Below are 72,089 nucleotides of genomic sequence, written 5' to 3' on the forward strand. Positions count from 1 at the left end.
CGTCTAATCCTTTGTGTTCAACAAACCAGTGAGATTGACAACCTCACTGTAAGTTGGGGCAACGTTCTCTGGTTGTGTTGTGTGCAGGTTTCACGTTGTTGCTGACGCCGGTAGTGCGCCCTGCCACTAGTCAGCCAGCAACAGCTTCAGAAGTCACACCTTTCTCCTACTGGTCGATTAAACCTTGGTTTCGTACTGAGGAAAAACTTGCTGCTGTGCTCATCACACCTTCCTCTTGGGGTTCCCGATAGTGTGAAGTCGGCGTAACGATAAGCATCATCATCCACCTCTGGACTATGGGTTTGTGGTAGTAGCTTGATCTATATCTCTCTTGTTCTTCATATATATAGCACCATATGAGCTGCCCAACATGATTATGGTCATATATGTAATTCCTATATGGTGGATCTTTATTCTGTGATATTGATATATGCGATTGGAACCTATTATGTATAAGATGTATTGATAGATATATATCATGTACTGTAGGGATTCGTAGCATAGAAAACAAAAATTTTCCTACCGCGAGAACGCAATCCAAGCCAAGGTGCAATCTAGAAGATGGGAGCAACGAGGAGATGAACGAGACTAACCCTTGAAGATTTCCAAAGCCTACAAGAGGAGACTCTCGTTGCTGCGGTAGACGATCACTTGCCGCTTTCAAAAGCGCGTAGAAGATCTTGACGGTGCCACAATCGGGCAGCACCTCCGTACTCGGTCACACGTTCGGTGTTGATGATGATGTCCTTCTCCCCGTTCCAGCGAGCAGCGGAAGTAGTAGATCCTCCTTGGAATCCCGGCAGCACGACGTCTTGGTGGCGGTGGTGGTGGAGATCTCCGACAGAGCTTCGCCTAAGCTATGTGGGAGAGAGAAGTAGGAGGGAACCGCTAGGGTTTGGGAGAGGGGGCGCCGGCTAGGGCAGCGTTGAGGGGTGCGGCCATGGTGGTGTTGTGGTGGCCAGCCAGCCCCTCTCCTCCCCTCTTTATATAGGTGGAAGCCCCAAGGTTTAGGTCAAAGTGTCCGAATAAGACCCCAACAAAAAACCTTCCATGTGACCAAACCTAGGGGAGTGGGACTCCCCCTTTCCTTGGTGGGGTGGCCGGCCACCATGGTGGGGAGTCCACTTGGGACTCCTCCTCCCTTAGGCTGGCCGACCAAGGTGGGTGGAGTCCTCCGGGACTCCACCTTCCATCCTTATTTCTTCCGGACTCTTCTAGAACCTTCTAGAACCTTCCAGAGAAAATACCGGATCATTTTCAAACCTAGAAAATGACTTCCTATATATGAATCTTATTCTCCGGACCATTCCGGAACTCCTCGTGATGTCCTGGATCCTATCCGAGACTCCGAACAAAACTTCGAACTCCATTCCATATTTCCATATCTACTTAAACGACATCAAACCTTAAGTGTGTCACCCTACGGTTCGCGAACTATGTAGACATGGTTGAGACTTCACTCCGACCAATAACCAATAGCGGGATCTGGAGATCCATAATGGCTCCCACATATTCAACGATGACTTAGTGATCGAATGAACAATTCACATACGATACCAATTCCCTTTGGCACGCGATATTTTACTTGTTCGAGGTTTGATCACCGGTATCATTCTATACCTTGTTCAACCTCGTCTCCTGACAAGTACTCTTTACTCGTACCGTGGTATGTGGTCTCTTATGAACTTATTCATATGCTTGCAAGACATTAGACGACATTCCACCGAGAGGGCCCAGAGTATATCTATCCGTCATCGGGATGGACAAATCCCACTGTTGATCCATATGCCTCAACTCATACTTTCCGGATACTTAATCCCACCTTTATAACCACCCATTTACGATGTGGCGTTTTATGTAATCAAAGTACCTTTCCGGTATAAGTGATTTACATGATCTCATGGTCATAAGGACTAGGTAACTATGTATCGAAAGCTTATAGCAAATAACTTAATGACGTGATCTTATGCTACGCTAAATTGGGTGTGTCCATTACATCATTCATATAATGACATAACCTTGTTATTAATAACATCCAATGTTCATGATCACGAAAACATGATCATCTATTAATCAACAAGCTAGTTATACAAGAGGTTTACTAGGAACTCCTTGTTGTTCACATAACACACATGTATCAATGTTTCGGTTAATACAATTATAGCATGGTATGTAAACATTATCATAAATACAAAGATATATAATAACTATTTATTATTGCCTCTTGGGCATATCTCCAACAGTCTCCCACTTGCACTAGAGTCAATAATCTAGTTTACATTTGTAAAGATATAACACCTTGGCCTTCCGGTGCTTTATCATGTATTTCTCATGGGAGAGGTTTTAGTCAACGGATCTGGCACGCTCAGAAACGTATGTATTTTGTAATTCATTTGCGTCTCAACGCATCACTCATTTCCAAATGAGTCGGCATTAAATATGTTTGGTCTTCTGGTGGAACCTTAATTCCGCGGTCTGAAATATGTCACTAATATTGTCACACACAATATAGCTTCAAAGTTCTGACTCTGTCGGAACTACACCAAGTTCTCAAAGAACCTCTTGATTTTAACATCCTTGGTCATTGTCAAAACAATGACATATTCTGCCTTCTTTTGTAAAATCCGTCACAATATTTAGAACTCTTGTATATCTAGCATAGACAATTTCTATCTCATTGTGCTACCTTTTAAACAACACTTAGTCTAATTTGAGATTGAAATTTTATTTTCATATGCGACAAAACAAATATCGGTGCAACACTTTACAGTGATTTGTTTGTCATTTCTCCATATAAAACTATATATATATATCCTTGGTTTCTTCTTAAGTACTCAAGAATATTCTTACTGTTTTTCAATGATCATCACATGAATCATTCTGGTACATGCTCATAAAATTTTTAAGAGCACATGACATCTGATTGTGTACATATTATTTTTGATCTATAATCACTCATGTGTTTTTACTCATTGAGTGTCAGATACACTCAAGTCTTGTTAAAACTTCACATGATAAGAATATTTTCTTAATATTTCTATATTGAACTATTTCAATATCCATTCTATGTACTTTGACTTAAACTTATTTTGTGTTTCAATCTATCTTCATAGATCTTGACACTAGATATGTTTCAGTCCATATCCTTTCATTGAAGTTAATTTCTCAATGAAACCTTTTAATCAAGTATATAATTACATTATTTATAACCAACTATATGTCATCTACATAAAGTATTATAAATATGTCTCAGCGCTCCCACTTAAATTCTTGCAAATGCAAGCCTCTTCATCGTCTCTGATGAAATCAAAAACTCTTTGACTATTTCATCTGGTGAAGATTCCAACTCCGTGATACTCACTTCATCCAATTGAAGTTTGTATACCTATCTAGTATTCCACGGACCAGCAAAACTCTTGGTTGTATCTTGTATACACCTTTACTACACACTTCTGTTAAGTAATGTATTTTGCCATCCTACTAGCATATCTCATAAAAGAAATATGTAGCGATTACTAGAATAATCCTCATAGACTATAAGCATTGCTACGGAAGATCTACTCTTATCGTAGTCAACTCTTTGAACTTTGTCGTAAACAACTTTTCGACAAGTCGAGCTTCTTCAAGGATATTTCATCCAAGTCCATCAATTCTATAGATCCATTTACTTTCAAAAAGTATTTATCTATCTTGGATTTCATGGCGTATAGCCATTTTAACGGAGTCAGGGCCCATCATAACTTCTTTGTATGTAGTTGATTTATCATTGTTCAAAAAACAATCCTTTGTCCACAAATCATTTATTTGATCACAAAGTAAATCATACCTACAAAGTTCAATAGGTACTTTGATCTCCATGGCTAAAACATTTTGTAGTCATGGGAGCTATGATCGACGTGGCCGCTTCCGGAACCAATTCCGATGCTGCGCTACTCTGATCATTATGCTCAGGTTCATAAACCTTATCAAGTTCTATTGTCCTCCCACTCAAATACTTCGCTAGAAACAATTTCTCGGAAATAAGAAACATTGACAAACACTTTTGTCTTTGTCTTGTGGGAAGAATTCCCAATCAAATCTCTGGGATAACCAACAAAGACATTTATCCGATTTTGGTTGTAAACTTATTTACTTATGCTATGCATACCAAAATTTAGAAAAGACTATCAGGGTTCATACCCATGCCATAACTCGTATGGTGTCATTTCAACGGATCATGATGATGCTCTATTCAGTGTAAAAGCGGTAGTCACTAAAGCATAATCCACAAAAATATAATGGCGTCATAATATTTTATCTCATCATTAATCCAACAAGGTTTGGATACATCTCTCGGATACTAAAAATATCATCATTATGATACTCCAAGAAATGTGAGTTGTAGAACAATTTCATAACTCTCTTAGATGTTCGCTAAAAACTCGTAATTCAAATATTTCCACCATGATCCAATCATAGATATTTGATTTTTCTATTACGATGATTTCCACTTCATGCTGAAATTTATTTGAATCTATTCAAATGTTTCAAACTTCTTCCTTATCGAATATATCCACATATATATACTCAATTCATTGTTGGAAGTTTTCATGAAGTAGAAGAATCTCCCGCATACAACTATGCCCAGTGAACCACATACATCGTCATGTATGTTTCCACTAAGTTAGTTGCCCGTTCAACTCTTGGCCTATGAACGGTATTTTAGTCATTCTCTTTAGAAAAGATTTGCAAGCGCCAAACGATTCAAAAATCAAATGACTCCAAAAATCCATTTGCATGGAGTTCCTTCATGCGTTCCTTTCTAACATGACCTAAATGGCGGTTCCACAAATAAGTGGAATTCAAATCATTTGCCTTTTAGCGTCAATATTATGTGTGTGTGTTTCACCATTAAGATTTATAATAACTTATCCATCGTACATGGAGTAATGTCATAATTTGAACAACTCATTGTTTTGATTTGACCAGAGCAAAATAACAATTATTAAGTTCTTTATTATAAATTCTAAGGGCTAGGTAGAATGCCAACGATAAACATAACAACACTTTATTATGTTCCGGACGTGCATTATTACCATATTCCTTATCGATCACTTAGGCCATTGTATTCTTGTATTGCGTTGTTTTGTATGACACTTCATACCAACCAATATGGTACTAATACCCAAGAATTTCATTGTGTGACCAAACAAGGAATACATTCATAACATGTATATCATTTATATACACCCACTACTAGGAAAAGCCTTATTGCCGGCGCACCAAAAACGGCTATTGCCGGCGCACCAGAGCCCGCCGGTGGGAATGGGCCGGTGGTAATGAGTTACCGCCGGCGCACCAGCAGGTGCGCCAGCAGTAACATGAATTATCCCCGGCGAACCAGGCCAGGTGCGCCGGCGGTATGATTTTTCAATTTTTTTAAAAAAGGCCGATCTAGATCTAGATCTAGATCTACATCTAGCTTGGGTTCGTCCTCGAAAACCATGAAAGTGGGCATGTCGTTGTTGCGTCGAGGTAGGAGTAGGAGGAGGTGTAGGAGGCCGGAGGTGGAGGAGGAGGTGACCGGAGGTGGAGGAGGAGGTGAGTTGACCGGAGGTGGTGGAGGAGGAGGATGTCACCGGAGTAGGAGGAGGAGGAGGAGTATGTCACCGGAGTAGGAGGAGGAGGAGGAGGAGGGGTATGTCACCGGAGGGAGGATGTCACCGGAGTAGGAGGATGTCACCGGAGGAGGAGGCCCGAGGTTGAGGAAGAGGAGTCCCGAGGTTGAGGTAGCCGGAGGAGGCCTGAGGTTGAGGTCGCCGGAGGAGATCGTTGTCGTCATCGTCGGAGGAGCCCGTCAGGGAGGAGAAGAGGAGGAGGAGGAGGAGGAGAAGTGGAAGAGGAGGAGGAGGAGGAGGAGGCTAGTCTGCGCCTATATAGTAGAGGTTACTGCCGGCGCACCTAGTATGGTGGTGCGCCGGGGGTACTTTTTAATTTTGTTCATCAAAATCTAAAACCTGAAAAAAGTCCTGTTTCTGTTTTCCAATTGACGAATCTATTTTTTGTCCAAACGGCCAAAGGCCGTTGAATTCGAATAGGAAATTTCGAGTAGATCGATTTTGATATAAAAAAGTTTTTCATCCGAGGTCGTATGCAACCAGAAATCCCGTTTTACCGAAACATGACGCCATTTTGCATAATACATCGAAATTCAAAATTTCAAAATTTCACTAAAACTAGATCACATATTACATGGGAATTTCAAAGGATTTTATTTTTTGAATTTTCTATCATTTTCTATTATTTTTTTGAAAACTGAAAAGGCGATTCCCGGGGGGGGGGTGCGAGAGAAAAATCTAGGCAACTTACCCCCGGCGCACCTCTATGGTGGTGCGCTGGTGGTAAATTGTCTACCGCCGGCGCACCACCATAGAGGTGCGCCGGGGGTAAGGTGCCCAGAATTTTTGCTGTCGGCCAGATCTCTTCGAATTTTATCCCCGGCGCACTAATTTTTTTTGTGCGCCGGCAGTATAGGTTCTTCGCCGGCGCGGCCGAATTTGGCTCGCCAGCGGTACTTTGCCACCGGCGCGTGTCATGATGGTGCGCCGGCACTATTCCCATGCAGCTGTAGCCCTTTTCCTAGTAGTGACCTGAGCTAGACTTTCTAGTCTTTTCTTTCTTTCTGCCAATAATCTTTTTGTAGTTTCTCTTTTAGCTTTCCTCATTATTCAGAAAAAATACTTCAACATCAATAACTTCTAGGTTTGTTGGTCAAATACCAATAACCTTGAGGTTCTTACTTTGAAGTTGATCATCATATGACAAGTGTTCCGGATTTCACTATTAGTAACCTTTTAATATGATGAACAATTTCACTCATAATATTATCATATCATGAAGACTTTTCGAGACCATGTCTGTACATGCTAGGCTCGTAAAGTATAACCTCAGTATTGGCATGTGCAAATCTGGCTTGCACCCGTTGTATGCACACGTAGAATCTATAACACCCGATCATCACGTGATGCTTCGAAACGACGAGTCTTAGCAACAGTGCATACTAAGGACGATTACTTCATGGATATGCGAATATTGTTAGTGCCCCAATAGTTGGAGGATTGGGACGTCTTGCGTCTTCAACCTTCGTACATTCCCATAAAACTTATGAGTTTATGTAGTCTCACCAAATTATATTCTATCATCTTGCAATAAGGTCTTAGATATCTTATATATCTCATACCTTGATTATTTCGAAAACTAAATTTTCAGCTCCTTACTTTTCAAACAGATTTGAACTTCAAGTTTCACGGAGACAAGATAACTTTAGGTACTAATTGAAACCATAGCTCTCCGAATCAACAATGTGAGGTTTACTAAAAGTTTGCAATAGGACTTCATCATTTCTTGATTCTTTAACAATACGGTACCAATCCGTAAAGTTTCTTGTCAGATTTTAACAGTATTTCTATCTCAATAACAAGACTAGCACATGGTAGAAAACGGATGCCAATACTACAAAATTAATTCAAAATACTAGTCAGACTATGTTCATGATAATTAGTTCATGTTTTAATCTAATTACTAATGAACTCCCACTTAATACAACATCCCTCATAGTTGTTAAGTGGTACACGATCCACATCCACTACACCAAAACCGATCATCACGTGAGATGATGTAGCTTCAATGGTGAACATCAACATGTTGATCATATCATCCATATGACTCGTGTTCAACCTTTCGGTTTCCGTTGTGCCGAGGCCATGTCTGTACATGCTAGGCTCGTCAAGCAAACCCAAGTATTCCGCGTGTGCAACATGGCTTACACCCGTTGTATGTGAACGTTGAGTCTATCACATCCGATCATCACGAGATGTTTCGAAACGACGAACTGTGCAACGGTGCATACGAGGGGAGAACACTTTATTATCTTTATATTAATGTGAGGGATCATCTTATAATGCTACCGTCGCGATCTAAGCAAAATAAGATGCATAAAGGATTAACATCACATGCAATTCATATGTGATATGATATGGCCCTTTAGTCTTTGCGCCTTCGATCTTCATCTCCAAAGCACGGACATGATCTCCATCATCAATGGGCATGATCTCCATCATCGTCGGCGTAACGTCAAGGTCCATGGCGTCGTCTTCATGGTTGTTCACCTCATGTAGCAACTATTACAACTACTTTGAAATACTACTCAACATGAAATTTAAAGACAACCATAAGGCTCCTGCCGGTTGCCACAATACAATAATGATCATATCATACATATTCATCATCACATTATGGCCATATCACATCACCAAACCCCGCAAAAACAAGTTAGACGTCTCTAATTTGGTTTGCATATTTTACGTGGTTTAGGGTTTTCGAGTGAGATCTAATCTACCTACGAACATGAACCACAACGGTGATACTAGTGTTGTCAATAGAAGAGTAAATTGAATCTTCACTATAATAGGAGAGACAGACACCCGCAAAGCCTCTTATGCAATACAAGTTGCATGTCGAACGAGGAGCAAGTCTCATGAACGCGGTCATGTAAAGTTAGCCCGAGCCGCTTCATCCCACTATGCCACAAAGATGCAAAGTACTCATACTAAATACAACAAGAGCATCAACACCCACAAAACCATTGTGTTCTACTCGTGCAACCATCTAAGCATAGACACGGCTCTGATACCACTGTAGGGATTCTTAGCATAGAAAACAAAAAATTTCCTACCGCGAGAATGCAATCCAAGACAAGATGCAATCTAGAAGATGGGAGCAACGAGGAGATGAACGAGACTAACCCTTGAAGATTTCCAAAGCCTACAAGAGGAGACTCTCGTTGCTGCGGTAGACGATCACTTGCCGCTTTCAAAAGCGCGTAGAAGATCTTGACGGTGCCACAATCGTGCAGCACCTCCGTACTCGGTCACACGTTCGGTGTTGATGACGACGTCCTTCTCCCCGTTCCAGCGAGCAGCGGAAGTAGTAGATCCTCCTTGGAATCCCGGCAGCACGACGGCGTGGTGGCGGTGGTGGTGGAGATCTCCGACAGAGCTTCGCCTAAGCTATGTGGGAGAGAGAAGTAGGAGGGAACCGCTAGGGTTTGGGAGAGGGGGCGCCGGCTAGGGCAGACTTGAGGGGTGCGGCCATGGTGGTGTTGTGGTGGCCAGCCAGCCCCTCTCCTCCCCTCTTTATATAGGTGCAAGCCCCAAGGTTTAGGTCAAAGTGTCCGAATAAGACCCCAACAAAAAACCTTCCATGTGACCAAACCTAGGGGGAGTGGGACTCCCCCCTTTCCTTGGTGGGGTGGCCGGCCACCATGGTGGGGAGTCCACTTGGGACTCCTCCTCCCTTAGGCTGGCCGGCCAAGGTGGGTACCTTCCATCCCTATTTCTTCCGGACTCTTCTAGAACCTTCTAGAACCTTCCAGAGAAAATACCAGATCATTTTCAAACCTAGAAAATGACTTCCTATATATGAATCTTATTCTCTGGACCATTCCGGAACTCCTCGTGATGTCCTGGATCCTATCCGAGACTCCGAACAAAACTTCGAACTCCATTCCATATTTCCATATCTACTTAAACGACATCAAACCTTAAGTGTGTCACCCTACGGTTCGCGAACTATGTAGACATGGTTGAGACTTCTCTCCGACCAATAACCAATAGCGGGATCCGGAGATCCATAATGGCTCCCACATATTCAACGATGACTTAGTGATCGAATGAACCATTCACATACGATACCAATTCCCTTTGTCACGCGATATTTTACTTGTCCGAGGTCTGATCATCGGTATCATTCTATACCTTGTTCAACCTCGTCTCCTGACAAGTACTCTTTACTCGTACCATGGTATGTGGTCTCTTATGAACTTATTCATATGCTTGCAAGACATTAGACGACATTCCACCGAGAGGGCCCGAGTATATCTATCCGTCATCGGGATGGAAAAATCCCACTGTTGATCCATATGCCTCAACTCATACTTTCCGCATACTTAATCCCACCTTTATAACCACCCATTTACGCAGTGGCGTTTGATGTAATCAAAGTACCTTCCGGTATAAGTGATTTACATGATCTCATGGTCATAAGGACTAGGTAACTATGTATCGAAAGCTTATAGCAAATAACTTAATGACGTGATCTTATGCTACGCTAAATTGGGTGTGTCCATTACATCATTCATATAATGACATAACCTTGTTATTAATAACATCCAATGTTCATGATCACGAAACCATGATCATCTATTAATCAACAAGCTAGTTATACAAGAGGTTTACTAGGGACTCCTTGTTGTTCACATAACACACATGTATCAATGTTTCGGTTAATACAATTATAGCATGGTATGTAAACATTATCATAAACACAAAGATATATAATAACTATTTATTATTGCCTCTTGGGCATATCTCCAACATGTACCCCATTCTTAAGTACTTGTTATGATCCAACTTCTATGCAAGAGCATCTGCGGAGAGAAGTGTGTATTAGGTGGAGTAGAATGGTGGTAGTGACAACAAATTCAAGATCTACTATGATATTTACCTTTCCTTTGCTACCTCACTAGGGATAAAGTGAATCCATGTGCTATAATTATCATTTGATAGCTTGATAATCTTGTTTGTTCAAATTAGCATATTTGAGATTCAAACATTATGTCAAATTACTTAAGACTATACTCTATTGATTCTTAATTCAAGATTGTTTGGAGTTTTCCCTTTCCTGAGGAGTACAAGAGAGATGTGTTGCATCATCTCTATGTTAGAACGTAATGCCCATATGAATGCTTATCAAACACATGTTGAAGTTCCACCAATATTATGTCTTTGATGAATTGTTTGTGTCCACTACAACTTGAAAAGTGACTAGACAAGTGAACCCATGAACCCCGATCCATTTTAAATCATTAGAAACAACTTTCCAACACCATTACCACACTTTATATTTACTGTTATTTATTAATGCAAAAATACCAAAAATATTTTGTCCACTTACACACACAAAACCCAAAAACCATTATCCTTTTACTGTTTTAATTTAGCTTGCTTAGTTTGTTTACTTTACTTTACTTTAAGTTATCATTGTATTTCTTGACAACCACGTGGTGGAGTTGGGGACACAAGGCAAAAACTTTACTTTGCAGGTTGCTAGAAGAGGAGAAGAAGAATTAAGCTTCTAAGCCAATTCTCGGAGAGTTTGATATATACCCTCGAGTCACCCTTGTGGGGAAAATACGCTAGCTACAACACTCTACACTTGGATTTCCAATGAGTTGGTACACACAGAGTTGTTTCCATCACATGGTGCGCCACTGGTAGGATCTTTTGGTGCGCTAGTAATAGGATTTTTCGTAGTAGTGGTGGTTCCCTCTCCAATCTTTCTCCGGCGGCGGGTTGTTATCTCTTTTTTTATCTCCGCTTCCGCACCTCATGATAAAAAAATATCAAGGGGTATATATAGATGGTTTTAGATGAAGACATGCCACCACGCGAAAAGATTGAGGCAAAGCGAAGTCTGGAAGGCCAAAAGAGGCCCGGAGGCACGACCTAGGTAGAGGGCAGTGCCATGGGCCCCAATATGCACCCTATCGGCCTCATGATGCTCTACTTTGGCTTGTTGTACCCATCTCAAAGTTTGCAAAGCATGCTCTTTGATCTTGCACTTTATCGAGTCTTATAGCTCCTCAAAACACCGAAAAGAGGTTTCTCTTCCTTAGAAAGTTAAATAACAAATAAATGGGGACTTAGTGGAAAATCCCTGAAATCAATGTAAAACAGCTTGGTGCATAATATAGCATGCAAGTATCATATAATATCGTATCAATAGAACCAATGTTAATGGGTACATATTTAATGTATCAACACTTGCTGACAGTAAAAATCAGTATGTGATTTTTCTTTCTACAACTCGTCTCCTCCACGTGCAACGCTTGCGTATTCTTCATATCACATCATTCATGTATGCAAAGACTTGGGCAGTACAAAAAAAAAATTCCGTTGCCTATTCGACGGTACCTCGGAGGAGGGATCCTCACGAGGGGGATAAGAAGTAGGGGCCAACGGGCGGAGAGTCCTCGGGACGGTGGTACGCGATTTACCCAGCTTCGGAGCACCTGCACGATGATAGGGCCTACTGCTGCTTGTCTGTAATCATCTGGACGCTTTCGCGTTGTTACAATGAGTTGTGGTTGTGCCTCTACGGCTCCCGGGATCCGACTTATAAAGGCGCCAGGATCTAGGGTTTACACGGAGAGTCCTAGACGGAATACAAGTCACCTAACTACGAAATATTACATTGCCGTGCACGTCAAGGATCCGCCTTGCCTTATACGCCGTACTGGATCCGGCTACCCCTGATGGGCTAGACCGGATCCGACTTCCAGAGTTGGTCGGTGGATCCGGCTCCTCGTTCCTGGGATGGATTTCATCCATCTCGATCTACAACAACTGGGCCGCCCGATGGACCATACACCACCATCACTATCTATGGGCCACCCGGGTTTGCCGGATCTAGACACTATCGATGGTACACCCATGCAGTATACCCACAACAAAATTGATGAGCAAAAATATTAGAATCAACTACTCCCTATGCCCTATGAATAAGATTTTTTTTTGAAAATTCAAGCCTAAATTTTGAGCAAAATTTTAGAATAATATGTCAACAAATACGATATTCTATAGATATCACATGAAAATATATTTCATAGTGTATCTGATGATACTGATTTCATATTTTGCATGTTATTTTTTTCCAAAAAATTTGCTCGAGCTTCACATTACTTGAGTTTTAAAAAATGATATAAGCCTTATTTATTGGAACATAGATAATAGGAGTGAATTAACATGTTTTTTCAGTAACTTTGCATGTGCTCGTCTGATTGGTCCAATTCTAATTTTATTGGTCTTGATCAATGCAAGAAAATGTTAAAAGACCAAGGATGTCCTCATCTCTCTATATCCCAAAACAAAACGTGTTTCCTGCCAAAACTTTGCATGGATGTATGGACCGGACCATGCATGCGTATTCCTGAAACTGTTTCGGAATCTTCTGAAACTCAAAAATACATTTTCCATCATTTAAAAAAAGAGGACACTGGCAAATCAGTGTCTCCAGCACGTGTGGTACTCTTGAATTCCTTGTTCGTCCAACAATAAACAAATTGAACGAAGCATGTACAACCTGTGAATGCAGTAGTTGCTCTCGGCAGGCCCAGGCTAGCGGTGCAGGTGCATGAGGAACACGGAGTTCCCGCTATGCAGGAGTTTATGCGGGGATGTTGAATGAAAACCGGTTTTCTTGCACAGAATGAAACCGTTGAACAACTGTAAGAAAACTGACAGACTGCTTCAGAGTCGCTGACCAAGACAAGATACCGCGACCGTCCTCTCCTCGGACCCACCATATCAGTGACACACAAGTGCACGGAAGCTAGCGTCGGTGCAGAGCAAACACGCGTCTGTCTCGTCTGGGTGGATATACCGGTAACACTACAAGGCACGTCACGGGCCCACCTGCAGTGGACTAACTCATCAAACTCAAAGCGGCACAACTCGTCGCAGAGTCGCAGTCGCAGTCGCGTCTCCTCCTCCTCGCCTCCGCTTCCACCAAGTTCGCTCTCGCGTCCCGTCTCCCCCAAGCAACAACCGCCCACTCTTCCAAGCAAATCTCCCAGCCATTCCGAGACACAGCGGCGATTCCGATCAACTGTCGCGGCGGCGAGATCGGCGCGCGCCGCCGGCGGAACCCGCGCGCGTGTCCAGTCTCCAGTCCGGTCCGGCGAGATGCTGGGGGAGCTCCTCTCCAGGATCCTGCTGTAAGTCGATCGTCCCCTGCTCCGTCTCATCACTCTCTCCCCCTGTACGTCCTGTATCGTATAGTTAGGCAGTGCGGCTCGATCGTGGCTCACCGGAGACGCCATTGATGACGCGCGCAGGCTGCTGTTCGGGTACGCCATGCCGGCGTTCGAGTGCTTCAAGACGGTGGAGGCGCGCCCCAACGACGCCCACATGCTCCGCTTCTGGTGCCAATACTGGTACGTGCTGTACGACGCCACTACTCCGTATATTCGGTCAACCACCATGCTGCTAACTAGCACCAGCAACGCCACGAGAAATTGTTTTACCTGCTTCACCTGCTTATGTTTCTACCATTGACTTGCTGAAATGAATCCATCGAACTGTTTTTCTGTATTCAAAAAAAAAAAAGATCAGGATGTAGCGTGTGATGCAAAACTTGGATGGATTGCATTGCTTTTTATTCCCCTCCCTTCTTCTTTACGTGATACCATGCATCATGGTAACTTTAGTGCTGGTCCCTTTGGCCTTTTCATTCATAACTTCCTTTTATTAATGTGTATCTTGGCAAAAGGTTCATGTGCTGCGATATAATGCCAACTTTTCTTCTTTTTTCTGTAGCGCTTTGATTTTGTTTAGATAATAAGGTGCAATTTTAGGTGAGTGTTAGGAGTCTAATGATGCTTTACGAAGCTGATTCAGACAACCTATTGCCCGGCAAATTATTAGCAGCTTTTTTAGAGGTACATTATTGATCACACTAGGCTCACCTCTTGTGTGTGCTACTTGGCATTTTGGCCTTATAATTCTGTTTTTGTCTAGTCCAGTGCTCTTTTGAATTTGAGCCCCTGTACCTAACAAGGAGGTGGCGTCGACAATTTGACAATACTATATCACTGCCCTGGTTTAGATCAGATGCTGCATGCCTGAATATTCAGACGTGATTTACTTAAGCTTACTATGCAGCCGTAAAAACTGCGCACCAAACTTATTTTACAACGTATCGAGTAAAAGTAGCTGCGACAGTTTTGGTTAGACAGACTGGTGACGAAATTATCTTAATCCACCGCAATGCATAAAACAGCAATAGCTCTGCTTCAAATTATAAGACGTTTTGGAAGCCTACCACAACATCGAATGATGGTTGCAATATTTTTCAAATAGGGTCAAAATTAACTTGTAATGAAATGATGAACGGGCATAGTTAGGGTGGAGATGAAGTACCGACAGTTCAGTGACAAGATAGAAGTACCACAAATCATGTAGATATTGTATCAATCTGTTCTGATTATAAGATGTTCTAGCTTTTTCTGAATCGTATGTAGCTAGACACATTTCAGTGAGTGTTCGTTCGATGTAGTTCACACTGGACTATTTAAAAAAATTATAATTTGGAACAGAGAGGGGGTAGTTTGTAATAGTTACAGATTTATAATTTGTTGTCGAACCATTACAAGTTCTTTCTGCATGTTGCTTGTATTTCACATTGAAATTATGTTTTGTCCGAATTGCTCAAAGGGGATGCTTCTAGCATCATATTTTATTCTGCGAGAAAAATTCATAGAACCATAACAATCGGGGATAGGTTCATGAAACCACAATCGAAGATTTTTTGTTGTTGTACAACTACAACTTTTGGGGTAAGTTATATCAAATAATCGAAATGATGTGATTTAGTGCATTTGATAGCATTTCCGACACCCTGATTCCTCTTTTGGTCCTTGTGACAAAGTTGGCTAGTTTCCCTCACGTTTTTCCTACGGACAAGACCGGACATCAAACAAACTGTTTGGAATTCATATTTTATAATTTTTGGCCAAAAACACATCAAAAATCATTTTTACAAAAAGTATGAAAGTTTTGCAGCAATTCAAAGTACATGTAGCGAGTAAGCTAGAAACTTTTGGGCCCACTTTGTCAATCAGGTTTGTATTTTTTGTATTTTTGTAACCTTTGGCCAAATTCTTCTCAAAACCCCATGTTTTAAAAAGATCAAAAAAATCTAGTAATTCAAGTTACATGTAATGAATATATTTTTTTATGTCATTCTGCATACCAGGTTTTAAGTTTGTGTATCTTTTGACCAAAAATTGAAAGTATTCAACAAAACTTGAAAATGGAACAAACTGGTGATTTTGCCAAATTTTTAATATGTTTTGAATTTTTTTAACTAATTTTTGATGAAAACTTTAAAAGTGAAAACTTCAAAATAGTTTTGTTTAAGTACGGTTTGGTCCTCACCCAAAAAAGGAGAGAAACCAGGCACCTTTGCCACAAGTGGGAACAAACTGTCAGAAATGCTGTCAAATGGAGTAAATTATGAGATTTCATTTCTTTGAATATTTTTTACCTCTTTCTGCATACAGGTTTAGACTTTGTGTATCTTTTTACCAAAATTTGAAAGTTTTCAACCAACCTTGAAGAATTACGTTAGATAAATTCAAATTCAGTAAAGGAACAAACTGCTGATTTGCCAATTTTTTAATATGTTTTGAATTTTTAACTAATTTTCGGAATTAACTTTAAAAGTGAAAAGTTCGAAATAGTTTGGTTTAAATATGGTTTGGTCCTCACCTAAAAAAGGAGAGAAACCGGGCACCTTTGCCACATGGACATAACTAGTGGGAACAAAATGTCAGAAATGCTGTCAAATGGAGTTATGAGATTTCATTTCTTTGAAACAACTTACTGCAAAAGTTCTGGTTTTCTGAAAAATATTCCTTCGGTTGTTGTTTGGTGAAACCTTTTGTCTGATAGTTGTGTTTTTGTTAAATTCGCTCTTATTCTATTGTCGGGACTTGAGCATGGCTAAACCTTGAACTCATAAATGATCAAAGAAGACACGGAAGTTCAGTAGAACTTCTATTTGTTGCCTGTTTACTTGTTTAAAGAATTAACCAGGAGACTAATTCCATGATAGCAAGAACATGTAAAGCACAATACCTAACTTATATTGACTGTCACAGTATATTCAGCAAAATATGCAACAAAGGTTCCTTGTAGTAGCCAGTGTTACAGTTGCTCAAAATATGTATGTTCTAATACATATTTTCTCAGCTTTTTGGCATTTTATTTAAGTGCATTGTTATACACTGCAAACTGTCCAGCACTTATGTTCTTAAGCCTGTCAGCACTAGGCACTTCTTGTGCCAGAGGTCAAATTCTTGTTGCCTTCCTAACAGTTGAGTTGGTGCATACATTTCAGGATCATAGTGGCCATGGTGATAGCCGTCGAGAGCTTCATCTCATGGTTAGTTAAATCAACTCCATTTTTTACGAGGTCTTTTCCCGTTCTGTTTCGAAGTTCCCTTTTCATTTATGCGTGCATGCTATAATTTGTCCATACCAGGATGCCAATGTATGGAGAAATCAAGCTTGCTTTCTTTGTTTACTTGTGGTACCCCAAGACAAAGGTGAGAAACTAATTACATCTGTTCCTCAACGTTTGCCCAAGAAAAGTAAAAAACAGAAACAAGCAAAAGCAATTGGATTATCTAGCTTCTTATACGGGCCCACCAATTGTTTCTTCAGGGCAGCGACATTGTGTATGACACCTTCCTCCGGCCTATGGTGATGCAGTACGAGCCAAACATCGAGCAAAGGTTGCTGCATCTGAGAGCTAGATCCGGGCATCTGCTCTCGTTCTACATGAAGAACTTCGCTGACAAAGGGACGACCTTCTTCATGGATGTTCTGCGATATGTCGTCTCTGACGAACCCCAAGCATCAATTTCAGAGGTAACTACGTGCATGTGTGTGTTTCTCTGCCAAAATTTCATACGAATGCTAACTATGAAGCATTCATGTCTTCCATGGTAGATGGGATAGTTTAGAGTAGTGCGATGCGCGTTCCTAGGGATGTAATTTGGCTCGCTGGCAGTATTGCAATCGTGGAACTATTTTTCATTCCTCATCAGTTGCTCTGCTCCTCTTCAACTACCGCAGCCAGAAACCATAATACCAAGAACGCCTCCACCACACCAGATCTGATGAAATTCCAACTACTGTCAAACAAAATTTTAGGCAACTACCCGACCCTCACAGTCAGAGCTCCTACTCTCGAGCTGTACCCACTTTTGCAAATAGGCAGGGGCAGTTGTCCATGATGGCAGTGCAAACTGCCAAGGCTAGAATGCCTCCTCTGCCTCGAGAAAAATTGATGACCTGAATCCTGAAGAGGACACGAACCTTGTCACTGTGCATCTGTTCATGCAGAGACTAGATTAATCTAGTGTCCGATTATTGTGAAAACTAGATGTACGACCTCTATTCTACATAAAAGTGTATGAAAATATAGCGAAAATGACACCCGCACTCGGTGCGTAGTTTCGCCAGCTGCAGGCTAGTCTTGCACACATCGTCCATCTTCAGCTAAGGACCTATCTGGCCCAAGCACATCCACCTCCCTGATCGTTGTAAGCTCTCACTACTTTGGTTCAAAGCTGGCCCAAACAGACAGTGACGGGCAACAGCGGAAGTCATCGTCGCGCGCACGTTCCGACGGAGCGTCAAGCTTTTGAGGATAGGCTCGCGCCCCGCCAACCAAACGGGCATGTGCACGAATCTTGACGTGGTAGATGCAACGCACTAGGGACAATATCTTTATTTGGCAACGATCAACCCTCTGATCTCTTCAACTTTTGCATGTGCAGCAGAGGAACAAGAAGTCGTCCGGCAGTACAGGGTGGAGCCCCTTCGCCACCAAACGCCGGCCGCCGTCGCCTCCGCCACAGGAGTCCATCTTCGGTTGTGGCCCCGTGGACCTCGACGCGGCAGCCGTGGCCCAAGTTATCCGCTCTTCGTTGGCCAGCGCCAAGCCGCCCCGGCGACAGTACAGTGGCAAGTATTGACGATCCGGGAGCACTACTTGCTTTCAGTTTTAGGGGATGATCGTGTACATAGATTGGATCAAACATCAAAGGAAGGAAGGCACAAGAAAAGCAGAGTACATAGCAAATCATATCCAATGTGGAGTATAAACCTATGTGACTGTATGAGGATGATAGAAATTTCATTTTTCTTTACTGTATCCTAGGTCCCATTATATAACTTGCATCAGTTTCTAGTTCATGACGACCAAAAAAGGCTGACAATATAATAGACTCAAATCAAAGGTAACCTCGACTTGCGAATTGCGATGATCATCGATCTTTTGCTCCTAATCCTAACAACTATTTACAAGAATTGCAACCCAACAAAGAAGACGACGAATTCCTTCTTACACCGGGAATTAAAGAGCAAAGAAACAGAGGACTGAAAAAAACAAGCAGGAAAAGGTCAAAAAAAGGCAGCGGCGAACCGTGAGCGTCACGCCGGAGCGAAGAAGGCCCCGACAAAGTCGACGCAGCTGAGGATGAGGCGGCAGAGAGGACCACGCTTCCGGCGGCTGCGTCTGCCGATGTCCTCCCGCGCGGACGGCGTCAGCTGCAGGTACGCGTACGCCGCGTGCTTCACGAGCGGGTGGCGTATCATGTGCACGTCCCCGCCGCCACCGTCCGCGGGGGAGTGGGCCTTGTTGGCGGCGGCGTACTCCGGCGAGGACATGATGTCGCGGAGGCTCGTGTAGCTCCCCGCCTCGCCGCCGGGGATCTCGATCTCAGGCGGCACCCACCGCCCCTTCATCCCGGTGGAGCCGCTCTTCTTGGCCGGGCGCCAGTGCCGGAGCTCGAAGTCGCCGGTGGCAGAGTTCGCCAGCCGGTGCCGCCGCCGCGACGGAGGCTCCAGCACGGCTGCCACCATAGCACGATCGGTTCGTATCACGCACAGCTGGTGGTTGGAGAAGGAGAGAAGATTTCTCGTGTAGTCTCTTTTAAACAAAAAAGAAGATATCTCCTGGCGCCTGGCGGAGACGAATAATTCGATAACAGGAAGGGGAAATAATTGGCTTGGAAGGTGCTGGGTGGGTCCACATGGCAGCGTCAGTTTCTAACGTGGGTGTGTGCGCGAAATGGTGAGGAATGCCGAATAGACAAGAGCAGGAGAAGGGTGCGGAATTTGGGGCGTGGACGGCGAGACGGCGGCATGGTGAGCGGCGGTGTTGGGTGGGTCCTGCTGCCGGCGAATTGTTGGGGCCACGTCGTCCCGCCCACGGCTATCTGCGTTTCAAAGATGTGGTCAAACATACATCTTTTCCATAAAATGTATATATTAAAATCGCAACCTCTGCACCAACGCATACTCTAATAGCAGTATATATACACACAACAAAAAAAAAACTAAGAAAATAAAAGACTTGCTACTGTATTTTAGCCCTAGCAGCAATAATACATCCACCGCCTGAACTTCAGGCTCTTTAAAAGTGACGCCTCCAAAAAGGAAAATCAGTGCACAAACGTCATCGTCGTCCAATAAAAAATATTAGGTTTTCACCCTGAAAATAGTTCCTGCTCTCAAAACAATGTCTTCAACAAGACCATTGCCGGACACAACCAATTAAGTCCGGACCTTGGATACTCACCCTGAAAGATAAGACTCTGAACTTCACCAGTGCTCCCGCTCCCACTTGCATACTGCTGCTACAAAACTCAGAATGCCAAGCAAGTCCCTCACCGCAACGGAGAGACTCGAACCTCCATTGCTAGTCCTCTAATCCGGCATTAATGATATTCTCCGCATATGATTTTACCATGTACCTTTCACCTGATAGCAACAAAGAACGGAGCTTCGCGTCTCTCCCTCGAGAAGCAAACGGTCGAAATAAAATAATAGGTGCGCACGACCAAATACCACCCAATCCAGCAAACTGCAGGCATATGGTGCATTGTTACATTCACCGGCGGAGCCTTCTAGAACTCACTATTCGGGCTAGATCAAGAAAGATCGGCCTCAGGAAGGTCTCCATCTACACACACGAGGAACCTAGGCCAGCTACATTTATTAGGCATATTGGCAGGACCGCACGCCGCTGCCCGCTGGTCAACCTCATGAGCGGAAGATGAGGCCGCCACGGCCACACACCCGTCGACGAGTCGTCTGCCGCCTCCCCCAACACCGAAGTAGGCACCAACGTGAGCGACCGAGAGGGAGGGGCGCAGATAACCCACCTACCACCACCAAGCATGACCGCGCCGCCGTAGACGCTGGATCCGTAGCCGCCGGGGTCACTCCCGCCGCCAGCCGCATCGCCAAGCCATCACCCGGCTGTCGCGTCCCCGCGCCAAGGCAGCTAGGCGCAGCGCGCCGCAGAGCCACCGCTCGAGGCCGTCGCCCTGAATCCGGCCCTGGACCCCACCATGCCGACCCCCAACCAGCCCCGCTATCGGCTGGTGCTCAGATCCAATGCATCCTCTGCGCGCACGATGCGAGACGGACCTGCTGCCGCCCAGAGCATCACGGGCTTTGCACGTGCGACGGATGCGACAGGGAGGACGGAGACCGGATGAAGGGAGGAAAAGGTGGCGGCGCTAGGGTTTTCCCCCCGAGCCTCTAACGCGGGGGGCGACACTAGGGCCCTTCTCTTTCGGAAAAGAGATATAGCTAACTTGGATTTTTGGGGACAAAATACCCAGTCAAACACACATAATTGTGGGAAAAGATCTGCTAGATGGCTGTTAGGGCAGCTCCAGCGCCCGACACAAACGGACGCAAAACAGTTGTTTACATCCGTGCGGTCGGAAAAAAGGGTGTGCACCCCAGCCAAGCGGCCCGACACAAATTGATCGGGCTGTCCGAGGGGTCGCAAACGCAGCCTAAGTTTACACCGTGAATGCTTCGGTGCGGACCTGCGCAGTGTGGCTCCCCTCCAATTAGGGTTTCTCATTTTTCAATGTTTCAAATTATGTATCAAAATCTATGTAAATGTATCGATCTTGCAAACAAAAGAAATGATTTTTTGGAAACTAAAAATGCGTCAGGCGGATGGGGCTTCCACCCCTGATGCAAACGGACAATCGTGGACTGGCGATCATTTATGTGTCCACGACCCGACGCAAACGGACGTGTGCGGCAACTTTTTTACGGGTCACTAGAGATGCCCTTATTTTCTGGGAGCGTCCGGACACGTATAGACAATGCTACCCCCAATAATGCTTTGATTTAAAATAATCTCTAGATAGAAATATGTGCGTTGATGATATGATTTCATTCCGATAATTTATTTTGAGTTTCATGAATTGTAAATGTTAAACTTAAAGTTCATGTTTGAAGCTTTTTTGTGTGACTTTTGTCAAAATGATCGTACATGATTGTTACCATTTGAAATTTACATTGAGTAGCTTCACCTCACCATTTCTCACAACTTTCGTGTTGTAAGTTTTTCGTTTTGGTAGACCTAGACGAATATATCTGCAACTCACTAGTATATTGTAAGTTCTCGTGTGCTAGTTATGCATTTAGTGTAACCTATATTGGTCAACCTCTTACTTATCTCTTGAACATCTAGTTTTTGAAGGAGCCGGACCTTCTCCCTTCTACACATCCATTGGACAAAAACATGAAGGGTCTGGTCAAACTATCGAGCCCCCTTTATTTCTCAAAGACTCGCACACTTTTCTATGTGCCTTTTAGGCCCGTTTGGTAATCTAGGTGGATTTTTTTTATTTCTCAAAGACTCGCACACTTTTCTATGTGCCTTTTAGGCCCGTTTGGTAATCTAGGTGGATTTTTTTTTTCGTTTCACTAGCGCAGTGAGATGAAATTCACATCTCGTTCGACAGATCTCCAGGTTAAAAGAGGCACTTTATTTGATAGCCTGGGTTGCATCAGTTGGTACCAAAGTGTTGTTTGATAGTCACATGTTTTTCCTAGTCTCACCTTTATGGCAACATGGTGACCTTACCTCACCCATCACAAGCATCACGATCACGAAGCCAGACACCACCATGGCACCGCTGTTGACGCTGGTCACAAGCATCACCACGTCAGTGATCACGAAGCCAGGCACCACCATGGCACCGCCGTTCACAAGCATCGGCACGTCAGTGATCACGAAGCCAGACACCACCATGGTACCGCCGTTCACGCCGGTCACAAGCATCACCATGTCGCCGAGGATGAAGTTGAACACCACCATGACATTGTCGTTCACGCCGGTCACAAGCATCACCATCTCGCCGACCACGAAGTTGAACACCACCATGACATCACTCGTCACGCCGGTCACAAGAATCACCACGTCGCTGACCACGAAGCTGAACACCACCATGACACCACCGATCACACCCCTCACAAGCATCACCATATCACCGACCACGAAGCCGAATACCACCATGACACCGCCGATCACAAGCATCACCACATCGCCGACCACGAAGACGAACATCACCATGCCACCACCACCATGGATTATCACCTCTCACTTCTCTATCATCACCACATTGCCGTTCATGAAGATGGCAAGTGAGAAGTTGACCAACAGTACTCCAAAATATACCCACACATATGTACAAATTACAATATACTAGCGAGTCATTTATCTATCTGTCAATGTCCACCGAAACAAAAACCTTTCAACACGAAAATCATGTGGAATGGTGAGGTGAACCTACTGCTCAAAGGAAATTTCAAACGGTTAAGCGTGTTCAGTGAATTGTGCAAAATTCCCTCATAACATCATACACAAAATGACGATTTACGACTGACGAAACTCAAAACTCATTGTCAGAATTGATTCATATCATCGGCATGCATCTTTTCATGTACAACTTATTTTGATTCGGACTATGGTTGTGTTGATTCGAAGAGATGGTGTGTGGAGTAGTGAAGAGAACGGGACATGCCTAGTAGAAACTGCCGAACGCGTGGCCCGATGGTGCTTTAAAAACCGTGCAATGCAATAATGTGCAGGAGCCCAGGCAACCAAACGGACCAAAAATTACTGACCTGATGCGAGCCAAGGGGCCTCCAGGCTACCAAATGGGCCTTTAGTTTCAGCTCACATGGGATGACTAACCAAGACCAGAAGAAAAAAGGAATAGGATAAAGATAGAGTTACCGAAGTGTAGCAACATAGTGATTGCGAGAGGAAGGGAATTGGGAAAGGCCAGTGGCCATCTAATCTAAGTACCTACTTCCTCCGTGCAGTAATGTAAGATATTGTAGATATTTACTGCAAGATATTGTGGATATTTTTCAAATTGACTAGATACAAACTAAAAAGAATGAATCCACACACTAAAAATAAACTATATACACATAAAAAGTGAGTGAATCTTCAAAAAACCCTAAACGTCTTATAAACCCAGATGGATGGAGTAGAACCTTATGAGAGTGATATTAGAAGTGGTTGTTGGATAATGGAATATGTTGGATCCTCGGCCGCCGGTGCTGGCGCCGTCGATGCCGCTGGTGTAATCCCCTTTTCATGTAAGTTGAACTATTTATTTTCCATTCACCATGCCTTCACCATCGACTCGATCCAAGTTCGACACGTCTGCCTTCAAGATCTTCGCATTCTCCTGGCTCGCGATAAATTACCAGTGGATGTGGCCCATGCAGAACTATTAATGCATAAGGCCATGAAACATCAACAATGTGCAAGATCATCCGTCGGCGGGTTGTTTCTACCTCAGAGCATTGCCATAGCACTGCACAAAAATGGCTTCCCAAGCCAGGTCGTCAACTCGAAGGCGGTTTGCTAGCCGCGATAAAAAAAAGCATCGGAGCTAGGATGATGAATCCGTAAACGACGCATCCGTGGCAAGCCGGTGGCATAATGCTCATCAACTACCACCCCACCTCTCCGCGACCGTTCCAACTAGGACATGTCGCCCCCCCCCCCCCAGAGCGGCCCAATTCTGACACTGACAGGAACGAAAACCCTCCACATAACAATCATCCTAAGAAGCGGCAGTGGCAGCAGAGGAAACTATCCCCATAATGCCTTGTTCATTTTCTACGGATTGAATCCAAACGAGGAACTATTCCAGACATGGATTGGGTTGATCCTGTACAATCACTCGATCCATGTCAGACCAATCCTGATTCATCCCTCCAAAAAATTACCTGTTCAGTTCAGTATCGCCCAATCCGTCCAATCGATCCTTCCTTCACTTTGTCGTTCGACCACGTCATGGAAATTCTTCCACGGGCCAAGTGGGGAGAAAGAAAATCCAAACCAAATGAGAAGACATGGCGGGGATGAATTGGGCTAGTTTTCCTATCATGGAGTAAATGAAAAGCAAAATTTGGTGTGCTGGAAAATTAGGTTCATATATCAATTCATTAAATGGCAATGTAAATTTTGGTCACTCATGTGTATGTGAGCTGCCTTGTGTACCTCACGATTTAAAATTCAAAATGTTGCCTGGTATATAGACCCCCCCCCCCGCCCAATTAGGCGAAGCAGAGATAGACCACTAAATAAAAGAGAACCCACTTATCAATATGATTATTTACTGGGTTGACAAACATGACTTCATTACTGGTGAGACACTGTGCAATGGGTCAGAAATCAAGTGCTTACCTCAATATAAATTTCCCACGCCATAATCATGTCTTGACAGCTTCCTCTTTAGCATGCGCTTCTTTTCCACCACTACCACATATGGAGGGAAGCAATTTTGTTATATAAAAGTTGCTGGAGTAAAAATAGGAAGAAAAGAATCAATAATAAACAAAGTGTTTGAGTTGATCCCATGGTAATTAGGAAATAATATCAGGCTGCAAGCAATATAAAAAATACAACTCTCGCAGAAGGAAGAATTTTGGGCATTGGTTCCTAGTACACATGTTCTATGCGGAATTTATCACTTATCAGCCAACGCGATAGCTGACGTGAGTAGCTATGCTAATTGGAAGAGTCACACTAATCAATATTCATTGTTACATTTACTAAGATTTACTGCACAAAATTAGCTTATGAACAATTTACATGATGACATGAGCAAATGCTTATTCTGAATATGATCATATACAATTGGGATTATGGAAGGACTTACTGTAACAGACGGTGGTTTGTTTTGAGATCGCCGTAGCTCCTGCAAAATACTGTGATGATTCCCACCCCATATACCATCTACATGACAATAGGACAAGGATAATAGATAATTGTGAGAATTTTATGATTATGAATTCGATACTTTTTACGGCATGATCTAATAAAGTGAAAAAGGCAGCATATGTTTTCTCCGCAGCAGGCAGGCTATATTGTTTCATCATTTGAGAAGCAAGCACTTTCTTGTGTTCAGTAGAAGTATTCGTAAAAAAAAAATACGGGTTCTTATTAGTGTCACCTTTCTTCTTTGGCTCTTCTCGCTCTTATGAGCTCCATCTGAAAGTGTTTGTCAGTTGGGCATACATAGAACCACATCAATAGCAAGAATAGGCATGTAAACAAAAGTTCCACGATAATGAACAATGAGTTAAGACTCACTACATCTATATGGGCTAGCTGCCTCATCCTTCTTCGTTTTAAGCCTTTTCTCCTATCTTCACAGACTTCACCTATGTAAAACTGCTCACACCAAACAAGTCATATTAAAACTTTATCATAAACATCACTGAAGCTGGATCGATGGAAAGACATTTGATAGCAGAAAATCCAAAGCAAAGGGAAGGAGGTGAATGAGACAGGATGGACGTACTTTGTGTCTTTGTTCAGGTTCTTAGAGTCGATAATTTGATCGGGGCACAATGCTGCTCGTTGTCAATTTCAGTGGGTCTTCCTGCTCGATCCTCCTCGCACCTCTTGGACAGCATAGGGAAGAAGCGATGCAGCCGTCTTGGATGGCAGCGTGAGACTGCAGTCTAAATACATCAAAACATGAATGATACTGCCATAGTTAATGTTCGAGCAAGCAAAATACATGATACTCCAAATGCTTATGCAACTCCCAAGCTGGGAGCCATCGTTTTTCTATGTACGGCCAAATAACTTATCTTCTAGCTACGTTTCATCTAATGCGTACATATCCAGTAATCCAGTATCCTCTAGTGGTGCAACTAAATTCCAAAGAGAGTAGCAACACTAACTTGTCAAAGAAGATCAGCATATGGTCTTTAGAGGGATTCCTATCAATAAACGGTCATTGCAGTGGCACGCCAGAGCTCGAACATCTCTCATATAGTCTCATGTGTACGGCTCTACAGCTGCGGAGCAGCCTCATGTTTGCCACAAACTTCTCCTGTCAGACCCAACTGGAACCAATCCACCATCAGAATGAGACACGCCTCAATATTCCACACGAACATTAAAGATGTGATTGGTGCATTACCTCGTTGTGGCGAGGCCGGCAGATCGACTAGAATTGGTGCCTCAGCTACATCAGCTTCTCACGGAAGCATGGAGCGCCATGAGGCCTGAGCCTAGTTGATGCATACGTCTAATCCCAGATCATGCTTCTTCTGCCTACAGATCAAGAAAAAATTAAACACAAAGATCCAAACTGTTTGGATAATGATAGAGATCAAGGTGGAGAAGCGCACATCGAGAGGCCGCAAAACCTAATGCCCCCAGACTGAATCCAGCCCCCAGTGAATCCGCAATTCTTGAAACAAAGAACACGAAATGTCTGTGAGGCAAAGAAGAGGGAGGAAGATGGCTGATTCGTGCCGCACGCCGCCGTCGCCGTCGCCGCTAGGAGTAATCAACCGCATGAGCAAACAAGTCGGCCCGTTAGACAGTTTTGGGGTCCAAACAACCAGCAAGGGCCTAGGTCGATGTGGGCAGTAACAGCCCAGCCACGAAAGCTGGCCTATTCAACGGGAAAAACAACATAATGCACAACTAAGCGATACTTCGGTAATAGTCATGAGATGTCTACCATTAGATACTTAAATCGTACGGTTAAGATCGTCTAGCGCTGTGGTGGCTCCTAGCTGGACCCATTTTACTGTTACTCAATGAATGCACACATATGTTGGAGATGCATAAGGTTATCACCGTTGCATGTTGATAGGATGAGGGATAGCCGGAGTTTAACAGAAACTGAATACCAAGTCTTAGAGATACATGTTGTATTAATTCATGGTTAATCAAAGAGGGTATTACTATGGGACCTTTAAACTTACAGCGGTGGTTGGACTTATGGTTTAATAGTTCCCTTGTTTTTTCATAATTGGCCTTGGGATCAATCACTAGTGATGTATTTGCTCATGTTTATGGATGCACCAATCTATAGCTCCTCTCTAAAAGAAACACTAAAAAGACTATACTAAACTTCATTGGTTGTGACAACTACACGAATGAAATAACAATTTGCCAGAACACTTACTTCACTTCATCTCACTTTACTTTACTGCACTTTATTTTTATTGTATTAGTTTTACGCATTTTATTTTATTTTTAGCACTTGTAGTTTAATAGTAAAAACCTCTTCTCTCTCACACAAACACACTATAGATCATACATTTGCATAGAAGACCATATAAGTGGGTTAAAGGGTTTTAGAGAATAGGTAGTCTACCTTCAGGTCCTCGTGGGTTCGATACTTAAATACTTATCGAATTGTACAACGGTGATCCCCTGCACTTGGGGGTTATCAAGACACTTTTCTGGCGCCATTACCGAGGAGCGTAGCACTAGACTTCTATTCTTGCTTGCATTACTAGTTTACTTTCGGTACCTTGAATATAAAATTAAAACCATAAAAATAATAGATAAGGAAAGATGGTATGGAGATTTCTCGGGTGTCTCGCAAATATATGAAAGATATGCTAGACAACTAAGTTAGAAGATTCCCTTGTGTACTAATATTTTGAATGCAAAAAATAATTTTAAAAGTGCCAAAGAAGAACAAAAGAAGGAGGATGACAAAAACATAAGCTTGTGGATGCCCATGCAACCCCAAGAAGAGGATGTAGAAGAACAAGCGGAGGAAGAATGTAGTAGCTACCCATCTCCAAGTCCCAACAATGGTAACACACAAGTTCCTGTAAACATCCGTTCTTATACTATTGATGATGATACTCTATGTGATATAAGTTCGTCTAATCTATGAGAGATCATGATGATGTAAAAGAAATAGATGACCATAAGCTCATTAGATTATTTATCTTTATTTGGTGACTCTACTAAAAAAATTGTGGCTAAATTCACCTTTAATGCTTGCAACTATAATGAAAGAGGAAGAGATAAGAACCATCTTTATGTGTCCATCTATTTAAAATGCAAGCTACTGGTCGTTATATGCATTTGCTACCCATTAAGTTCCATTCATATATAAAATTCCAATGCATAGGAGGAGATCGAGTTAGACTTAAAAGTTAATGGTTTTAAATTTTATGGTGTGCTCCATATGCTCTCAAGTAAAACTCAGTTTGCAAATACCTTTATTTCCTTATTAAATTGTAAAATAACTTAACTTATTATTACATAGTAATTAGTTTATAAGTTTTAATAAAAATAAAAAATAAACTATGAAGAGTAAATGAGAGAGATGGGCAATGGAGAAGTTGGGGTCGACCTTAAGCAAGTGTTGTTCATGCCAATGGAAACATTGCAAAGTTTATTAGATCATGGCGGCTCACTTTGCCGCGCCTGTTGATGTCTACGCCCCCTCCTTTTCCTGTAGACAGTGTTGGGCCTCCAAGAGCAGAGGTTTGTAGAACAGCAGCAAGTTTTCCCTTAAGTGGATCACCCAAGGTTTATCGAACTCAGGGAGGAAGAGGTCAAAGATATCCCTCTCATGCAACCCTGCAACCACAAAGCAAGAAGTCTCTTGTGTCCCCAACACACCTAATAGGTGCACTAGTTCGGCGAAGAGATAGTGAAATACAGGTGGTATGCATATATATAAGCAGTAGCAATGGCACCAGAAAAGTGCTTTGCCCAGGACAGTAAACAAGCAGTAGTAACGCAGCAGTAGTAACGCAGTAAAACAGTAAACAAGCAGCGATATCAGTATTTAGGAACAAGGCCTAGGGATCATACTTTCACTAGTGGACACTCTCAACATTGATCACATAATAAATAACTCTTTCTCATATGTGTTACATACACTCTTTTGTTGGATGATGAACACATTGTGTAGGATTACACGAACCCTCAATGCCGGAGTTAACAAGCTCCACAATTCAATGTTCATATTTAAATAACCTTAGAGCATAATAGATCATTGCAAAATAAACCAAGAACTAACATAGCGCACACACTGTCCACATTACACTATGAAGGAGGAATAGATCACATCAATACTATCATAATGATAATTAACTCCACAATCTACAAGAGATCATGATCATAGCCTACGACAAGAACCACACGGTGCACACACTAGTCACCTTTACACCATGCGGGAGGAATAGACTACTTTAATAACATCACATGAGTAGCACACAACTAGTAGCGATACAAAGCTCATCATATGGATCTCAATCATGTAAAGCAGCTCATGAGATCATTGTATTGAAGTACATAGGAGAGAGATTAACCACATAGCTACGGGTACAGCCCCGAGCCTCGATGGAGAACTACTCCCTCCTCATGGGAGACAGCAGCGTTGATGGAGATGGCGGTGGTGTCGATGGAGGAGCCTTCCGGGGGCACTTCCCCGTCCCGGCGGCGTGCCGGAACAGAGACTCATGTCCCCCAGATCTTGGCTTCGCGATGGCGGCGGCTCTGGAAGGTTTCTCGTACCGTGGTTTTTCCGTCTCGAGGTTTTAGGTCGAGGGGCTTTATATAGGCGAAGAGGCGGCGTCAGAAGGTCAACGGGGCGACGACACCATAGGGGGGCGCGGGCCACCCCCAGGCCGCGCCGGCCTATGGTCTGGTGGGCCTGTGCCCCCTCTCTGGCGGTTCTCGGGTGTTCTGGATGCTTCCGGGCAAAATAGGAACCTGGGCGTTGATTTCGTCCGATTCCGAGAATATTTCCTTACTAGGATTTCTGAAACCAAAAACAGCAGAAAACAGGAACTGGCCCTTCGGCATCTCGTCAATAGGTTAGTTCCGGAAAATGCATTAATATGACATAAAGTGTGCATAAAACATGTAGATATCATCAATAATGTGGCATGGAGCATAATAAATTATCGATACGTCGGAGACGTATCACCTGTCCATATAGTGAAATAACAAAAGAACTATTCTAAAAATTATATGTTAAAAAGTCTGAGCAAATTTGAAATGTTTGAATTACATGATGTGAAGTATAGGATTGGCGCTTCGACACACGACTGTGCAAGGAATACTGGAAGGAGCTATTGTACACGACATCCCCACTATATCCATTGTAGCTCCAATTTTTTTTAATTAGGGTTCTATTGGGAAATACGTGGCTCCAAGCATGAAGCTACATTTGGATATCTTTTTTCCACCATGTCCTGAGAGCATGTATTCAGGCCATGCTTGTTCTTATAGGGAGCGGCATTGTGCTTGAAAGATGACAATGCGTTAGCTGATGAGGTTGGTGAAGAAGATGCTAACAAAATGCAAGATGAGGTACGCCTGAAACAAATGCTTGGTGAGAAAAATGCTGAATTTATAGATCTCGAAAAATAATGGTGAAGATGGAGGCAAATAAAAAGCACATGTAGGTGTGTGTTTGTGTCTTTTTGTTGCTCTTGGACATGCAGCAAGTTATCTGATATATTTCAGCAGTGAATAATTGATGCTATGTCGATTCAATGGTAAATTGAGATGCTTGTAACCTAATGGGTGATGCTTTGCCAGTGCAATGGAAGGATGGACTTGCTTGTAGTTTGTGCTTTAAGCAATTATAAAAGAATAACCAAATCAAACCTGTTGGCATCTAAAAGCAAGGGCCAGCCACAGTAACTCAGCATCAACAACAACAATATTATGGCAAATTATCATCCAGTATTTGACTGATCAAGTTCCCAAATTTGTAATCAACATCCAAAATAACACATTAGATGGAAACCAAACGGACATCCTGAATAATGCTGAGCTTGTTCCAGCAAAAGAACATTAACTAAGTTATTACAGACCAGAATTTTTCTAAAGAAGAACAATGTTAATTCATAAGCTTTAGTGCCTTGATCCGCTCCCTGGTGGAACTCTCGGCAACATTAAGCACGGCACTATAGGCATGAGATCCTTGGCCTTGGGAGCAACACATAACAGAGGGCTTTTTTCTTTCCAGATATAGGAAGCTTCAGCTTTGTGATTTCAGAGATGTAAAGCTTTGACTTTTGTGTCCAGGATCTAGAAACCACATGCTGGTTTGATAGTTGCTAGTACAAGTGCAATTTTTTCCAGGCATCCAGGAAAATCATGCACACAATAAATTGGGCAAGGTAGCAGTAATATGTAACTTATCTTTTGGAAATATTATTGCCCTAATGAGATCCGGAAACCCCATGCTTGTCATTTATACTTGCTAGTTCAGGCACACAAAAATTAGTGAAGGTATATGGTGTACCTTTTTTGAAAGTGTTCTTCTCCTGGTGCTATGTAGATACATCAGGCTGTGTTGAAACCTGCTAGAAAAATGTTGATCCAAAAGAATCATCTACTCCCTAATCATGTACTTGAGAACGTTTAGGCATTTTATGCTGGTGAGGTATAGCCTATGCGACACATGGACTACGAACACTCAAAAACAGAGCATTATGTGCAACAGAACAAGGAGAAGTAATATATCGGCCATAAAAACGTAAGAGATAGCATGTAATAGATAACCGGTTTAGAAGGTCAGTTCTTCGGAAGTAATAACATGGTATTGAAAGTACTTGCAGGCTACAGCTATTGACACGAGAGCACATAATACATAAAAAACAGTATACTCAAATGGGTGAACTGCTACCATATTTAGTGGATCTTCTCCTTTCAAAACATGCTTTTCTTCCTCGCCTTTAAATTGCAGATCAGAGCCTCTTTGCGAACTGGATCATAGGATGTTGAATGTAGATGGGCTGCAGCCCAGTAAGACAGCCCATATAGTTTACAATTCATGAAATCTCAAGGCCCATCACGTTGGCAGCTTGGGACAGCCTTGGGGGACAAAGTTTAGTCCCACATTGCTAGTTGGGAGAGAGTTGGAGTGGTATATAAGGGCTGCTGTTCTAGTCATTCCAAGTGAGTGAGAATAGAAAGAGCCCTCGCGCACTCCTCCTCCGCCCGCCCCGCCTCGCCACGCACGCACGTCGCGTTTCGTGACTCGAGTTCGAGTTCGAGACACACTCAAGGAAGCCTAAACTTTTTGCTTGGTGCACCAACTGTGTTGGGTACGTGTCAACCTGCATGTGCATGTTCGCCGCGTGTCCCTGGCTTCCTACGCGGTCGGGTCGGGTCGGCTTCCCAGGCTATACAAGGAGACAGATCAGGATCTAGAGAAATACACGGTTCTCGGAACTCTCTAGTCCATCTCTCTCGCGAAGTTCCTTTTGCTGTGCTACTCTCTAGTCTTCCCCATCCCGGCGTCGCGTGCACGGCCATCCGGGAGAGCAGGCCTCCGAAACTCCGTCCGTTGAGATCCCGCACCGGGAGACGGGCGATAAGGTTTTTGGGGAGCGTCTCGGCGCGACTGCTCGCTGCTGTTCGTCTTCTTCCTCGACGATCCGGCTGCTTCATCGACAGATCCGACTACACCATGGGCGACATCAACAATACCCATGGTGGTGGTGGTGCTGCTGCTGGTGCGACCTTTCCGGTCGCGATGTACGTGCTTTTCCTCTTCTACCTTGCACTGCTACTTGTTCCATGTTCAGATCTGATGCATGTGCTTAGTCTGATGTGTATGGTTAAGTATGCTTGTGCATCTGTAATGTTGATTTCGGTAATTAAACTCACACGGAAATTGCCTAATAATCTAACAATCCAAAAACCTTATGTGCTTAGGCAATTTTCACCGTCTGGTTTTGCTGCTGCGCTTAAACCGAGCCCATTTACGGGTTCTCATTTCAAGAGATGGCAAAGTAAGACCCTCTTGTGGCTCACTTCTATGGGCGTGCACCGTGTTGCGGAAGGTACTCCCAGAGGTCCGCTTACTCCTGAAGAGGATAAAGCGTTCGGGGATGCCACCGTAATCTTTGTGGGTGTCGTCCTAAGTGTGCTTGGAGACAAGTTGGTTGATGCTTATCTGCACATACGAAATGGGAAGGAACTCGTGGGATGCACTCGGACGCTAAGTTTGGTGCTGCCGATGCCGGAGGTGAACTCGTATGCTATGGAGCGAGTTCAATGACTACGTGAATGGTTGAGAACCGATCCGTAGTAGAACGAGGCTCATGAGATACGGATCATGGCAAAGGAACTTGAGCTCCTCAAGTGTGTGCTACCGGACAAGTTTGTCGCGGGATGCATTGTCGCTAAGCTTCCCCCTTCATGGAGGAACTTTGCCACTTCCTCGAAACATCGGAGGCATGAGTTTTCCGTTGAGAATATCATGGGCTCTCCGGATGTTGAGGAGAAGGCGAGGGCAAAAGACAAACACACTCGGAGGAACCGAGGGACGTTCTGCTGCCAATATGGTACAGAAAAATGCCCACAAGTCCAAGGGAAAGAATAAGGGAGTCTCCCAGACTACCAACTTCAAGAAGAAAGGGAAAACGGAGAAGAAAGATCCTTGCTGGGTGTGTGGCGAGACTGGATATTGGGCCAATCATTGTCCACAACGCAAAGGAAAGAAATATCAGGCTGGACAGAACTCAAATTCTGTCAGCATGATCATTGGCAACACAGAGGAAGGAACTACATGGTATGGTAATATGTTACCTACTGTTCTTTCGGTGTTTCAGCCCACGGAATGGTGGGTTGATACAGGTGCTAATGTTCATGTGTGTGCTGACATCTCCATGTTTACCTCTTATCAGGCCCGAGGTTCCTCAGTAATGATGGGGAATGGGTTACATGCTACTGTTCGTGGTGTTGGCACGGTAGATCTGAAGTTTACTTCGGGAAAGATCGTGCAACTGAAGAACATGCTGCATGTCCCTTCCATCAAGAAGAATCTCGTTAGTGGCTCCCGTCTTATGAAAGATGGGTTTAAGTTGGTGTTTGAGTCCAATAAAGTTGTACTGTCTAAGTATGGAACTTTTGTTGGAAAGGGATATGAGTGTGAGGGAATGTTGCGCTTCTCTCTAGAAGACTTCTGTGATAATGTTGTGAACCATGTAAGCACTAATGTTAATGAAACTAATGTTTGGCATTCACGACTTTGTCATGTTAATTTCGGTTGTATGACGCGGCTTGCTGATATGAGTTTAATTCCGAAATTCACCTTTGTCAAAGGCTCTAAGTGCCATGCTTGTGTGCAAGCAAAGCAGCCTCGCAAGCCTCACAAGCCTGCGAAGGAAAGAAACTTGGCACCACTAGAGCTCATACATTCAGATCTATGTGAGATGAATGGTGAGTTGACAAAAGGTGGAAAGAAATATTTCATGACTTTGATTGATGATTCCACTAGGTACTGTTATGTGTATCTCCTCAAAACTAAAGATGAGGCTCTTGATTTCTTTAAAATCTATAAGGCTGAAGTTGAGAATCAACTTGAAAGAAAGATAAAAAAGGTTCGGTCCGATCGTGGTGGAGAGTACTTTTCTAATGAGTTCAATTTATTCTGTGCGGAACATGGTATAATCCGTGAGAGGACGCCTCCCAATTCCCCACAATCCAATGGGATTGCGGAAAGGAAAAACCGTACTCTAACAGATTTGGTTAATGCCATGTTAAATGTTTCGGGTTTATCCAAGGAATGGTGGGGGGAGGCTATATTGACTTCGTGTCATGTCCTAAATCGTGTTCCAACCAAGAATAAAGAGATTACCCCATATGAGGAATGGGAAAAGAAAAGACCAACACTCTCCTACCTACGAACTTGGGGTTGTTTGGCTAAAGTGAATTTGCCAATCACCAAAAAGCGAAAGCTTGGACCAAAAACCGTGGACTGTGTCTTTCTTGGCTATGCTGCCCATAGCATTGCTTATAGATTTCTTGTGATGAAATCTGGAGTGGATGACATGAATGTTGGCACCATCTTTGAATCAAGAGATGCTACATTCTTTGAGGATATATTTCCTATGAGAGATATGCATAGCATGTCTAGTTGGGAATCTGATCCAATACATGAAACTCCTATGGAGTCTGATGAGGAATCTGATGATGAGAGTTCAGATTCTGATGAAGATGACAATGAAGCTCCCACAAGGAGTAAGAGACAAAGGACTGCGAAGTCTTTTGGTAATGATTTCATTGTGTATCTTGTGGATGATACTCCCACTACTGTTTTAGAAGCTCTCGCATCTCCTGATGCAGACTACTGGAAGGAAGCGGTTCAAAGCGAGATGGATTCCATCTTGGCTAATGGAACTTGGGAGTTAACTGAGCGTCCTTATGGGTGCAAACCTGTAGGATGTAAATGGGTATTTAAGAAGAAGCTTCGAGCTGATGGTACTATTGAGAAGTACAAAGCTCGGCTTGTAGCCAAAGGCTATACCCAAAAGGAAGGCGAAGATTTCTTCGATACCTACTCACCTGTAGCAAGATTGACCACAATTCGAGTACTACTGTCATTGGCTGCCTCATACGGTCTTCTCGTTCATCAAATGGACGTTAAGACGGCTTTCCTAAATGGAGAGTTGGACGAGGAAATTTACATGGAACAACCTGATGGTTTTGTACTACAAGGTCAAGATAGAACGGTGTGTAAGTTAAAGAAATCTTTGTATGGCCTTAAACAAGCACCCAAACAATGGCATGAGAAGTTTGAAAGAACTTTGACATCTGTGGGCTTTGTTGTTAATGAAGCCGACAAATGTGTGTACTACCGCCATGGTGGGGGTGAGGGAGTTGTCCTATGCTTGTATGTGGATGACATACTAATTTTTGGGACAAGTCTCAAAGTGATTGAGGAGGTAAAAACCTTCCTATCTCAGTGTTTCGAGATGAAAGATCTTGGAGAAGCTGATGTTATATTGAACATCAAGTTATTGAGAGATGAGAATAATGGGATTACACTTGTGCAATCTCATTATGTTGAGAAGGTGTTGAGCAGATTTGGTTATGCTGATTGCAAATGTTCTCTCACACCTTATGATCCTAGTGTCTTGCTTCGAAAGAATGAAAAGGCAACTAAAGATCAATTGAGATTCTCTCAAATCATTGGTTCACTCATGTATTTAGCTTGCGCTACGAGGCCTGATATCTCGTTTGTCGTATGCAAACTTAGCCGGTTTGTGGCCAACCCGGGAGATGATCATTGGCATGCTCTTGAGAGAGTGATGCGCTATCTAAAGGGAACCATGAGTTATGGAATTCATTATACCGGGTATCCAAGAGGACTTGAAGGGTATAGTGATTCCAATTGGATTTCGATGCTAAAATGAAGGCCACAAGTGGATATGTTTTCACTCTTGGTGGTGGCGCTGTTTCCTGGAAGTCTTGCAAGCGCACCATCTTAACGAGGTCAACTATGGAAGCAGAACTTACGAGCATTAGATACAGCCTACCGTCGAAGCGGAATGGCTTCGTGAGCTCTTGATGGACTTGCCTATGGTTGAAAAACCAATACCGGCCATCCTCATGAACTGTGATAATCAAACTGTGATTGTCAAAGTGAAAAGTTCTAAGGATAATATGAAAAGTTCCAAACATATCAAGAGGAGATTGAAGTCTGTCAGAAAACTGAAGAACTCCGGAGTGATAGCATTGGATTATGTCCAAAGTGCTAAAAATCTGGCAGATCCTTTCACAAAAGGACTATCAAGAAATATGATAGACCTTGCATCGAGGGAGATGGGTTTGAGACCCACTTGAGTTGCCGAGGGGGTAAGCCAACCTATGTGATCGGAAATTCCGTGAAGTAGGACCTGGGAAAACAAACCGGAGTAACTGAGTTGAGAGAAAATTTAATACTCCCACTCCGCTGCAGATGCAATTCTCTCATAGCTACTGTAAGGCAGGTTGACAATGACTTAATGTGTTCTGAGCGGCTCTTGATGAGCGAAGACGCTGTCCTACATGGCGATCTTTGAAGAACACACCTATATGAGTGACACTACTGGTCATAGTGTGGGAGATTTGGGTGAATCTCTAGTAAGCTCATGAAAGGCCGAGGAGTATGACTTATAAGCTCCACCCGAGGGGAAGGCTATGGCAGCCTAGTACCGTGCCGGCATTGAGCGAAACTTGCTGCACAAAGACTGACAATTCAAGGCATAGTCCATTGTTCAGTTGTAGTCAAGCGTAGCACCTTGCCTAAGTGGAAGTTCAACTTAACAGTCTCCACCGAAGTGCAGGTATATCAAACAGTGAATGGAACTAATGTGCCATCTGATGTGCATATGAGATCTGGTAGGGGATTGTTGAATGTAGATGGGCTGCAGCCCAGTAAGGCAACCCATATAGTTTACAATTCCCGAAATCTCAAGGCCCATCACGTTGGCAGCTTGGGACAGCCTTGGGGGACAAAGTTTAGTCCCACATTGCTAGTTGGGAGAGAGTTGGAGTGGTATATAAGGGCTGCTGTTCTAGTCATTCCAAGTGAGTGAGAATAGAAAGAGCCCTCGCGCACTCCTCCTCCGCCCGCCCGCCTCGCCTCGTCACGCACGCACGTCGCGTTTCGTGACTCGAGTTCGAGTTCGAGACACACTCAAGGAAGCCTAAACTTTTTGCTTGGTGCACCAACTGTGTTGGGTACGTGTCAACCTGCATGTGCATGTTCGCCGCATGTCCCTGGCTTCCTACGCGTGTCAACGCGGTCGGGTCGGGTCGGCTTCCCAGGCTATACAAGGAGACAGATCAGATCTAGAGAAATACACAGTTCTCAGAACTCTCTAGTCCATCTCTCTCGCGAAGTTCCTTTTGCTGTGCTACTCTCTAGTCTTCCCCATCCCGGCGTCTGCGTGCACAGCCATCCGGGAGAGCAGGCCTCCGAAACTCCGTCCGTTGAGATCCTGCACCGGGAGACGGGCGATAAGGTTTTTGGGGAGCGTCTCGGCGCGACTGCTCGCTGCTGTTCGTCTTCTTCCTCGACGATCCGGCTGCTTCATCGACAGATCCAACTACACCATGGGCGACATCAACAATACCCATGGTGGTGGTGGTGCTGCTGCTGGTGCGACCTTCCCGGTCGCGATGTACGTGCTTTTCCTCTTCTACCTTGCACTGCTACTTGTTCCATGTTCAGATCTGATGCATGTGCTTAGTCTGATGTGTATGGTTAAGTATGCTTGTGCATCTGTAATGTTGATTTCGGTAATTAAACTCACGCGGAAATTTCCTAATAATCTAGCATAGGATGCTACCACCCACAATAAACTAAAAAAAGAAACGGCCCAATCGAGCACACCGAAATCTCTTCAAGGTCATTGATGCTCATTCGTGTGATCAATTTTCACATCTGCTACTTTGGTTTTGGAAGCCAACCAAATGGTCATATCTTGCAACCTAGAGACACTGAGCAGTGTAAGATCAGGTAGAATTAGGTCTACTCGGATAACCGAGTTTCATTTATTTCATGTGTATATATAGGAGGATTACATCAGGTATTGGATACGGACTCTAAGTTCTATACAACGTGCGTAACACGTTGTTTAACAAGCAGAACCAAAATTTAAGTTAGATTTCTGATGCAGTAAAGTTGCAAAATCATTTTGAACCCTTGACATACAGAACAAACTATCTGATTAAGTTTTAGCTCCCCATGGTCTAACAGCACAACCTCGTCTCACAGTATGATTTTATTGCCAAAACAGACGGGCGCGACAACTGAATTATTTTGTCATGGGCGCGGCAATGCACGCCGGCTTTGGGTTTTATCTGCAGTCAAGGAAACTGCACTATAGTATGTTGCATAGGATAATTAGGACATTTCTACCAAAAATGATTTAGTTGATCAGAATTGTCATATACCTTCACATGTACATGCGCCTCATGTGCATAAAGAAATCTCACACTTAGCACGTTGTTGAATATGACCCGAAATCTATTTACCTGTTGTAGTATGGAAGGAGTCCTAAAGGACTACGGTGTGCCAACCGTGCTACACTACTAGGAAACGGCCGATAGATGAAAATAGCACTACCGGCGCACCAGCAAATCCATGCGCCGGTGGCAAATAGTGCCGGCGCACCTATATGTCGCCGCGCCGGCGAAGGTGTCTTACTGCCGGCGCACAAGCAAGAAAGATGCGGCGGCGATAAAGTTCGAAGAGGACCAGAGCAGATAAAAAAGTTTGAGCCCGGCCGGCCTTTTCAGTTTTGAAAAAAATAAAAGAAAATGATAGAAAATTCAAAAAATAAAATCCTTTGAACTGTCCATGTATTATGTAATCTAGCTTCAACGAAAATTTGGAAAAATGAATTTCGATATATTATGCAAAATGGCATCATCTTTCGGTAAAACGGGATTTCTGGTTGCATACGACCTCCGATGAAAAACTTTTTTATATCAAAATTTATCTACGCGAAATTTCCTATTCGAATTAAACGACCTTTGGTCATTACGATAAAAAATGGATTCAACAAATTCGAAATAGAAACAGGACTTTTTCTAGGTTTTAGATTTCGATGAAAAAAAAGGAAAAAATATTGCCGGCGCACAACCATATTTGGTGCCCCGGCGGTAACTTCTCCTATATATAATGCAAACCAGCCCACTCTCCTCACTTTCCCCTCTTCCTTCTCTTTTTCTCCTCTTCCTCCTCAGATGGACTCCACCAACTACTCCACCAACTGCTGCACCGTCGACCTCCTCCGGCGTCGTCCACCTCCTCCACATGGCCTCCTCCGGCCTCAACCTCCTCCGGCCTCCTCCACCTGCCTCAACCTCCTCTCCGGCGTCGTCCACCTCCTCCGGCCTCCTCCGCATGGTCTCCTCCGGCCTCAACCTCCTCCGCATGGCCACAACCTCCTCCGGCCTCCTCCACCTCCAGCCTCCCACTCCTCCTCCTCATACACCGGCGCAGCGACAAGAACAAGACCACAACCACGGCCTACTACACTGGCACAAAAATGACACCACAACCGCAGCTCACGAGATCTAGATCTAGATCTAGATTTGAATTTTTTTTGTTTTCGTGTATAACTTACCGCCGGCGCACTAGGCAGGTGCACCAGGGATAACTCGAGTTACTGCCGGCGCACCTACTGGTGCGCCGGCGGTAAGCCATTACCACCGGCATGTTCCCACCGGCGGGCGCTGGTGCACCGGCAATAACCAATTTTGGTGCGCCGGCAATAAGCCTTTTCCTAGTAGTGCTAGCAGTAGCACATCTACAACTCTATTTCGTGTCCGCTAAGAAAGAGAGTTGTTTGCTCCTATATATAGTTCAAGGTAGTCATAAAATAGATGAGAGAGAGATACACAATATTGATAGCACGTAGAGGGTATGTCCTCTCGTGTATTATAATACTACTCCAATTATAGTGAAAGCGTCGCCATGCATTTCGTGGTTTTTCCGTTTAGGTTTTTCACGTAAAAAATCGTGTTCTTGTTATTTGTTTGATCTACTTTTATTGCGCGGTTTAATAACAAGTGGTATCAGAGCACAAGTTTTCAAGATCGATTGGCTGGCCCATATTCCTCCTTTATGCTGGGGCAACACCGCGTCGTTTGGATCAATCTCTGCGTCGTGCAGCATCAAGCAGCTTCATCAGGGTAAAGCCACGGTTGTGATTTGCAGTGAGATCGGATCTGAAGATTGACACAGTTCCTCGTCGGCGTCTAGTGCGCCGTTCTCTAGCGATCTTAGGTTGAGTTTTTCACCTGACTGCACTTTTCTTCCTAACGTTCCAATCAGTTTTCGTGCTGTTGTACTCAAGTTTGCTTTCGTATCGATCTGCTGAAGACAGGGGACTCTTCCGTTGCTGTCGTTTCCCTATGCAGCGCCTTGGGGATCGATTCCATCTTAGACAATTTCCATCAGCCGGTTAAGAGACGATCAAGTCCCAAGGTATCAAAACCAATCTGCCGTGCTTCTGTTGTTTGACGTGAAGTCCCAGGAGTACTAGTTCAGATTTCTTTCTGACTCTCCGTTTTTCCTAAGTCCACGCTTCAAGATAAATCAGGTGCTATCTATTTTATGTCTACAATCTGTTGGACTTGTACTACTTTACACCACAGATTAATCTACTCATGGCTACCATGAAGTTGGATATTTCGCTGTTGGATGGTGACACAGGTTTTCTCTATGGCAAGTTAAGATGCAGATGTTTGTTGGCGCAAGCCGTTTATGTTTCGGAAATAAGCATATTGTTGTTTGGACTGATGAGGAGAAAAGAAAAGAATTCCGCTCCACCTATGTTTGATGTTTTGCCGCTGGTATGATCATCATTTTATAGTTTTCAGTTTAAGGTGGAGTTTTTGGTGAATTGTAGCCTGCCAGGAGATATGATGGATGCAAGTTCAGATATTATGTTGATGCAATTATATGAAGAACACAATTTAGTTATCAGAAAATAAAAATATGGAGGAGGTAATTTTTATGTCTGTTGGTAGCCAACATTATACTCTTTGCTCTCAAGAGTTTTTGCTGTTATGTATGTGAAGGTTTTGCTTTGTTACTCAAGTTCGTTCATGATGAGGATTATTTGAGGTGCAAGAAGGAGATTGTTTCTTCTAGATACTACAACATTTAGTAATGTAAGTTTCAGTGCAATTCAGTTGTCTATGCTCTTTCAAGAGGGGTCTATTGCAGGGTTGAAGCTCCATTGCATGTTGAGGTTCCTTCATCCGACAATTGTTCTACGGAGACATTTTTTGACCATGTCATGGATTTTCATTAGCCATTACAGATCGGCAGTTTTTGGTGTACAATATGCCCTTCGTACCAGATGCTCTTGCATGAGTATGTTTGCCGATGTTTGTGCTCTCTGGTTTGTAGCACGTTCAGATTTCATGGGATGAATTCTTCACAATGTTATGTACACCAAGATGTTGCACTATGAGCTATGCGCTCGTTCAAGCACAACAAGACATATGATGACTTATGACATTTGATGATTGAGCAGTTTTTTTTTGTTAAGGTCAGTGGCACAGACTCGAACTTTTGGATTTTATGGAAGACCCATATTCGTTTGTCTGCTTTGTTGATAGCTGTGTTGTTTTTTGGACGACCCAAGATTGATTTGCTTAATTTGACTTCATGAGAAGTTTATTAGTCATATGGACGTTTCAAGGCACAAGGTTTACTTGTGATGACTTTAGTTGAGGAGTTGAATGCTATATATGATGAATGTTGGAAGGGATTTCAGCTCAAGGTGAAGATTGTTGAATATGACCCGAAATCTATTTACCTGTTGTACTATGGAAGGAGTCCTAAATGACTACGGCGTGCCAACCGTGCTAGACGTAGCACATCTACAACTCTATTTTGTGTCCGCCAAAAAAAAGAGTTGTTTGCCCCTATATATAATCCAAGGTAGTCATAGAATAGATGAGAGTGAGATACACCATATTGATAGCACATAGAGGGTATATCCTCTCGTGTATTGTAATACTCCTCCAATTATAGTGAAAGCACCGTCGTGCGTTTCGTGATTTTTCCTGTTTGGATTTTTCACGTAAAAAATCGTGTTCTTATTATTTGTTTGATCTATTTTTATTGAGTGGTTTTGTAACACACGTCATACTTGTAGCTGCACTTTGAACAACTGGATTTTTTCTGGGCGTCGAAGCATCACCGTTATTAATATTTACTATTTAGCCTTGAAAGTATTTTTGACATATGGGCACCAGTGCTCCCTTCGATTTTATATTTTTGAAAATTTTAAAACCTCATACTTCTGTGTCTCTAAAAATTATGGTGTTAAATATATAAATAAATATGTATAATATGTGTGTATGCAAAAAATTTCCGTTAAAAAATACGTTATATTTTGGGAAATATAAAAAAAAATTTGTGACAGCAAATGGTAGTACAATAGTATTAAAATAGTATGTCTTTTTGTCAGAAATTTGTTTATTTTGTATTTCTCAAAATTTAAAGTATTTTTACCGGGACTTTTTTTGCGTAGACTCCTCATGTACATATCTATCTACATACTTAATGCTATAATTTTTGGAGAAATAGAAGTGTGAGATTTTTAAAGAATTAAAAATCTGAAAGTGGAGGGAGCACTGGTGCCCATGTGCACCAAATCCCTATCCGAATATTACCTGCAGTAAAGATCACAGTCGGCATCGAGGGAATGTCAAAGCGTGGCCGCTGCCTGGCCAGATGAAGCCACCGCCGTACAGATGGCTCATCGTGGTGGGCACTGCCGCCGAACAGATGGCCCATCCATGTGGGCGGCCGACGCGCCAGTGTTTGCTCCCTTAGCCCACAGCCCCTTCTCATCTTTCTTCGCGAGGAAACAGGGGAGGGCGTCGTGCATCCTGGTCATGGTGGCGCAGAAGTGCCAGCGGCAGATGGAAGGGATGCACAAGCTGGCCTCTCTATTTCTCAGCTCGATTTGGCCCGATTGACGACAGGTTAACGAGATCAGTCTCGAGAGTAGAAGCCCGGTAACGTTTTTTTTTTGAGATGGAACATGAACTTCCATTAACTGGTGGATACAGATAGATTGCTGGCCACTAAAACATGAACAAATTCAGGCGCACCATCCGGTCAAACGGCTGGGGATTGATGGCCTAAGTTTGCTCCATACGTCGCTAAAGTGTCCGCAACATTATTACACGCCTTTGGGCAATACGTAATGGAAAAACTAGAAAAGTTGAGAGTAGCATGAAACTTAATTTAACGGAAGAACATTAGTTGCGATGGCTTGAACCAGCTTTTGGGAATCGGTCTCCACTTGGATTTGCTTATACCCCATGAACTTGACCATTGAAGGCCAGCAAGACACCCATCAGCTTCAGCCTAAAGGGCATCATACACATATTGCAAAGCTCCAGCACCTGCACCCACTGCTTCACCGTTAGTGTTGCGCAGAATAAAGCCCCACCCTCCCTTTCGATTGACTGGACAAAAGCTCATCCTCTGAAGGGACCGTCCAGGTGTGTTTATGCTTTGATTGTTTCACTCGCTCGTTAGTGCAATTGCTGAAAATCATCTACAGTTTAAGTGATCAGTCGAAGCAGGTTCACTTCTGTATTGTCCTTTTCACCTGCAACTACCTTGTTCCTGTCTTTCCATCGCCACCAAAGCAAGGCCAAGATTCACGGCTTCAGGTCCTTTCTAAGCTGTAGAATTCGAGAGATAACATCTCTAGGGCTACTGCATTTTACTAGGTTCTTGCGAATCTTTTCCAGGCCTAAGCTTCGCCACAAAGGCTTGACAGTTTTGCACCTCAAAAACAAGTGACACCCATCCTCATTCAAGGCGATTGCATAGTGGGCAAATAGGGTCAATTTCCATACCTCGTTGCTGCAAATTCAAACGGAACGGCAAACTATTATGTGCAATGCGTCATAAAAATTGTCGAACGTTTGTTGTGCATTCTGCATGCCATATTTCTTTCTAGTTTAGAACTTTCATAGAATTTGAACTCTCATGTTATCCCAATTGAATATCAGTCAACTGTCTCTGTAGCTTATATGCAGACTTGACACTGAAAATTCCTTTTTAATCAAATGCCACGCCCAATCATCCTCCATATCCTCATACACAGTTAATGCTAGAATAGTGCTTGCATCTTGGTCACAGAAGGTATCACACACAAGAGCCACATCCCAAGTGCCAGTGGTAGGATCCAATAGTTCACTCACTTTGGAGATCACTTTCTGACCCCGAACAATGATTTGTCGCCGACTCCAGGACCTTGGTAGCCAAGGGTCCTGCCACATATCAATCAAGGCGCCATCACCGGCTCTCTTGATAACACCTTGCCACAGAACCTCGATTCCTTTCAGTATACTCCGCAAAGCGTACGAAATACCATCTTTGCACTGTGCTTCAAGAATGTAGCAATCAGGGAAATACTTCGCCTTCATGATACGTGCACATAGAGAGTCCGGCTTCGTGAGGAGCCTCCAACCCTGCTTGGCAAGCATAGCCCGGTGACGTTGGGGGCTATGATACGTGTGGTCGCGGGTAAGAAAATTTCCCTGGGTGACGTTTGACGACCGATCAATTAGAAACATCCATTAGCGGGGATCCAACGATTATCGCTCTCAAGTCGCTGTGTCGACCTATTTTACTGTTACTTAATATATCATTAAAGCTCTTCCTACATTAAAATAAAATAAAAAGAGTGCTTCTATTTTATATATGTTAGTTCTTGAATAAATTGTTTTCCCAATAATTATTATAGTTTCCAACTTGGTAGAAATTATCATATCATTGGAGAATTACCATTTTGTAGTCACTGGAATATCATGGAGATGAAAATATTTCTTTGTTTAAGATGAGTAACATGATATGATGAGGTAGAAGTAGAGGACCAAAAGTAGGAAGATCATAATCTTGGAGATGCCCATTGTTGAATATATAAGCAAATATCCATATAAAATAATCCGTACAAGTAATTGATAAATCATGACTATGAAAACAACAAATAAAGTAATCATGCAGACTAGTAAGATAGATGAACAGATCACATCTAAATAAGATAAACTGATCGCATCTACCACAGAAACTAGAAGAAGGAACTCAAACAGAAACTGAAAGAGAAACGACAAGATCACGTACTTCGCAGCAGCGTCATTGTCACCCATGTTGAGGTTGTCGAAGAAGTCGCTGAGGTCCGGGAAGAAGTTGTCGTTGTGGAGGAACTCGTCGTCCGATGACGACGTCGTGATGCAAGTAGTCGCGTCTGAGCGCTCCCCAAAAACCTGATTGCCCCTCACCCGTACAGGTTCATGAGAGGCAGGGTTCCGGAGGCCTACTGTCCCGGCAGTCGGTGCACGCCGACAGACGGGATGAGGAAGATGAAGGCGGCGGCGCAATGAACTGGAAACAGGTAGTCGCGTATGCGTCTAGTACATTCTAGGGTTGACGTCCGCGCTTATGTAGTGCGGTTCGGGAAGGTCGTGGGACGCAGCCCACGTACGAGTTCACGATCCAAAAAAACCGGAACGAAAACGGACGTGTTAACGTCCGTTAATGACTCATAATTGATTACACAATTAATTTCCCAAACAGCAAAAGATAAGCTCGGCTCGGCGAGATTCCCGCCGCGTCGTGACGTGACGAGGCGAGGCGTGGCGAGGCTGGCGGCGGAGGAGGAGGAGTGCGCGAGGGCTCTCTCTCTTCTCACTCACTTACTAGGACTAGAACAACCCACCTTATATACCACTCCAACTCTCTTCCAACTAGCAATGTGGGACTAAACTTTATCCCCTACTAGTGCTGCCACTGATTTTTGGAATGGGCCATGTGAGTTTCAGAATTTGATAATAGGCCATGGGCCAAAGGCTAAATGCCCAAAATTCCAGCAATCCCCCACAAACTCTCATTGGCACATCTCATCAATAAGTTTTCCAGAAAATTGTTTTATATACCAGTATGTCTTGGAGACTGTTAAGTTGAACTTCCACTTAAAGTTTCATATTACACTAGATTGCAATTTGGATAGTGGACTATGCCTTGAACTACAAGTTTTCTGCGCACTAGCTTCATACAAAGCCTAGACCGATACTAGGCTGCCGCGAGGCTTCCTCGCGGTTTGGAGCTTATACGTCATACTCCAAGACCTTTCATGAGTTTACTAGAGAGCACCCAACTCTCATAGATTGCGACGTTTAACAATCAGACTCATATATGTGTGTTCTTCAAGAGATGTTCTGCAGGACAACATCTCTGCTAAAATAAGCCACTTAGGACACATTAACATAATTATCAACCTGCCATGCAGATTAGGAGAGTATTGCATCTTACGGAGTGGTAAAATTGCTATAGGGATATATACTCTCCTCCCAGCTGACCAACAGCTTGTCTCCCAGCTCTAATTCACAGGATCTCCAATCACATAGAGTGGGTTACCACCATGGGCAGCTCATAGTGTGGGTCTCATACCCATCTCCCTCGATGCATTTTCTATCACATTTCGTGATAGTCCCTTTGTGAAGGGGTCTGCCAGGTTTCTAGATGTATGGATATAATCCAACGCTATAACTCCGGGGTTTCTCATTTTCCTGACAGTTTTCAGTCTCCTCTTCACATGCCTTGATGACTTCATATTATCCTTAGAACTGTTTACTTTGACGATCACAGTTTGATTATCATAGTTCATAGGAATAGCGGGTATTGGTTTCTCAACCACAGGTAACTCCATCAAGAGCTCACGAAGCCACTCTGCTTCAACAGTGGTTGTGTCTAATGTTGTGAGTTCTGCTTCCATAGTTGACCTCGTAATGATGGTCTGCTTGCAAGACTTCCAGGAAACAGCGCCACCTCCAAGTGTAAACAAATAACCACTTGTGGCCTTAGTCTCATCAGCATCAGATATCCAATTTGCATCACTATAACCCTCAAGTACCCTTGGATACCCGAGTATAGTGAATGCCATAACTCGCAGGTGCCTTTCAAATAGCGCAAAACTCTCTCAAGAGCATGCCAATGAACATCTCCAGGTCTAGACACAAAACGGCTGAGTTTACTTACAAGCAAAGGAGATGTCGGGCCTCGTGGCGCTGGCTAAATACATAAGCGAGCCAATGATCTGCGAATATCGCAATTGATCTCTAGCAATTCTTTTATTCTTACGAATTATCACACCAGGATCATAAGGCGTTGGAGAAGATTTGCAGTCGCTATACCCGAAGCGACTCAGGATCTTTTCCACATAGTGGGAATGAAGCAATGTAATCCCACCATCGTCATCCTTCAGCAGCTTGATGTTTAAGATCACATCAGCTACTCCCAAGTCCTTCATCTCAAAACAACGATATAGGAACTCCTTGACCTCCTTAATCACAGTAAGGTTGGTCCCAAATATCAATATGTCATCGACATAGAGACAGAGAATAACTCCCTCGCCCCCACCATGGCGATAGTATACACACTTGTAAGCTTCGTTTACAGCAAAGCCTTCAGCGGTTAAAGTTCTTTCAAACTTTTCATGCCACTGCTTAGGCGCTTGCTTAAGCCCATACAAAGACTTCAACAACTTACACACCTGTTCTTCTTGACCATCTACTACAAATCCATCAGGCTGCTCCATATAAATTTCCTCATCGAGCTCTCCATTTTGGAAAGCTGTCTTAACATCCATTTGATGGACGAGAAGACCATGTGAGGCAGCCAAGGAAAGTAGTACTCGAATAGTGGTCAGTCGAGCTACAGGTGAGTATGTATCAAAGAAGTCTTCGCCTTCTTTCTGAGTATAACCCTTGGCCACAAGTCGTGCCTTGTACTTTTCAGTAGTACCATCGGGCCTAAGCTTTTTCTTGAACACCCATTTGCATCCTACAGGTTTGCACCCATAAGGACGATCAGTAACCTCCCAAGTTCCATTGGCTAAGATGGAATCCATCTCGCTACGGACGAGCTTCCTTCCGAGTAGTCGACATCCTGAGATGCATAGGCTTCTGAAATAGAAGTGGGAGTATCATCCACGAGGTACACAATGAAATCATGACCAAAGGACTTTGCAGTCCTCTGTCTCTTGCTCCTCTTGGGAGCTTCATTGTCGTCCTCCACAGGATTATCATAGTGTTCTATCGCAATGGTAGGTTCAGGAATTGTAGCTAACTCCTGACTTGATGAACTAGGTATCTCCTGATTGATGAGCTAGACTTGTCTTTCATGGGAAATATGTCCTCAAAGAAAGTCGCATCATTCGACTCCATAATTGTACCAACATGCATGTCAGATACCTCAAATTTTACTACCAAAAATCTGTAGCCAATGCTATGAAATGCATATCCCAGAAGAACACAATCCACGGTTTTTGGTCCAAGCTTGCGCTTCTTGGGTATCAGCACATTTACTTTCGCCATACAGCCCCAAGTTCGTAGGAAAGAGAGTTTCAAACTTTTCCTTTCCCATTCCTCAAACGGGGTAATGGTTTTGTTCTTTGTGGGGACACGGTTTAGGACATGACATGCAGTCAATATCGCCTCCCCCACCATGCCTTGGATAGACCCGATGTATCTAACATGGTGTTAACCAAATCGGTTAGAGTACGGTTCTTTCTTTCGGCCACCCCATTTGACCGAGGTGAGTAGGGAGGCGTCCTCTCATGGATAATACCATGTTCCGCACGAAAGAATCAAACTCGTTGGAAAAATACTCTCCACCACGATCGTGACCTTAGCCGCTTGATCTTTCGATCAAGTTGGTTTTCTGCTTCAGCTTTAAAGATTTTGAAGTGATTAAGAGCTTCATATTTAGATTTCAGGAGGTACACATAACAATATCGAGTAGAGTCATCAATTAAAGTCATGAAGTATCTTTTCCCTCATTTTATCAATTCACCATTCATTTCACAAAGATCCAAATGTATAAGCTCCAGTGGTGCCAAGTCTCTTGCCTCCACAGTCTTGTGAGACTTACGTGGTTGCTTAGCTTGCACACATACTTGGCACTTGGATTTCTTGACAATAGAAAATTTCGGAATTCTATTCATATTCGCTAGCCGCGTCATGCACCCAAAATTAATATGACAAAGTCGTGAATGCCAAATATCGGACTCTCACTATCATTGCAAACATGATTAATAATTTGAGTACATAAGTCTGACAAAGATAAGCGAAACAAGCCTCCGCACACATAGACCTTTCCAACAAATTGTCCACACTTGGAAATTACAACTTTATTGGACTCAAAAACCAACTTAAAACTATCTCGACATAAAATCGATCTGCTACCGAGATTCTTATTAATGGAGGGAACGTGCTGCACATTCTTCAGCTGGATGGTCTTTCCCGAAGTAAACTTCAGATCCACCGTACCAACACCACGAACAGAAGCACGTGAGCCGTTTCCCATCAGCACGGAGGAAGTCCTTGCGACCCAACATCCTTCATCTCAGTATCAACGCCAATAACAACATTTGCGGACTTGCCGCTGTTCCCACGCCGATCATGGCGTTCTGGGCAATCAGGAGCCCAATGTCCAGGAGCGCCACAAACATGGCAGTTCCCTTTCTTCTTATAAGGAGTCTTCCTCTTGAAGTTGGTTGAGTTGGAGGCTTTGTTCTTCTCGTCAAACTTGCCTTTTCCATTGTTCTTATTCTTAGACTTGTGAGATTGGAAGTTCTTCTTCTGTACCACATTGGCACGAGAACCTCCCTCAAAGCTACGAGCGCGTGTGTCCTTTGCTCTCGCCTTTCTTCCACATGAAGCGAGCCAATGGGATCCAAAACGGAAAACTCTTGTCTCTTATGTTTCAGAGAAGTAGCAAAGTTCCTCCAGGAAGGAGGAAGCTTGGCAATAATGCCACCGGCCACAAATTTGTCCTGTAAGGTACACTTAAACTGTTCGAGTTCTTTGGCAAGTGATTGAATCTCATGAGCCTGCTCAACCACGGAGCGCTCATCAGTCATCCTGTAGTCATAGTATTGCTCTAAGACTTACAATTCAGTGCTAGCGTCCAAGACCCCAAATTTGGCCTCGAGCGGATCCCACGCATCTTTACCATGGTCGAAAGCCATGTACGGGTCAACAATGTTGTCCCTAAGAATGCTGAACAAGGCCGCCTTAAACATGGCGTCGAACCTTCTCAAACTTTTCCTGCTCCTCTGCAGAAAGAGGCCCCTCAGGTCTAGCATCTGTGGCGCTAAAACAACCTAGGTTTGTAAACCATAGAACTGCCTTTGTGCGCCACCTCTTGTAATGCATACCATCAAATATGGGAGGTCGAATAGTGGCAACAACGCTGCTTGAATTGATTTGCCTATAATCAGGTTTTTGGATTGTTGAATATATAAGCAAATATCCATATGAAATAATCCGTACAAGTAATTGATAAATCATGACTATGAAAACAACAAATAAAGTAATCGTGCAGACTAGTAAGATAGATGAAAAGATCACATCTAAACAAGATAAACTGATCGCATCTACCACATAAACTAGAAGAAGGAACTCTAATAGAAACTGAAAGAGAAACGACAAGATCACATACTTCGCAGCAGCGTCGTTGTCACCCATGTTGAGGTTGTCGAAGAAGTCGCTGAGGTCCGGGAAGAAGTTGTCGTTGTGGAGGAACTCGTCGTCCGATGACGACGTCGTGATGCCAGTAGTCGCGCCTGAGCGCTCCCCAAAACCTGATTGCCCCTCACCCGTACAGGTTCACGAGAGGCAGGGTTCCGAAGGCCTACTGTCCCGGCAGTCGGTGCACGCCGACGGACGGGATGAGGAAGATGAAGGCGGCGGCGCAATGAACTGGAAACAGGTAGTCGCGTATGCGTCTAGTACAGTCTAGGATTGGCGTCCGCGCTTATGTAGTGCGGTTCGGGAAGGTCGTGGGATGCAGCCCACGTACGAGTTCACGATCCAGAAAAACCGGAACAAAAACGGCTGTGTTAACGTCCGTTAATGACTCGTAATTGATTACATAATTAATTTCCCAAACAACAAAAGATAAGCTTGACTCGGCGAGATTCCCGCAACCCGCGGCGCGGCGCGTCGTGACGAGGCGAGGCATGGCGAGGCGAGGAGGAGTGCGCGAGGGCTCTCTCTCTTCTCACTCACTTACTAGGACTAGAATAGCCCACCTTATATACCACTCCAACTCTGTTCCAACTAGCAATGTGGGACTAAACTTTAGCCCCTACTAGTACTGCCACTGATTTTTGGAATGGGCCATGTGAGTTTCAGAATTTGATAATAGGCCATGGGCCAAAGGCCAAATGCCCAAAATTCCAGCACCCTTGCATCCCCCTCTTATTTCAAATATCTCAAGTAAATCATTTTAAACTCATGTTCTAGTTTTATCTTCAAGATCCCTACGAATGTTTGTGGGGACCATATTTTCATTTATCTTTGAGTGTTTTTGGTTTTCCTATGCATGCTTGATGTTTCAAGATAGTTTGTTTTTACTTTAATCTCTGGTTTCTAAATTAAAGTACAAATTTTTACCAATTTGGATGTTAAAAGTTGCAAAACAAAAATGGAGTTGTTGATTCCTGCGCTGCACTTTTTAGTGCACGATTTTTCTAATTTTTCTGGTAACTCCTAAAATCTTGATAAATTCACAGTAGCTGGAAATTTTCATCCTCTATATATATGAACAAAAATTCGTTACAATTTTTGATATGTCTAAGTGGTCGGAAAAATTCAGTTCGGCTGCTAAAATTTTGGACAGATTCCGCATCTTAATGTTAGAACCATTCTTTTAATTATCAAAATATTTTTTTCTTAAATTTTTTGATATACTAGAATGATTAGGACATTATGTGCTCTCTGGTTCATAAATATATAATTTTATTCTTGAATAAAATAGCAAGAACCATGCTATTCTTGTACCACTAAATGTCACCCCGTAGAAAAAAAGTGAGAGAAAATTTTGTGTTGAAGTTTTTTCACACATCACACCAAGAGCTATTCAAGAATGGTGAAGACCATAAGCTTGGGAATGCCCAAGGCACCCCACTGGATTTATTTTAAAACTCTCAGTCTGAACACTTCCAAACTTTGTTTTCTGAGCAACATAGAATTCTCGCAGAAACTTGGAGCGTCTTTTATTTTATTTGTGTCTAGTTTTGGCTTTAAATAAATAATAACATCATGACAAATGCCTTGCATTCTTATAAAAGAGATACTAAAATAAATTATCATATTCTTAAATATCTTAATGAAAATAAGTTGCATGCCATGAAAAGAAAAAGGGGACAAAAACAAAAGGCTGAAAGTCAAGTATGCATGGGGAAGTGAGATTAGATGTTTTCTATGTTTGTGTTCTCCTTGCTATATTTGATGAAAATGAGATATTATTGAGAAAAATTACTTATACTTTATTGATAAATAATAGATTTGAATAAAAGTCTATGCATCCCATTATGCTTGTTATTGCGGACTTGGCACATATTCAATTATGAAAAACTATTTCCTATGCGTCTTTAAAATATGAAGGTTGATGTTTGTGTGACAGTCCACTCTTTCAAATGGTTAACCTCATCGTTGAATCATATGTAAGTCGGTTGATAGTATCTTTAGATGTCCAACCAACCTCTTGCTAGACTTTGAACCAATGTGCCACCACTTAGAAAAAGAAAAGGAAAAAAATAAGAAAAGAGGAAGAAAAAGAAAAAGAAAAAAAGAAGAAGAAGAGATTGAATCCAATGAGTTGGCCAGTATGATGCCACCAAAGAAAGGGCTAAAACTAAGAAGTTCCCAAAAGCAAATGAAAGAAATGCCAATATAGTCAAAAGGGGAAGAACTCCAGCCACTCATAATATGTTAAAGCTAAGAAGCGAACACCTATCCCACTTTCACTCTATCCTTTGGTCAACTAAGATACTAGCTACTTACTCATCTATGAGTCTTCTATGAGCATCTAAATGTTAAAGGACTGGAAGGATAATACATTCTCCTATTATTTGGTTTGCAATGCAAGTATGATGAATTACTAGTTAACAATTGAAGGAATCAAAGGTCTCAAAAACCTTGCTCATGATTCAATCAAACGCGATGTGAGCATTTTTCTTGTTGCTACAATTAATTAATCATTTCCAACTAGTGTTGTCGTATATTATCTCTTTTATACCATGCATAGATAGCAACACACCAACATAGTGGATATTTAGTAACACTTTGATATTCATTGACGAAGCTATGTATCAAATATTTGCCATGTTAAATTTATTATGCATGCATAGAGCAAAGTTCTTGTCAAAGTATTTTAGAAGTAATGTAATAAACTCCAAAGTCCATGTTAGTTTTATCACCTTTATGCTTGAGGAAAAGTATAGGTTAAGCTTGGGGATGTTGATGCATGTAAAATGTAGCCATGAACTTTGTAGTTTATTGTACTAAAATTCTTATTATATTGCAACTTTATTATATTTATTGGGACTAAACTATTAATATTTGCAAAAGTGCAAACGTTCTTGTTTTGAACTTTGTTGAGTAGGAAATAAGCCAAATATGGAAGTAAATCGGTTCTTATGGTGAAATCTGGAGTTTCTTGAAATCTGTCCCAGTAGAATATTTTTTAAAGATTGCCCAAAACAGACCCGAAGATGGCCTCAAATGGAAAAAGTGCACGAGATAGAAGTTGTGGAGAATTGGCAGAAGTTTAATTTTATGTGAAGAACGCCCGAAATGGAGTTTGTGTGCGAAAGATATGCTCGTTTTGCAGAAGGGTATAGAGGTAGTTTCGGAAACACGAAAATTTGTGACGTGATTAACTCGAACTCTTTTCATATTTGAGTGATTCGGCGAAGAAACGACTCTATGGGCTCATAAAGGATAGAGGGGAGTCCTAGGAAGGTTTTAGAGCTGCCTAAGAGCCCTTGGATCAAAGGGCATCCGTTCCATGGCCAAGATTGCATCTCCACCTCTATATATTGAGGGGAAACCCTTGTTTTGGAGGCATTCATCCACTGTGACGGAAAATCCTCCTCCTTGGCAGCCACCAAGGAGGGGAAGAACCTCCTCAACAACAATAACAAGTCCAAGGAAGAAGAAGGGGCAAGGGGGCGCTACCCCCTAGGGCCGCCGCCCCTCCAAGAGTCGCACATCGGGCCGCCGCCACGGGGATCTTCATCGCCGTCTTCATCTTGGTACTGCACCTCTTCATCAACTTCTACATCAACATCTTCATCTACGCCTTGTAATCTCTTGGCAAACATTATGTGTATTGGAAACTATCAATTTACCATGGTATTTTGTGTCTCCATGTCTTTGTTTGAGCAGTGACTTGTTCATGGCAATTGTGACATAGTTTCTGTTGATTGCATACAAGTATATGTTATATTCTATGATGATCTTGTTGTACTAACATATAAGTGCACACATATGTTGGGGTATGTACAAGGTTGTCACCATTCCATGTTGATCGGATGAGGGATAGCCGGAGTTTGACTGTCGTTGCCTATTCGACGGTACTCGAGATGAGGGATCCTCATGGAGGGAAGAAGAAGTAGGGGCCATCGGGCGGAGAGTCCTCGGGACGGTGGTACGCGATTTACCCAGGTTCAGAACACTTGTTCGATGACAGGGCCTACTGGTGCTTATCTGGAATTATCTGGGCGCTTTCGCGTTGTTACAATGAGTTGGCGTTGTGCCTCTAGGGCTCCTGGGACCCGGCTTTGTTGGGGGGTTGACCCCCGATATGCCAAAGGCATGCCAAACCGGATGGTTTGAGCCATCAAGATACCGGCTTGATATTCATTCCGGAGAACAAAGTTAAGCGTTTGGCTAAGTAAGTCTATACCGGTATCCCCAAAGAGAGGCATACCGGTATGGGTTAAGAAGACACCGGACTGCCGGTAAGAAGTGCACTGTAGCACGTCGGCAGGACTGGTCAAAGATTCTCTCAAGAGCTAGAAGACAAGGATGACCTAAGCAAAGTGACTTTAAACGAAGCCCTGACGCCAAAGAGGAAGGTGACGCCAAAAGCAACCGGAGGACGCCAGCCTCCCCGATTAAAGAAGATGCCGGCGTCACCTATGATTAAAGTAGCTTTGTAAAGTAGTTTGTCTGTTCAAAGATGCCATTAGGGTTTCTTCCCCTGTAAGCCACCCTCTCCCCTATATAAGGAGAGGGGGCACACCCCCATCGCGGGCATGTACGATGAGATGTATGCATAAACCTGTATTCTGTTGAAGTCAATATAGAGAAAGATCTAGAGCAGAGTTCTTCCTTGTGTCTCTCTTCTTCTACCTCTGGCTTAGGCCAAGTTCTTGAGGAAAGCACCCGAAAGTTCATCCAATCTAATCCAAATACCCTCCCCCGAATCCTCTAGCGTCCAACTCGGCCCCAACTTAAGCCATCCCATGGCATCTGTCTGTTCACCACGACGACAGTTGGCGCCCACCGTGGGGCAAAGAGAGGCGCTTGCTGGAGTTCACATTCGGGCGGGCCTCCTCGACGTTGCAGGCGAGTGTATGGTGTCCGCGCTCGTGCAGTGCATCTACGCCATGGACTTCATCAACGACAACGCGGGCTGCTTCGCCAACGGCGGTAAGTTCCCCAAGAACGGCCGCATCATCAAGTTCGGCAGCCACCACATCTACTTCGGCACCGTCCCTGTGCGCCAGTGCCTCTCGCCGGTGCTGGTGGCACCGGATCCGCCAAGGTGGCTATGTGCTGGCCGCGCCACCGGCAGCGTGGAAGTCATGATGGCTGGCGTGGCTGGCGCTGGCAAAGAAGCCGTGGATGAAGGTGCTGGCCGTGCGGCATCGACCCGTGCGGCCAAGCCTCCGCTGGAGCGCGACGCAGGCGCTGCGGGAGCATCTTCCGCACCACCGGAGACACCGCTTCAAGCGGCGATGAACGTGCTGGCGACGCCCATCGCGCAGAACATCGACCCGGCTGCGGCTCAGGCACAGCTGGAGGCGACGCGCAAGACGCTGCTTTCCGGCGGCGCGAACATCATCCAGGCGCAGCGCGAGCTGAACCTAACCCTACGTGAGTATAACGCTGCCCATGGCTTTGCTTCAGTTAGCGCTCAGGCTGCTAGGATGCCGGAAAACCGGCTTAATGCTCGCAATCTAGATCAGGATTTGCGTAAGGAAGTTCTTGCCGGCAAAAGTACCTCTGCATCTGTGAGTATCGTAGAGAAACCTAAGTACAGTAGTCCGGATAAAACTATAAAAGCTGCTAAGGCCGCTATGGAGATGTGTGAGTCGTTATCCGGTGACGCACTGGCAAAGCAACAAGATAGAGTTAGGGAGCTGCTTGATACGATACAGGCACAAAATGATGAGCTTGCTAGAATCAACAAAGCAGCGCTCCAGTCAAAATCGATCCGGTCGACAAAAGTTGCCGGAAGCAAGTCCCAGGGGCAGGCATCGTCCCCCCATCCGGATAAAAGAAGGGAAAAAGAAATGAATGCACGGCAGATGACCGTGTATGATCCGGTTCTTGCCGGAAAACAGAAAGCCGGGCCACATGATGCCGGAGAAAAAAGCTATGGAGCAGGTCGCGGCTATGCCGGAAATGGCTATGCTGGAAATGGTTATGTAGGAAACAATCATGCCGGTAGACACGAGACCGGGCAAAATTGTCGAGCTGCAAGGGCAGCGTACGCTGAAGAGGAAATGTGACCACCAAGGTACCGGCAGGCAAGAGCCGCGGAACTGGAAAGATATGAAGAAGGAGATTCCGAAGTGGAACGAGTCAGAGCCTACCGGAACCCTTTGGGGGAACGTGTGGGGGAAAGATGCTTGCCAGGCCAGGATGCGAGGCACAGGCTGGACAGAGTACATCTTTCCGAGATAATCGAATCTGAGGGTCCTCCTGGCCCAAAGTGCTTTGGCCCACGAATCATGAGAGAAGAGCCACCCGTACGCAATTTCCAATTGCCCCGGGACACAAAAACGTATGATGGCACAACCAAGCCGGAAGATTGGCTGGCAGACTATGTCACAGCTTTTTATGTGGCTGGTGGCGGAGTAAACTGGCGTTGGGCTGTAAGAATCATATCGTCCTTCCTAGTAGGACCTGCATGTATCTGGCTTAACAACTTGCCGGCAGGAAGCATAAATGGATGGTTGGACTTTGAGGAAGCCTTTGTGAGCAACTTCAGCAGTACTTACAAGAGGCCAAACAGGCCTCAGCAGCTCGCTTTATGCCAGCAGCGTACGAATGAAACAGACCGGGACTATCTCACCCGGTGGAACTCAACGAGGAACACGTGTGAAAGAGTGATAGAAGCGCAAGCGATTGCTTGGTTCAGTCAAGGATGCCGAAGAGGATCACCGCTGTGGCAAAGGCTACAAAGAAACATGCCAAGACATTGGCTGAAATGATGCGGGTGGCGGAGAACTATGCGTTGGGAGATCCAATGCAACCGGCAGTACAAGCTGAGCCGGCGCAAACAAGCCAACCCCGGCAAGATCAACACCGGGATAACCGGCACAACAAAAGAAGGGATGATTTTCCGGATTGAAGGTATGGTCCGCAGCAAGTAGCCGCGGTGCAAGAAAATTCTGGCCCCAGCGGAAACCAGAGGCAGAAAACCGGATCGCAGCCAGGGGCGGGTCCTAAGAAGAAATGGGTTGAAAAGGAAAAATGGGGGCAGAAGAAAGATTGGCAGGAGCATGCGAGATACACCTTGGAAGCGGCAATGGATCTGCCATGCAAGCTTCACACTCCACATCCATCGAAGCCGGCGAACCATTTGACAAAAGATTGTTCCTGGATCAAGCACTTGATGCTGAGAGGTGCGGCAAAAGATGCGCAAGCACAAGGCTATTCCACAATACTGCCGCCCTCGCACGACATGCTGCACCAGCATCCATTACCACCACCACCACCGCTTACCGGAGCCAACACCATACCGGTACAACAACACCAGCAAGTTAACCGGGTGGAGGAAAATCATGATCAACCACCTCCACCGGCACCTTTAGGCCGGAATGTTTACGAGGACCCACATTTGTGTTGTGTTGTCTTTGTCACTGAGCCAACCGACAGGCAAAGTGTACATCGCCGTTCCATGGAAGTGAACGCCGTAATGCCAGCAATTCCCAAGTACATGCTGTGGTCGGATCAGGAAATCACCTGGTCATTCAAGGATCACCCCAAGATCATGCCGAATCCGGGTGGTTACGCTCTTGTTGTGGACCCAATCATGCGAGGGCCAGAAACTCGAGTCAAGTTCAGCAAAGTGCTGATAGACAATGGAAGCAGCATAAACATCATGTACAAGCATACTATGCACACGCTGGGGATAACAGAAAATATGCTTCAGCCAACTCACACAACATTCCATGGAATCGTTCCGGGACTGTCCTGTGCACCGGTAGGAAAAGTCCGGGTGGATGTGTCTTTCGGAGGACGTGACAACTGCCGGGTGGAAAACATTCTGTTTGAGGTGGTGGATTTAGACAGTCCCTACCACGCGCTACTAGGGAGACCGGCATTGGCAGCTTTCATGGCCTCAACTCATACGGCTTACCTCAAGATGAAGATGCCGGCACCTCGTGGACCCTTGACTGTGGTGGGAAACTACAAAGTCTCACTAGAAACAACATCTGCCGGATCAAACCTGGCGGAATCGCTGGTGATCGCGGAGGAAAAAAGAAGGATGCAAACCGCAGTTGCGCTGGCTCAGTCCTCACAGTTGAGCTTAGCGGCAATGAGTGGAAGCTTGGGCACACCGGCATTCAAGCCGACAAATGAAACAAAGGACATTGTGCTAGACCCGGCTTACCCAGACCGCACCGTTCGTATCGGTGCCGGCCTGAATCAGGCATAGGAAAGCGCGCTCGTCAGCTTCCTCCGTGAGAATCGGAATATCTTTGCCTGGTCTACTGATGACTTGGTAGGTGTTCCGAGGGAGCTGGCTGAGCACTCTCTGAATGTCCGGAAGGACGCTAAGCCGGTGCGACAACCTTTGCGCCGGTTCGCTGAAGATAGGAGGAAGATCATTGGAGAAGAAGTAACAAAGCTGTTGGTTGCCGGTTTCATCGTGGAAGTAACGCATACTGAGTGGCTGGCTAATCCGGTGCTGGTCGAGAAGAAAAAAGAGGAGAACCTGGAAGAAAAGGCTCCAAAGGTGTGGCGCATGTGCATCGACTACACCAACCTAAACAAGGCATGCCCGAAAGATCCTTTCCCTCTGCCCCGGATCAATCAGGTGATTGATTCTACTGCTGGGTGTGAGTTGTTGTGTTTCCTTGATGCTTATTCCGGTTTCCACCAGATTCCCCTGAAAAAGGAAGATCAAATAAAAACTGCGTTCATTACCCCGCACGGGGCTTATTGCTATGTTACTATGCCTTTTGGTTTGTGCAACGCTGGTGCGACGTACCAGCGCTGTATGCAAAAATGCTTGTTTGATCAAATCGGAAAAAATGTGCAAGTCTATGTGGACGATGTCGTGATAAAAACTAAAGTAAAAGAAACCTTAATCGACGATATCCGGCAAACATTTGACAACTTAAGAAGATTCCGGATGAAACTTAATCCGGCAAAATGTACCTTCGGTGTCCCTGCCGGTAAGCTGCTTGGTTTCCTTGTATCAAGCCGGGGCATTGAAGTGAATCCGGTAAAGATCCGGGCAATAGAAAGAATGACCATCCCGCAGGAACTAAAAGACGTGCAAAAGTTTACCGGAAGCTTGGCATCGCTAAGCCGGTTCATAAGTAGGTTGGGAGAAAAGGCTCTGCCGCTCTACGCCTTAATGAAAAAATCCGATACCTTCATCTGGACCCCACAGGCAGACGCAGCGTTCAAAGAGCTGAAAACGATGCTAGCCACCGCACCGGTGTTGGCCTCGCCATTGGAAAGGGAGCCCATGTTGTTGTACATAGCAGCAACTAACCGGGTTGTGAGTGTTGTGGTTGTGGTAGAAAGAGAGGAAGGAGAAAAAATCGTGCAGAGGCCGGTATACTACTTGAGCGAGGTGCTCTCCCTCTCAAAACAAAACTACCCGCACTTCCAAAAAATGACTTATGGCGTGTTCATGGCCGCCACCAAGCTCAAGCACTATTTCGAGGAGCACCCCATGAAAGTGGTGAGTGAAGCACCCATTTCAGATATCATGGGCAACAAAGATGCCAGCGGCAGGATTGCAAAATGGGCGATTCAGTTGTCACCATACGTGCCGGTATACGAAAGAAGAGATGCCATAAAATTGCAGGCCTTGGCTGATTTCCTGGTTGATTGGGCGGAAATGCAATACAAGCCGCCAGAACACAAAATAGAATACTGGAAGATGCACTTTGACGGATCCAAGCTCAAAGAGGGTCTAGGTGCCGGTGTGGTGCTTACCTCACCAAAGGGAGATCATCTTCGGTATGTTCTGCAAGTACATTTCAGGGCATCAAACAATGTCGCTGAGTATGAGGCTCTGATCCATGGGCTCAAGGTCGCAAAAGAAATCGGTGCACACCGGATCATTTGCTACGGCGATTCAGATCTTGTGGTGCGAGCGAGTGTTCGGAGATTGGGATGCAAAAGATGCCAACATGGCCTCATACCGGTTTCATGTGCAAAAGATTGCCGGCTTCTTCGAAGGGTGTGAGTTTCACCATGTGCCGCGGGCTGAAAATGAATCCGCGGATGCTTTGTCCAAGCTAGGTTCATCCAGGCAAGAAATTCCTCCCGGAATAGCCTTGGCGCACTTAAGAGTTCCATCAATCAAGCCAAGTCCGGAGTCGGAATCGATTTTCGTACCGGAATCGCATGTGGTGCCAATGGATATTGATGAAGGAAACCCGGGGACTATGCCGGTACACTCGGGGACTGCTCCGACAAACCCGGGGACTTCTCCGGTAAACTCGGGGACTGCGACGCTCATACCGGAAGAAGCGATGCTTGTGGACAGCATGGAGATAGATGTGCCAGTGTTTGTGGTTAGAGAAGCACCATCGTGGGTTAAACCTATTAAGGAATTCCTGATCAACGGCACCTTGCCGGTTGACGAAACTGAGTCAAGGAGGATCCAGCGGAGAACCAAAGCATACACCTTTATCAATGGCGAGGTGTACAAAAGAAGTGTTACCGGTGTCCTTCAAAGATGTGTGGAGCCGGAAGAGGGAAAAGAGATGCTTAAGGAGATTCACCAAGGAGAGTGTGGGCACCACGCTTCATCAAGGGCGCTGGTGGCAAAAGTGTTCCGGCATGGGTTCTACTGGCCCACTGCTTTGGAAAATGCTGAGGATTTGGTAAGAAAGTGCAATGGTTGCCAGAGGTACGCCAAACAAAATCATACCCCGGCATCCGGCCTAAAAACTATACCGCTAACTTGGCCGTTTGCTGTCTGGTGCCTTGATATTGTTGGCCCGTTCAAAACCGCAAGGGGAAACATGACCCACATCTTGGTGATGGTGGATAAATTCACCAAATAGCTGGAAGTAAAGCCTATCGCAAAGTGTGATGGCCACACAGCGGTGAAGTTCCTAAAAGATGTCATCCTGCGGTATGGATACCCGCAAAGCATCATAACTGACAATGGCTCAAACTTTGCCCAAGGAGAATTCAAGCGATTCTGTGAGAACAATAACATCCGGTTAGATCTGTGTTCAGTGGCACACCCACAAGGCAATGGCCAAGTTGAAAGAATCAATGCACTGGTGCTTTCCGGTATAAAACCAAGGCTCATTGAACCACTCGAAAAGACACCGGGATGTTGGCTCGATGAGCTACCATCAGTGCTGTGGAGCATAAGAACAACTCCAAACCGGTCTACCGGATACACTCCATTTGATGGGGATATGCCCATAGGGGGTGGGTCGCCAGTTCCACTCGCCGTGAAGACGAAGGCCCAGGTGGATCGCCCGGTCGCCCAGCGGCCCGGGCCCAAAGGCGGCGGGCCGCGATCCTAAGGAGAAGATCCGCGCGGTCGGATTAGAAGATTACTTGCAAGGGGGTTAACGAATCCCGGATTAATAGCAACGAATACGATTCGGAGTTATCGCCATGTAACCCTAGATCGGGGGTGTCTATATAAACCCCCGAGCTTAAACCCTAGAGGACACCTGATTCGAGATCTAACCTCCCATTGTAAGCTCACGGCGTAGCCGCCGATCGAAACCCCCCATTGTAATCCTCCACCGAGCAATAAAGATCTAGCGGGACATAGGCCTTTTACTCTCCGGAGGGGCTGAACCCGGGTAAAACCCTTGCGTCTCTTGCACCTCGACCCGTAGATGGCGATGTTCCCTTCCCTCGCATCAACGAAGTGCTACCCCTCGTAGCATCTGCCGTGGCCACATCCACGACGGTGGCGCCCACCGTGGGGCATGGGACATCAAGCCTCCGAGCTACGGCGAGGCCCTACTCACCGGTGCGGCGGCCGGTTGCTTCCGGCGGGATGATCGCCACCGGCAATTTCTTCCACATCCAGCCGAGCACCTACCGGCCCGCCTCGTCGCCTCTCAAGCACGCCTGGATGGTGCCGATCGGCTCCATCAACCTCTTCGTTGGGCTCGCCGGCATTAGCGACCCCTCTGAGCCTCGCCCCAGTCGCTCGCACGACCCCTTCGCGCCGGGCAGCTCCTCACTCGCTACTCGCCCGGTCACCGGCGAGGTGTACGCGGAGGCTGAGGCGGCCACGGAAGACGATGCCGAGTCGGCGGTCGTGGCACCGACCGCCAACTCCACCATTGCCTCGGCAGCCGCCGACTCCGCCGACACCGCTCCAGCCCGCCGACTCCACCGACACCATCCCGGTCATCGACTCCGTCATCGCCGCGATCGACGCCGATTTCACCGACATCATCGCTATAACGTCGGTTGCGGGATCCACCGCCGCGTCCCCGACTCGCTCGCTCCGTCGCCACGGCGTCAACCAAGGACTCTATCTCCCTGGTCTCCCACCCGAGCGACTTCGAAGGTGGCTTCGAGGACGACTCCATCCTCTCCCTCTTTGGCAGCGACTCCGACTCGGACTCCGTCGAGGCCCCGCGCTACCGCTACCCAACCGCAGTCTTCATGGCCGGGGGTGAAGAAGAACACCCAGTCGACGCCTTCACCACTCCCCTCCCTGCAACCGCCACCGCAACCGAGATCGAGGCGCACCGGGCGGCCCTCGAGGAGCAGAGGAAAAAGGAGCTCGCCGAAAGGCAGAAATTCCGCCTCGAGCAAGATGAAGTGAGGGCCGTATCCCACTATCGCCCGCCGCGAAACCGCCGGCGCATGGAGCGCGCCCGTGCGAACGACTTTCCCGGCGCACGCCTTAGCTCGACGACCCGGACGGAGAAATCCGGGTCGCCCGAGTCCAAAACCCCGACATCCCGGAAGGAAGTCGGGCTGCTGCAGATAGAGCGGCGCACGGAGCACCTCCGCCACCCCCACCACCACCACCCGAAGTTCCTCGGGCAGAAGTCGACGCCAACGGCCTACCACTGCACTCGTCTCCAGCCGACAACGTTGCAGCTGCGCAGGCTGTCCTCGCGAGGATCCCCGAAACGGGAGACGGTGCAATCCTCGTCCAGCACGCCAAGGCTTTGGTAGCCAAGGCATTGGAGCAGCAACACGCCGCAGCCGACTCGCAAGGGCGACTCTATTCGCGCACATCCGTCAGTCGCGCGGCGTCGTCGAACGCGGCAAACCGCGCAATCGTCAACGCCAACAATGGCCCGCCCCCGGCACCGCGCGCGGCCACTCGTCTAACAACCGAGTCGAGCCGCGCCCCGCGCGGGTGATGGTCGCCGCCAACGGGCAGCCAGTCGACGCCCGAACCCACATTGTCAATGATCAAGAATGGCGGGCGCGCAACCGATTGAACGACCGCCACGCCGATGAAGCCCCGCGCCAGAGCGCGTTCACCCGAATCGGCCCCGCTTGCTTCGGGCCGATGATCAGAGGCGAGCCGTACCTGTGGGGTTCAAAGGACCCCGCGACATCGAGAAGTACGACACACACATCGACCCTACCGTCCGGATCGACTCGTACGCCATGGCAATGGGGATCCGGGGCCACTCCGAGCTACTCGCAGCACGCTACCCGCCTCTCATGATGGACAACGTCAATCGCCACCGGTTCAACACCCTCACCGTCAACAGCATCGACTCCTGGGAAGAAGCTCGCGCCGCATTCATCCGGCACTTCGCCGGCGCATACACCCGTGCCACAACCATAGAAGACCCGGATCGCTGCGTCCAAGGCCCGCGCGAGTCGACCCGCCGGTGGGTGCAACGCTGGCGGGACATGTGGACGACCTCCAGCGGCATCAGCACGGACACGGCAATCTACTGCTTCCGACGCTGCTGCCGGTATGAACCACTAAGCGCCAAGCTCCGTCGCGTCGATGGGGATAATATCTCAATCTCCGAACTCTTCGACATCGCCACCCGCTACGCCGACGAAGACCCTACGGTCGACTCGGACGACGAGTACGGTCAACGACGCAATCGCCTCCCTGCACACACGGAGCCCGGCGTGGCGACTACCGATTCGCCGGCCGGTCTAACAACGGCAAGCGTCGCGGAGAGGGAGGACACAACGAGCTGGTCGCCACCACCGACTACGAGCAGCGCGAGCCAAAATCATTCCGGCGCGACACTCGCGCACCTCGGGAGGATTGGCCCCAACCCAAGCGCTTCGACGCCCGCAGCCTCCTAGACGCACCATGCATCTATCACAGCAAGGAGGGCAAGCCCGCCAATCACACGACGGGAAATTGCTACTCCACTGAAGCGAGATAGAAAGAGCTCGCCGCGCCAAGGAAAACGACGGCGGCAACCGAGCACAAAGACCGTGCCAAAGACCAAGACCAGCACAAGGGAGAGGGCTTCGGTCGCAGCGCCGGCTCGCTCCACACCTTCACCGGGGTCGGCGACCGGCGGGACAGGAAGGTCCTCGCAAGGGCAGTGGCGGTACACGCGGTCATACTTTCTGACGTGCCCCGGTGGCTTAACTGGTCCGAGCAAAGCATCACTTGGAGCCGCGAAGATCACGCCCCCCGCATCGAGTACCCCGGGCGAGTGGCGCTGGTCGTCAGGCCTAAGGTCGCCGACTACGGCTACCAAAAACCCCGATGGACGGGGAAGCTCCATCAACATTATGTACTACGAAACCTTCCGGCGGCTTGGCCTACCGGACTCACGCCTCGAGAACACCAAGGTTACGTTCCACGGCATCGTCCCCGGGCGGAAGGCCTTCCCGATCGGCAAAGTGACGTTGCCAGTCACCTTCGGCACGCCCGTGAACTACCGCACCGAGCGGATAACGTTCGAGGTGGTGAACTTCCGCAGCTCCTACCACTCGCGTACTCGGCCGGCGGGCGTTCGCCCGCTTCATGGCGACCCCACACTACGCATACAACATGATGAAGATGCCGGGGCCTCGAGGCGTCATCACCGTCCACGGCGATCCGGAGATGGCGCCGGAATGCGAGGATGACAGCGCCAAGCTCGCCGACGCCGTCATCGCCGACGAACAAGACAACTCCGCCGAGCTCGCCAAGTACCCAGTCGACCGCAACGACCCCGCCATCCTGGAGAAGCCAACCGAGCTCGACTCGTCCGCAACAACCTTCAAGGCCGCAGCAGGCACTCGCCAAGTAGATCTTGTAGAAAACGATCCAAGTAGGCAAGTTACCATTGGGACGGGCCTGTCCGCCCAATAGGAAAGCGCGCTCATCAAGTTCCTCCGTGAGAATCGAGATATCTTTGCATGGAAACCGTCTGACATGCCGGGTGTCCCGAGAGAACTTGCTGAGCACAAATTACATGTCGATCCCTCCGCGCGACCCGTTAGGCAGGCAATGCGCCCTGTGGGAGAAGAACGGCGACGCGCAATCGCCGAAGAAGTAAACCGGCTACTCGCTGCCGGCTTCATCATAGAAATCAAGCACCCAAAATGGCTGGCAAACCCAGTCCTAGTGCTAAAGAAAAACAAGACGTGGCGAATGTGTATCGACTACACAAGCCTCAACAGTGCGTGTCCCAAGGACCCATTCGTCCTACCGCGAATCGACCGGATTATCGACGCGGTCGCCGGGTCCGAGTCGCTATGCTTCCTTGATGCATACTCCGGGTACAATCAAATAAAGATGGCCAAGGAAGACCAAGAGAAGACAGCATTCATCACGCCCCTAGGCGCCTACTGCTACACGTCCATGACCTTCGGCCTCAAGAACGCCGGAGCAACATACCAGCGGTGCATGAACAGCTGCCTGGAAAGCCAGATAGGCCGCAATGTGCATGTCTACATCGACGACGTGGTGGTCAAATCGACTCGCCAGACCGACCTCGTCAGCGACCTCGCCGAAACATTCGCCAACTTACGGCGGTACAAGATCAAGCTCAACCCTTTGAAATGCACCTTCGGGGTTCCATCAGGACAAGCTGCTAGGCTACGTCGTCTCCAAGCGAGGCATCGAGCCCAACCCGGAGAAGACACTGGCGGTCATGCGCACCAAGCAGCCGACTTGCCTAGTCGACGCGCAAAAACTCGCCGGTCGAGTCGCCGCCCTCAGTCGCTTCATACCCCGGCTCGGAGACAAGGCCATGCCACTCTACCGCTTGCTCAAGAAGTCAGAATCATTCAGGTGGACGAGACGAGGCGCAGCGAGGCCACGGAAGAACACCGGCACGCTCTCTCGATCGCCCCTATCCTCGCAGCCCCGCTGCCAAAAGAAACCATGCTCCTATACGTCGCCGCGTCGAATCGCGCTATAAGCGCGGTCATGGTCGTCGAACGGAAGGAAGAAGGAAGGGAGCAAGCTGGTACAACGCCCGGTCTACTACATCAGCGAAGCCTTAATCGAATCCAAGCAGCGGTATCCGCACTACCAAAAGCTGGTGTACGCGGTCCTCAGGGCCCAGCGGCGACTGGCCCCTTACTTCCACGAGCACCCCATCAAGGTAGTCGCCGCAACACCACTCGCCGACATCATCCGAAGCCGCGACGCAACCGGCCGGATCGCCAAGTGGGCGGTCGAGCTCGGCGTCCACAACATCACCTACGAGTCGCGCCACGCCATCAAATCTCAGGCACTCGCCGACTTCCTCGCCGATTGGGAAGAGGCCCAGCAGCCAAGCTCCCCCGCGGACCTTAAACACTGGACACTGCACTTCGACGGTTCTAAAAACCTCGAAGGGGCGGGCGCGGGAGTCGTCCTCACATCACCAAAGGGCGACACAGTGAAGTACGTCCTGCAACTTAGATTCGAGCCCTGCACCAACAACATGGCCGAGTACGAGGCGCTCCTACACGGCATGCGAGTCGCAAAAGAGATGGGTGCAACACGGCTGCGTTGCCTCGGCGATTCCGACCTAGTCGCCAGCCAGACCTCCGGCACCTGCGACGCCACCGACGCCAACATGATCGCATACAAGCGCGCCGTCGACCAAGCCGGCGCTAGCTTCGCCGGCCACATCGTCGAATGGGTCGACGGGCGCAAGAACGAAGAAGCCGACGCGCTAGCCAGAATCGGGTCCAAGCGACTCCAACCCCCTCCGGGCGTCGTCCTGGACATCCTCAGCCACCCCTCGGTGCGCGCACCACGCGAGCTGGACATTGCCGAGCCACCTGCTCCCGATTCCACCTTAGTCGCACTCGCCGCCGACAGCATCGATTGGACCGAGCCATACATAAGCTACCTTGAGCGCCAGGCACTGCCAATGGATGAAGCCAAAGCACGGGCCATCGTGCGCAGATGCAAGTCCTTCACCATTATCAACAATGAGCTATACAAGCGCAGTGTCTCGGGAGTGTTCCAACGATGCGTCGCCACTACGGAAGGGCGCAACATCCTGCGCGACATCCACGCAGGGGACTGCGGAAGTCGGCTTCGCGGTAGAAAGACTCCTTGACGAATCCTTCCCGAGCCTCGGCAAGAGCCTTTTCCTGCGCCTCTGCTGCCAAAAATAGAAAATGGTGAGAACTAAAGCTCAGCCAGGAATAGTGATACCGAAAGAGGAAGGCGAGTGGGCGTGACTTACTGCCCAGAGCAATCAACTTCCGGTTCTTTTGAGCCGCCTCCTCCACGAGCGTGGTCAATCTCTTAACCTCCGCCTGCAAAAATTCAAGAACAATGCAAAAGGTCAACAAAAGGAAACAAATTAAAGGAGACTCGACTCGCCCCTTCAGACCAAGTCGACCCTCGGGGACTGGGGGCGACTAGACTACGAGTTCGGAAACACTCACCGCGTGTGCTTCACCAAGTGCCGTGTGGAGCTCAGCGAAGGTCAAGATAGAAGGCGGCGGGTGGCGCGACCCGGTCGCCTCTCCCGCCTGCGTCACCGCCTCAGTCGACGGCGCCTCGCCCACCCGAGTGTCGGCGTCATTGGGTGGGGCTCGGTCCCTGGCAGCCTTGGACCGGCGCTCCTTCGATGGCTCCGAGAGGCCGCCCTTCTCAACGATGATATCCTCGACCTCGGGCGCTTCCTGCTCCTTGGTCGACTCGACGACCGCCGACCCCTTCTCCACCATGGGCGGAACGACGTCCGACCCGGTCGCTGCACTCGCCATTCCCCCATGAGCCATGCTGGGTAGAGGGAAGACCTTGGCGGTGGACTCGGCGTGGCGGGCTCCCACTTTCTCAGCTTGGCTCGCGGTGGCAGGTTCTTCCGGAGCCGACCCCGCGCCCCCAAGATCGGACGGCGCCGCTTTCTTCTCTGCGGCTTTCTTCTTCGCCTCAGCCGCCCTTGTGGCCGCTGCCCCAGCCACGGCCGGCTTCACCAAGGTCTTCTTCTTGGACCTACGGGGAGGCAAGGTGAGTCGACACCCAATCCCGCCACAAGGAGAATAAGTCTAGCGAGGAGCACTTACTTCACGGTGGGGATTGCTCTTACGCCGGGGCCGGCCCGAGCTCCCGCGTCAATCGCATCCTTCAGAGGGCGCTGAAGCCTCATGGAACCCTCCAGGAGAGTGGGGCGCAAGCGCTTCGACAGCGGCTCGGCCCCTTCCTTGGAAGGCTCCGCCTCGCCCTCCGGACGCGAGGTCGCCTCCTCCTCAACCGCGCCCTGGGACGAGGACCCGGCATTCCTCTTCGTCCCGCGCGGGAGTCTGATGAAGTCTCGCGCCTCGGAGTCCGACTCGGTGCGATCCTCCTCATCATCGACCTCCTCCTCTTCGCCTTCGGTCATTTCTGGTGGCTCCTTCCCGGCAAGAGGGGGAAGGTGGTCAGCGATTTTCTGCCAGCGCTACATTTGAATCAAGGAAACGAGTCAGAAATGAAAAAATGAGGCCAAGCCATGCGGAGTCCCTATACTAAAATGATACCTGGGGCGCCGGGGTTTCTTCGGAGTAAGGCTGCAGGCCGTCCTCGAAGGAGGTAAAAGTGGCCGTGGTGATCTTGGCGAGCGCCTTCCGGTACTCGCCCTCGTCCCACTCAGTCGCTGTCGACCGGGTGCAGTCGTTTTGCCCCGGTATTCCCACATGGGGTGAGCTCGGCACCGCAGGGGGATCAGCCGCCGACCAAGCCAGCAGTTGTACATATCAACCGCCGTCAGGCCACTATCCTTCAGCGCCTGGATCGCTTGGCACATCTCCTTCACCATCTCCTCCTGCTCGCGCGGTAGCGACCGGACATTGAGGCGCCGCGGGACGCTTGGCTCGGGGCTGTACTGGGGAATGCAGACCTCGTCGGGGGGAGTGTACTCCTTGGCGTAAAACCAGAAGCGGCGCCACAGTGACTGCGCCTTCTTGGGGAGCGCCATGTCGATGAAGCTTTCCCCGGACTTCACCTGGAAGGTGATCCCGCCGTTCGGGATAAGTGCTTCGCTGTTCTTGCTGGCCCGAGTCGCCCGCCCGTGGAAGATGGACACCCACAGCGGGAAGTAGGGCGGACAGCCCAAGTAGCATTCGCACAACGCCACGAACAAAGAAATTTGTTGGACGCTGTGCGGCCCGAGGTCGGAGACCTTGATGCTGTAGAAGGCCAGCAGCTGCCGGAGGAAATCGAAGGTGGGGAGAGCGAACCCGCGATCAAGGAAGCTCAGGAAGAGCACGAACTCCCCGGGCCGCGGGAGGGGCTCCACCTCGTTCGCCGGCGGAACCCGCCATCGCTCCTTATTGAACTCGGGGATGACCCCGGACGCAACGTACGGGAGGAGAGACTCCCGCGTGACCTTCGACTTGCCCCAGCCTTTCGTCGCCATGGATGCGCGTGAAGCTTGGAATGAAGATGAGATGGGGAGAAGATGGGAGAAGAGTGCGGAAGAGTGATGAACCCTAATCCCAGGGGTGATCCTTTATACCACCCGCACTCGCCCAGATTAAGGATGAAATCCGTTCGTTAAATCGTCCCGGAATCGCCGCCCCGCAATCAACGGTCGAGATCCGCGCCGGTTCCGGCTGAATAGCCGTTAAACTAGCCGTTAGCGGTCACGTCAGGTCCAACGGTCAACAGCATGCAAGTGGTTCACGCCTCGGTCAACGTGAAATCCAGCCGTTGGCTCCTCCACGTGTCTTCATGGTGAATGCGCGCCGACTGGCCCACGACGACTGGCTAACGCCGACTGTCATACGCCGACTGGCCAACGACGATTGGTTAACGCCGACTGTCCTACGCCGACTGACTGATCAAGGCCTGGCAATTAGAGACTGGCGCCGAACCCGCAACTTTATCTTTGGGAGCCCGGAGGCGATTCAACTTGATCCATGACTGCGCCTCTCCAAGACTTGCCATAAATCTACGCTTCGTCACCACCGCGCTCGGGGACTACTGATGGGGATATGCCCATAGGGGGTGGGTCGCCAGTCCCACTCGCCGTGAAGACGAAGGCCCAGGTGGACTGCCAGTCGCCCAAGCGACTGGGCCCAAAGGCGACCGGGCCGCGATCCTAAGGAGAAGATGCGTGCGATCGGATTAGAAGATTACTTGCAAGGGGTTAACGAATCCCGGATTAATAGCAACGAATACGATTCGGAGTTATCGCCATGTAACCCTAGATCGGGGGTGTCTATATAAACCCCCGAGCTTAAACCCTAGAGGACACCTGATTCGAGATCTAACCTCCCATTGTAAGCTCACGGCGTAGCCGCCGACTGAGCCCCCCCATTGTAATCCTCCACTGAGCAATAAAGATCTAGCAGGACGTAGGCCTTTTACTCTCCGGAGGGGCTGA

General features: G+C 46.3%; 2 protein-coding genes and 1 long non-coding RNA gene across 3 annotated transcripts; 1 reads left to right on the forward strand and 2 right to left on the reverse strand.

Annotated features, from left to right (window-relative positions):
• Positions 1-13,781: 13,781 nt before the first annotated feature.
• On the forward strand, positions 13,782-18,826 carry LOC124699368 (putative HVA22-like protein g). The gene is made up of 6 exons (XM_047231681.1): positions 13,782-13,813; positions 13,934-14,032; positions 16,999-17,043; positions 17,143-17,206; positions 17,325-17,531; positions 18,446-18,826. Exons 1-6 carry the CDS (start codon positions 13,782-13,784, stop codon positions 18,641-18,643), a joined length of 645 nt encoding a protein of 214 aa, XP_047087637.1. The 3' UTR covers positions 18,644-18,826.
• LOC124696405 lies at positions 18,816-19,532 on the reverse strand. Its single transcript, XM_047229139.1, has one exon. It carries the CDS (start codon positions 19,530-19,532, stop codon positions 19,101-19,103), a length of 432 nt encoding a protein of 143 aa, XP_047085095.1. The 3' UTR covers positions 18,816-19,100.
• A 6,799-nt stretch (positions 19,533-26,331) lies between these two features.
• On the reverse strand, positions 26,332-27,276 carry LOC124699369. Its single transcript, XR_007001366.1, has 4 exons — positions 27,156-27,276; positions 26,945-27,078; positions 26,703-26,867; positions 26,332-26,477 (listed from the first exon to the last, which is right to left on the reverse strand). It is a non-coding gene; the product is annotated as an uncharacterized LOC124699369 (long non-coding RNA).
• Positions 27,277-72,089: the final 44,813 nt, after the last annotated feature.

Source organism: Lolium rigidum, chromosome 3 (genome assembly GCF_022539505.1).
Source record: "Lolium rigidum isolate FL_2022 chromosome 3, APGP_CSIRO_Lrig_0.1, whole genome shotgun sequence".
In the NCBI taxonomy this organism is placed as follows: Eukaryota; Viridiplantae; Streptophyta; class Magnoliopsida; order Poales; family Poaceae; genus Lolium; species Lolium rigidum.

What these genes read in the sequence shown, in the direction of transcription:
- LOC124699368 (XM_047231681.1), top strand. Translation starts at nt 13,782, where the DNA reads ATGCTGGGGGAGCTCCTCTCCAGGATCCTGCT. An exon ending in CGCTTCTGGTGCCAATACTG is followed by an intron (nt 14,033 to 16,998) that starts GTACGTGCTGTA and finishes CATACATTTCAG; the next exon opens with GATCATAGTGGCCATGGTGA. An exon ending in TGTGGTACCCCAAGACAAAG is followed by an intron (nt 17,207 to 17,324) that starts GTGAGAAACTAA and finishes TTGTTTCTTCAG; the next exon opens with GGCAGCGACATTGTGTATGA.
- LOC124696405 (XM_047229139.1), bottom strand. Translation starts at nt 19,532, where the DNA reads ATGGTGGCAGCCGTGCTGGAGCCTCCGTCGCGGCGGCGGCACCGGCTG.